The 72,089-nt window shown below is 36.3% G+C and overlaps 1 pseudogene; it reads right to left on the bottom strand.

The window, feature by feature from the left end:
- Positions 1 to 19,572: 19,572 nt before the first annotated feature.
- On the bottom strand, positions 19,573 to 19,978 carry LOC131748769 (large ribosomal subunit protein eL32-like; annotated as a pseudogene).
- Between the last annotated feature and the right edge of the window lie 52,111 nt (positions 19,979 to 72,089).

Raw genomic sequence — 72,089 nt, forward strand, 5'->3', positions numbered from 1 at the left:
GATTAAGAGGTACAAACAATTATTATATAAAATAAGCTACAAGGATGTATTTTACAACACAGAGAATATAGCCAATGTTTTATAATAACTCTAAGTGGAGTATAACCTTTAAAGACTGTGAATCACTATATTGTACACCTGTAACATATAATATTGTACATCAACTATACTTCAATTAAAAAAAAATTAAAAATAAAGAAACCAACAAGATACTTACTTCACTATTTTAAAATTCTATGTGTTAGTACATATTCTTTACTACTTTTCTTGTTTTTGTTTGTTGGTTTGTTGGTATGTATATTTGTCTATATTCTGTCTTCCTTCAACACTAGAATATACACTTTGAGAATACAAGAACATTATCTATCTTATTTAATGTTGAATTTCTAAGGACAAGAACATACTAGTTGTTCAATAGTTGTTCAATAAATATTTGTAGAAGGAATAGATGAATCAAGTGGACAATGGCCACATTGATTCCCCTGGAATGAAGACTAGACCTGTGTTTACTGAATATCAGGAAATAAGTGTTAAAATAATTCTTATAGGATTAATTCTTTATGCTTGATTTTTCTGCATATCGGTATAAAACTGTTGCTTACACAAAATTTGAACATCAAGGAATAATAATATTATTTTGTACCTTGTAATCCCTTAAAGGGATGGATCATTCAAAGCTTTTGCAAGTTGAGAGAAAATTACAACAGAAATCTGATAAGCTACTAACAATTTATGACAAAAATACAGTGAATATTGAAGATGTCAATGTACAATTTAATGAACGTTGATCAACACTTGCCAAAATTTACTAAATACACACATGCTATTACTTAAACAAATTTTATCACAAAAGTATATCCTCTAGGTTATTTTCTGGTAGATATCACTAAATGAGACTCTTTCTATAACTTTTGATTGCAAAATAAACCATTTTTTTTCAAGGGCCTCTATTGTTTCCTTGAGGTTTTATATTCACTTACACATGTTGTACAGATTAAATCTTGCATTTATTCAAAAAGTAATTATTGATCATTACAAACAAAAAAAACATTGACCAACAGGACCAAAAAGAACGTGTAGAAATAGATCTATACGTTTACTGAAATGTGACTTACGACAACCAAATAGAAACTTGGGAAGAACACGTGAACAGAAAATATTCACATAAAAGAGTATCAAAATGATTAAGAAACATATGAAAATGTGGTAAACCACATTAGATATCAAGAAAATGAAAACTAAAACCCTACAAACCCACAAGAGACTAAATGAAAAGATAGAAAATATATGTTGACAAGAATATAGAACAATTATATCTCTCATACATTGTTGATGGAAGTGTAAATTAGTGCAACAACTTTGGAAAACATTTTGGTAGTACCTATTAAAGCTGAACATATGCCTATTCCATGACTCAAAAATTCCACTTTGTTACTTTGGCATATAACCAACAGAAATTCCTACATTTTGTTCACCTAAGAACATGAATTGGAATTTTTATGGCAGCACTATTCGTAAAACCCCCAAAGTTGAAACTTTCCATAAATATGACAATGAGTAAATATTGGTATAGCCAGAGAATGAAATATTATATAACCGTCATAAAGAAAAACTGCAAGGACACTGAGTAATATGGGTAAGTATTACAAAAACAATGCTGAATGAAAGAATACAGACACAAAAGAGTACTTACTGCATTTTTCAATTATATAAAGTACAAAAACAGACAAAACTAATCTTTGTTGGTAGGTATCAGGATTTCAGTTACCCTGAGGACATGGGTAATGAGAGACAGGGAGGACAGGTGGGTTTCTAAAATGTTGGTACTGTAACATTTTAGGGTCTGGATACAGATTACATGAATATATTCAGTTAGTGGTCATTCATTAAGTTGTATACTTATAAGATGTTCACTTTTCTGTGTGTATATTTTAAATTTAAGTACAAGTTTGAAAACATTTTCCTGAGTGCATATTATATTTTAGAACTTTCTAAAGGGTGAAGGGGGCTTCCCTGGTGGTGCAGTGGTTGAGAATCTGCCTGCTGATGCAAGGGACACAGGTTCATGCCCCGGTCTGAGAGGATCCCACATGCTGTGGATCAGCTAGGCCCGTGAGCCACGGCCACTGAGCCTGCATGTCCAGAGCCTGTGCTCTGCAACAGGAGAGGCCACAACAGTGAGAGGCCCATGTACCACAAAAAAAAAAAAATGGTGAAGGGCCTATAGAGATGAACAAGCCGATATGCTCCCTGCCTTCAGAGAGCTTACCTTTTACTTAGGGAAAATAGAAAGGCAAGCAATAAATAAGTAACAATATAAATATGATAATAAAATATCAGTGTTATGATAACCACAACAAATATGCTGCCTAACTTCACTGAGCTTTCTGTCCAACAGAAAAGATATACAGTTAAATTGGTAATTTCAACAAAATGTCATAAAAGTTATAACCTCAAAAGTACAGTGCACTATGCCAATCTAAGGACTGCAGAAAAGAAGTCTCATTTGAGCTGAGATCTGAAGAATAATCTAATAGTTATATGGAGAATGGAAAAGAGTATGGATGACACTAAGACAATTTCATGCCCTGAAGCTCTGAGGCTAAGTTGGAAGAACAGAATTATTGAAGCTTAGAATCAAGAAAAATGCAACAGACTGGAGCTACAGTAGTAAGCAAGAATCACATCATGAAGCCCTGTAGAACTGGTTAAGAATGCTGTATTTTATCTAAGTGCAATTGGAAGTCAAATTTTAAGCAGGGGGTTCATATAATTTGATTTACAGTCTTAAAAGATCATTCTAGCTGTGAGGTTCAATGAATTTGTAGCTAGATATAAGTTAGACTTTTGTAGTACATCAGGATAGATAATAACTTCGAACACAGTGACAGTAATTGAACTGGAAAGAAGTAGACTAATATGGGATATATTTTGTTAAAGTCAATTCAATTATTTTCCATCTTAGAGAGTAGTGAGGAAATGAAAGGAATCAAAGATGATTCTTAAGTTTGGGACTCCAGCAGCTGGATGGTGCCTACTATGTGATTCTCACCTGTATACACATGGCTCACATCATTATTCATTTTGGCCTCTATTCAGATGTCATCTAGTCAGAGATGCTTTCCATGACCTCCCTATCTGAAATAGCAATTTCCATCACTCTTTATCCCCTTCCTACTTTATTTTTCTTCTCCACACTTATAATCTGACATTTTATTTTTATTAGTTGACCTCTCCACTAGAAAACATACTCCATAAAATCATGAATGCTGTTTGTTTTGTTCACTGTTGTATCCATTGTCTAAAATGCCATTTGGCATAATAGATGTTTAATAAATATTTGCTGAATGGATACATTTTCTGAATATGGAGGATATTCATGGAGGCATAGGTTGGGAAAATCAAAATTTTCATAATTTTAAGTTTGAAATATTTATTACACATCCAAGTAGACATGATGAGTAAGCAGCTGGACATACACATCTACAGATCAGGAAGAGGTAAAATGATAAGTATATAAATTCAACTGTGATCAGCATATTGATAGTATTTAAAGTGGTTCAGCTGCATGATATCACAGTGCTATATTGGGGTATTGCAATTTTACTCTTACCCTCTTGGAATGCTGTCTTGAGACTGCTATGTGAAGATACTGATCCAGCCTATTGGAATATGAGAGACCACATGGAAAATGACCAAGATGCCCTAACCAGTTGCTAGCCTCAGCCACAAAATTTGTGAGTGATACCATCTTGTACCTTACAATCATTAGAGTTGTCACCTAACTGTAACTATACAATTGAGACCAGACAGCAAAAGGACTGTCAAGTCAGATCACAGATTCATGAGTAATAATAATTCAGTGAGCTTTTAAGCCACTAAGATTTAGAGTAGTCTGCTACACAGCAATAGCTAATTGAAGCATTCACTGATGGTGAGACTGAAGAAAAATAAGGCAGTTAGATGAAGGAACTGAAGAAAAAATGGAGAGACATATTTTAACATATATATTTGGGTGGTAAAATGAATCAAATGGTGATGTAATGGGTTTAGGTGGTAAATGACAGGAAGCACACTACCCCTCCCCACCATTTCTTTTTTGGTAACCATAAGTGTGTTTTCTATGTCTGTGAGTCTGTTTCTGTTTTGTAAATAAGTTCATTTGTATCATCTTTTTAGATTCCACATATAAGTGATATCATATGATATATGTCTTTCTCTGTCTGACTTACTTCACTTAGTGTGATAATCTCAACGTATATCCATGTTGCTGCAAATGGCATTATTTCATTCTTTTTAATGGCTGAGTAATATTCCATTGTATGTACGTACCACAACTTCTTTATCCATTCCTCTGTCGAAGGACATTTAGGATGCTCACATGTCATGGCTATTGTAAATAGTGATAAAATGAACATTAGGGTGCATGTATATTTTCTAATTATGCCTTTCTCCAGGTATATGCCTAGGAGTGGAATTGCTGGATCATATGGTAGCTCTATTTTTAGTTATATAAGGAATCTTCATACTGTTCTCCATAGTGTTTGCACCAATTTACATTCCCAATATCAGTGTAGGAGGGTTCCTTTTTCTCCACACCCTCTCCAGCATTTATAATTTGTAGACTTTTGGATTATGGCCATTATGACTGGATCAGGTGACACCTCATTGTAGTTTTGATTTGCATTTCTCTGATAATTAACAATGTTGAGCAACTTCTCATGTGCCTGTTGGCCATCTCTGTGTCTTCTTTGGAGAAATATCTATTTAGATCTTCCACCCATTTTTTGATTGGTTTGTTTGTTTCTTTGTTTGTTTTGGTATTGTGTTGCATGAGCTGTTTGTATATTTTGGTGGTTAATTCCTTGTTGATTGCTTCATTTGCAAACATATTCTCCCATTCTGTGGGTTGTCATTTCATTTTATTTATGGTTACCTTTGGTGTGCCAGTGATTTTAAGTTTACTTAGGTCCCATTTTCTTATTTTTGTTTTTATTTTCATTACTCTAAGAAGTGGATAAAAAAAGATCTTGCTGCAGTGTATGTCAAAGAGTGTTCTGCCTATCTTTACCTCTAAGAGTTTTAGAGTAACTGGTCTTACATTTAGATCTTTAATCCATTTTGAGTTTACTGTTGTATATGGTGTTAGAGAATGTTCTAATTTCATTCTTTTATATGTATCTGTCCAATTTTCCCAGCACCACTTATTGAAGAGACTGTCATTGCTCCACTGCATATTCTTGCATCCTTTGTTGTAAATTAATTAACCATAGGTCCCTGGGTTTATTTCTGGGCTTCCTATCCTCTTCCATTTATCAATATTTCTGTATTTGTGGCAGTACTATACTGCTTTCATTACTCTAGCTTTTTATTGTATATAATAGTATAGCTAGAAGTCAGGGAGCCTGATTCTTCCAGCTTCGTTTTTCTTTCTCAGGATTGATTTGGCTATTCGGGATTTTTTATGTTTCCATACAAATTTAAATATTTTTTATTCTAGTTCTGAGAAAATGTAAGGCCTATGTTTCCTTACTGATCTTCTGTCTGGATTATCTGTCCATTGATGTAAGTGGTGTATTAATGTCCCCCACTATTAATGTGTTACTGTTGATTTCTCCTTTTGTGGCTCTTAGTATTTACCTTATATATTGAAGTTCTCCTATGTTGGGTGCACATATATATTTATGATTGTCATATCTTCTTGGTTTGATTCGTTGATCATTATGTAGTGTCCTTCTTTGTCTCTTGTAACAGTCTTTGTTTTGAAGTTTACTTTGTCTGATATAAGTATTGCTCGTCCACCTTGCTTTTGATTTCCATTTGCATGGAATAACTTTTTCCATCTGCTCACTTTCAGTCTGTGTGTGTCCCTAGATCTGAAGTGGTCTCTTGAAGACAGTATATATACCGGTCTTTTTTTGTATCCATTCAGCCAGTCTATGTCTTTTGGTTAGAGCATTTAGTCTATTTACATTTCAGGCAATCATCAATATGCATGTTCTTATTGCCATTTTGTTAAGTGTTTAAGATTTGATTTTGTAGGGCTTTTTTCCTCCTTTCCTCTTTTGTTCTCTTCTCTTGTGATTTGAAGACTAGCTTTAGAACTGTGTTTGGATTGCTTTTTCTTTTTTTTTTTGTATATGTATCTATTGTAGATTTTTGGTTTGTGGTTACCATGAGGTTTTTATATAGCAGTCTGTATATATACAAGATTGTTTTAAGTTGATTGTCTCTTAATTTCAAATGCATTTCCAATATCCTTCATTTGTACTCTCCTCTTTTTATGATTGCTGATTTTGATATGATATTTCTGTGTGGATAATGAAGGCTATACAGCCCTCTGAACCAACCTTACCCACTGGGGGCAGATATCAAAAACAATGGGAACTACTAACCTGCAGCTTGTGAAAGAGACCACAAACACAGTAAGTTAAGTGAGAAGACAGATAAATATGCAGCACATGAAGGAGCAAAGTAAAAACACACCAGACCAAATGAAAAGGAAATAGCCAGTGTACCTGAAAAAAAAATTCAGAGTAATGATTGTGAATATGATCAAAACTCTTGGAAATAAAATGGAGGAAATACAAGAAATGTTTAAAAAGGACCTAGAAGAACTAAAGAGCAAGCAAACAATGATGAACAACATAATAAACAAAATTAAAAATTCTCTAGAAAGAATCAATAGCAGAATAACTGAGGCAGAAGGACGGATAAGTAACATGGAAGATGAAATAGAAGAAATAACTACTGCAGAGCAGAATAAAGAAAAAAAATGAAACGAACTGATGACAATCTCAGAGACATCAGGGGAAATATTAAATGCACCAACTTTCTACTTACAGGGGTCCAAGAAGAAGAAGAGACAAAGAAAGGGACTGAGAAAACATTTGAAAAAAATTATGGTTGAAAAATTCCCCAAAGTGGGAAAGAAAATAGTCAGTAAAGTCCAGGAAGCACAGAGTCCCATACAGGAAAAATCCAAGGAGAAACATGCCAATACACATATGAATCAAACTATCAAATATTAAATACAAAGAAAAAATATTAAAAGCAGCAAGGGAAAAACAACAAATAATATAAAAGGGAATTCCCATAAAGTTAACAGCTGATATTTCAGCAGAAACATTGCAAGCCAGAAGGATGTGGCAACACGTATTTAAAATGATGAAATGGAAAAAGCTACAACCAAAATTACTCTACCCAGCAAAGATCTCCTTCACATTTGATGGAGAAATTAAAATATTTACAGACAAGCAATAGCTAAGAGAATTCAGCACCACAAAACCAGCTTTACAACAAATGCTAAAGGAACTTCTCTAGGCAGGAAACACAAGAGAAGGAAAAGACCTAAAATAACAAATGCAAAATAATTAAGAAAATAGTAATAGGAACAAACATATCGATAATTAACTTAAATGAAAATGGATGAAATGCTCCAATTAAAAGATATAGACTTGCTGAATTGATATTAAAAAATGACCTGTATATACGCTGTCTATAAAAGACCCACTTCAGACCTAGGGACACATACAGACTGAAGCTGAGGAGATGAAAAAAGATATTCCATGAAACTGGAAATCAAAAGAAAGCTGAAGTAGCAATTCACATATCAGATAAAATAGACTTTAAAATAAAGACTATAACAAGAGACAAAGAAGGACACTACATAATGTTCAAGGGATCAATCAAAGAAGAAGATATAGCAATTGTAAATATTTCTGCATCCAAAATAGGAACACTTCAATACCTAAAGCAAATGGTAGCAGCCAAAAAAGGGGAAACTAACAGTAACACAATCATAGTAGGGAACTTTAACACACCACTTTCACCAATAGACAGATCATCCAAAATGAAAATAAATAAGGAAACACAAGCTTTAAATGACACATTGAACAAGATGGAGGTAATTGATATTTACAAGTTATTCCATCCAAAATCAGCAGAATACACTTTCTTTTCAAGTGCTCATGAACATTCTTTAGGATATATCACATCTTGGGACACAAATCAAGCCTTGGTAAGTTTAAGAAAATTGAAATCATATCATGTACCTTTTCCGACCAAAACGCTAGGAGAGTAGATATCAATTATGGGAAATATAACTGTAAAAAATACAAACACATGGATGCTAAACAATACACTACTAAATAAGAAAGAGATTACTGAAGAGATCAAAGAGGAAATAAAAAATTACCTGGAAACAAATGACAATGTAAACAAGATAATCAAAAACCTATGGGGGGGAGGTAGGAGAAGATGGCAGAAGAGTAAGACTCGGAGATCACCTTCCTCCCCACAACTACATCAGAAATACATCTACACATGGAACTGCTCCTATAGAACACCCACTGAATGCTGGCAGAAGACCTCAGACCTCCCAAAAGGCAAGAAACACTCCACGTACCTGGGTAGGGCAAAAGAAAAAAGAATAAACAGAGACAAAAGAATAGGGATGGGACCTGCACCAGAGGGAGGGAGCTGTGAAGGAGGAAAGGTTTCCACACACTAGAAGCCCCTTCGTGGGAAGAGATTGCGGGTGCCTGATGGGGGGAGCTTCGAAAACACAAAGGAGAACGCAGTAACAGGGTGCGGAGGGCAAAGCAGAGAGATTCCCACAAAGGACTGGTTCTGACCAGCACTCACCAGCCCAAGAGGTTTGTCTACTCACCCACCGAGAAGGGTGGGGGCTGGGAGCTGAGGCTCAGGCTTCCATCAGAAGCTGGGAGAAGACTGAGTTTGGCGGCGAGAACACAGCCTGAAGGGGTTAGTGCACCACGGCTACCCGGGAGGGAGTCCGGGAGAAGTCTGGAGCTGCCAAAGAGGCAAGAGACGTTTTCTTCCCCCTTTGCTTCCTGGAGAGCGAGGAGAGGGGATTAAATGTGCTACTTAAAGGAGCTCCAGAGACAGGTGTGGAGCTGCCAAAGAGACAAGAGACTTTTTCTTGCCTCTTTGTTTCCTGGTGCGAGAGGAGAGGAGATTAAGCGTGCCACATAAAGGAGCTCCAGAGACAGGCGTGAGCCATGGCAGTCAGCGTGGAAAGCAGAGACGGGCATGGGACACTAGGGCTGATGCTGCCACCTCCAAGAAGCCTGTGTGCGAGCACAGGACACTCTCCACACCTCCCCTCCCAGGAGCCTGTGCAACCCACCACAGCTGGGGTCCCGGGATCCAGGGACAGCTTCCACAGGAGAATGCGCGGCATGCCTTGGGATGGTGCAGCATCACGCCAGCCTCTGTTGCCATGGGCTCACCCTGCATCCATGCCCCTCCCTCTCCCCTGCCTCAGTGAGCCAGAGCCCACAAATCAGCTGCTCATTTGACCCCGTCCTGTCTGAGTGAAGAGCAGACACCCTCGGATGACCTACACACAGAGGCAGGGCCAGGTCCAAAGCTGAACCCCAGGAGCTGTGTGAACAAAGAGGAGAGGGGGAGGTCTCTCCCAGCAGCCTCAGAAGCAGTGGATTAAAGCTCCACAATCAGCTTGAAGTGCCCTGGATCTGTGGAATACCTGAATAGACAGTGAATCATCCCAACTTGAGGAGGTGGATTTGGGAGCAAGATATATGATTAATTTCCTCTTTTTCTCTTTCTGTGAGTGTGTGCTGCTCTGTGAGATTTTGTCTGTATAGCTTTCTTTTCACCATTTGTCCTAGGGTTCTGACCAGTTTTTTTAAATAAAATTTCCCTTCTTAATAATTATTTTTTATTTTAATACTTTATTTTATCCTACTTTATTTTATCTCCTTTCTTTCTTTCTTTCTTCCTTTCTTCCTTTCTTCCCTCCTTTATTCCGGTCTTCTTTCCTTTCTTCTTCCTTTTCTTCCTCTCTTCCTTCCTTCCTCCCTTCCTTTGTTCCATTCTTCCTTCCTTTCTTACTTTCTTGCCTCTTCCTTCCTTCCTTCATTTCTTCCTTCCTTTATTCCTTCCTTCCTTTATTCCTTCCTTCCTTCCTTTCTTCTTTCCTTTCTTCAACCCTTCCTTCTTCCCCTCCTTCCTCCCTTCGCCCCTCCATTCCTTCCTCCCTTTCTTTCTTCCTTCTTTCCTTCCTTCATTTCTTCCTCCCTTTCTTCCTTTCTTCCTTCCTTCCTTTCTTTCTTTCCTTTCCATTTTCTCTCCCTTTTACTCTGAGCCGTGTGGATTAAAAGCTGTAGGTTCCCCAGTCAGGCATCATGTTGTGTCTCTAAGGTGGAAAAAACAACTTTAGGACACTGGTCCACAAGAGATCTCCCAGCTCCACATAATATCAAATGGCAAAAATCTCCCAGAGATCTCCATCTCAACACCAAGACCCAGCTTCACTCAACGACCAGAAACATACAGTGCTGGACACCCTATGCCCAAAAAATAGGAAGACAGGACTACAGCCCCATCCATTAGCAGAGATGCTACCTAAAATAACAATAAGGCTACTGACATCCCAAAACACACCTGCCCACCAAAAAAACAAGATCCTGCTTCATCCACCAGAACATAGGCACTAGTCCCCGCAACCAGGAAACCTACTCAACCCACTGAACCAACCTTAGCCACTGGGGACAGACACCAAAAACAATGGGAACAACGAAACGGCAGCCTGCAAAAAGGAGACCCCAAACACAGTAAGCAAAATGAAAAGACAGAAAAACACACAGCAGATTAAGGAGCAAGGTAAAAACCTACCAGTCCTAACAAATGAAGAGGAAATAGGCAGTCTACCTGAAAAACAATTCAGAATAATGATAGTAAAGATTATCCAAAATCTTGGAAATAGAATGGAGAAAATGCAATAAACATTTAACAAGATCCTGGACCTAGAAAAATAAAGAGGAAGCAAGCAAAGACAAGCAACACAATAAATGAAATTAAAAATATTCTATATGGGATCAATAGCAGAATAACTGAGACAGAAGAACACATGAGTGATCTGGAAGATAAAATAGTGGAAATAACTACAGCAGAGCAGAATAAAGAAAAAAGAATGAAAAGAACTGAGGACAGTCTCAGAGAACTCAGGGACAACATTAAATGCACCAACTTTCGAATTATAGGCGTCCCAGAAGAAGAAGAGAAAAAGAAAGGGACTGAGAAAATATTTGAAAAGATTATAGTGGAAAACTTCCCTAATATGGGAAAGGAAATAGTCAGTCAAGTCCAGGAAGCACAGAGAATCCCATGCAAGATAAATCCAAGGAGAAATATGCATAGACACACAACTGATCTTTCAACAAAAACTCTGAAAACTAGAAGGGAGTGGCAGGACATACTTAAAGTGATGAATGAGAAAAACCTACAACCAAGATTACCCAGCAAGGAGCTCATTCAGATTTGATGGAGGAATTAAAACCTTTACAGACAAGCAAAAGCTGAGAGAGTTCAGCACCACCAAACCAGCTTCACAACAAATGCCAAAGGAACTTATCTAGGAAAGAAACACAAGAGAAGGAAAAGACCTACAAGTACAAACCAGAAACAATTAAGTAAATGGGAATAGGAACATACATATCAATGATTACCTTAAATGTAAATGGATTAAATGCTCCAACCAAAAGACATAGACTGGCTGAATGGATACAAAAACAAGACCAATATATATGCTGTCTACAAGAGACCAACTTCAGACCTAGGGACACATACAGAATGAAAGTGAGGGGATGGGAAAAGATATCCCATGCAAATGGAAATCAGAAGAAAGCTGGAGTAGCAATTCTCATATCAGACAAAATAGACTTTAAAATAAACCCTATTACAAGAAACAAAGAAGGACACTACATAATGCTCAAGGGATTGATTCATGAAGAAGATAAAACAGTTGTAAATCTTTATGCAACCAACATAGGAGCACCTCTATTCATAAGACAAATTCTAACAACTATAAAAGGGGAAATCAACTGTAACACAGTCATAGTAGGGGACTTTAATACCCCACTTTCACCAATGGTCAGATCATCCAAAATGAAAATAAATAAGGAAGCACAAGCTTTAAATGATACATTACAGAAGATGGACTTCATTGATATTTATAGGACATTCCATCCAAAAACAACAGAATACACATTATTCTCAAGTGCTCATGGAACATTCTCCAGGATAGATCATATGTTGGGTCACAAATCTAGCCTTGGTAAATTTAAGAAAATTGAAATCGTGTCAAGTATCTTTTCCGACCACAACGCTATGAGACTAGATATCAATTACAGGAAAAGATCTGTAAAAAATACAAACACAGGGAGGCTAAACAATACACTACTTAATAATGAAGTGATCACTGAAGAAATCAAAGAGGAAATCAAAAAATACTTAGAAACAAATGACAATGGAGACACAATGACCCAAAATCTATGGGATGCAACACAAGCAGTTCTAAGAGGAAACTTTATGGCAATACAATCCTACCTTAAGAAACAGGAAACATCTCGAATAAACAACCTAAATTTGCACCTAAAGCAATTAGAGAAAGAAGAACAAAAAACCCCCAAAGTTAGGAGAAAGAAAGAAATCATAAATATCATATCAGAAATAAATGAAAAATAAATGAAGGTAATGATAGCAAAGATCAATAAAACTAAAAGCTGGTTCTTTGGGAAGATAAACAAAATTGATAAACCATTAGTCAGACTCATCAAGAAAAAAAGGGAGAAGTTTCAAATAAATAGAATTAGAAATGAAAAAGTAGACGTAGCAATGGACATTACAGAAATACAAAAGATTATTAGTGATTACTACAAGCAACTGTATGCCAATAAAATGGATAAACTGGAATAAATGGACAAATTCTTGGAAATGCACAACCTACCGAGACTAAACCAGGGAGAAATAGACAATATGAACAGACCAATCACAAGCACTGAAATTGAAACTGTGATTAAAAATCTTCCAACAAAAAAAAGCCCAGGACCAGATGGCTTCACGGGCGAATTCTATCAAACATTTAGAGAAGAGCTAACACCTATCCTTCTCAAACCCTTCCAAAAGATAGCAGAGGAAGGAACACTCCCAAACTCATTCTATGAGGCCACCATCACCCTGATACCAAAACCAGACAAAGACGTCACACAGGAAGAAAACTACAGGCCAATATCATTGATGAATATAGATGCAAAAATCCTCAACAAAATACTAGCAAACAGAATCCAACAGCACATTAAACGGATCATACAACATGATCAAAAAAGTTTCAAGTGGGGTTTATCCCAGGAATGATCAAGTGGGGTTTATCAAGTGGGGTTTATCGCAGGAATGCAAGGATTCTTCAATATACACAAATCAATCAACGTAATACACCATATCAATAAACTGAAGGAGAAAAACCATATGATCATCTCAATAGATGCAGAGAAAGCTTTTGACATAATTCAACACACATTTATGATGAAAACACTGCAGAAAGTAGGCATAGAGGGAAGTTTCCTCAACACAATAAAGTCCATATATGACAAACCCACAGCCAGCATTGTTCTCAATGGTAAAAAACTGAAAGCATTTCCACTAAGATCAGGAACAAGACAAGGTTGGCCACTCTCACCACTATTATTCAACATAGTTTTGGAAGTTTTAGCAATAGCAATCAGAGAAGAAAGAGAAATAAAAGGAATCCAAATCAGAAAAGAAGTAAGCTGTCACTGTTTACAGATGACAAGATACTAAACATACAGAATCCTAAGGATGCTACCAGAAAACTACTAGAGCTAATCAATGAATTTGGTAAAGTAGCAGGATAAAAAAATCAATGCACAGAAATCGCTGTCATTCTTATACACTAATGATGAAAAATCTTAGAGTGAAATTAAGAACACACTCCCATTTACCATTGCAACAAAAAGAATAAAATATCTAGGAATAAACCTACCTAAGGAGACAAAAGAACTGTATGCAGAAAATTATAAGATACTGATGAAAGAAATTAAAGATGATACAAATAGATGGAGAGATACACCATGTTCTTGAATTGGAAGAATCAACATTGTGAAAATGACTCTACTACCCAAAGCAATCTACATATTCAATGCAATCCCTATCAAACTACCACTGGCATTTTTTCACAGACGTAGAAAAAAAAAATCTCACAATTTGTATGGAAACACAAAAGACACCGAAAGGCCAAAGCAATTTTTTTTGAGAACGAAAAATGGAGCTGAAGGAATCAGGCTTCCTGACTTCAGACTATGCTACAAATCTACAGTAATCAAGACAGTATGATACTGGCACACACACACACAAAAAAAATAGATATCAAGGAATAGGATAGAAAGCCCAGGGATAAACTCACACACATATGGTCACCTTATCTTTGATAAAGGAGGCAAGAATATACAGTGGAGAAAAGACAGCCTCTTCAATAAGTGGTGCTGGGAAAACTGGACAGGTACATGTAAAAGTATGAAATTAGAACACTTCTCAACACCATACACAGAAATAAACTCAAAATGGATTAAAGACCTAAATGTAAACTCTTAGAGAAAACATAGGCAGAACACTCTATTACATAAATCACAGCAATATCCTTTTTGACCCACCTCCTATGGAAATGGAAATAAAAACAAAAATAAACAAATAGGACCTAATGAAACTTAAAAGCTTTTGCACAGCAAAGGATACTGCAAACAAGACCAAAAGACAGCCCTCAGAATGGGAGAAAATAGTTACAAATGAAATAACTGACAAAGCATTAATCTCCAAAATTTATAAGCAACACATGCAGCTCAATAACAAAAAAATAAACAACCCAATCCAAAAATGGGCAGACAACCTAAATAGACATATCTCCAAAGAAGATATACAAATTGCCAAGAAACACATGAAAGGATGCTCAACCTCATTAATCATAAGAGAAATGCAAATCAAAACTACAATTAGATATCATCTCACACCGGTCAGATTGGCCATCATCAAAAAATCTAGAAACAATAAATGCTGGAGAGGATGTGGAGAAAAGGGAACACTCTTGCACTGCTGGTGGGAATGTAAATTGATACAGCCACTATGGAGAACAGTATGGTGGTTCCTTAAAAAACTACAAATAGAACTACCATACAACCCAGCAATCCCACTACTGAGCATATACCCTGAGAAAACCATACTTCAAAAAGAGTCATGTTCCAAAATGTTCATTGCAGCTCTATTTACAATAGCCAGGACATGGAAGCAACCTAAGTGTCCATCAACAGATGAATGGATAAAGAAGATGTGGCACATATATACAATGAAATATTACTCAGCCATAAAATGAAATGAAACTGAGTTATTTGTAATGAGGTGGATAGACCTGGAGTCTGTCATACAGAGTGAAGTAAGTCAGAAGGAGGAAAACAAATACCGTATGTTAACACATATATATGGAATCTAAGAAAAAAAAAAGTCATGAAGAGCCTAGTGGTAGGATGGTAATAAAACACAGACCTAGTAGAGCATGGACTTGAGGATATGGGGAGGGTGAAGGGTAAACTCTGACAAAGTGAGAGAGTTGCATGGACATATATACACTACCAAACGTAGGTTTGATAGCAAGTTGGAAGCAGCCACATCACACAGGGAGATCTTCTCGGTGGTTTGTGACCACCTGGAGGTGTGGGATAGGGAGGGTGCGAGGGACGGAGATGCAAGAGGGAAGAGATTTGGGAACATATGTATATGTATAACTGATTCACTTTGTTGTAAAGCAGAAACTAACACACCATTGTAAAATAGTTATACTTCAACAAAGATGTTAAAAAAATCCTATGGGATTCAGCAAAAGCAGTTCTAAGAGGGAATTTTATAGCAATATAATCGTACCTCAAGAAACAGGAATAATCTCAAATAACCAGCCTTACCTTATACCTAAGCAATTAGAGAAAGAAGAGCAAACAAAATCCAAAGTTAGCAGATGGAAAGAAATCATAAAGATCAGATCAGAAAACAAATGAAAAAGAAATGAAGGAAATGATAGCAAAGATCAATAAAACTAAAATCTGGTTCTTTGAGAAGATAAACAAAATTGATAAACCATTAGCCAGACTCATCAAGAAAAAACTGAAGAAGACTCAGATCAACAGAATTAGAAATGAAAAAGGAGAAGTAAGAGCAGAACTGAGGAAATACCAAGGATCATGAGAGATTACTGCAAACAACCTGGAAGAAAAGGACAAATTCTTAGAAATGCACAACCTTCTGAGACTGAACCAGGAAGACATAGAAAATATAAACAGACCAATCACAAGCACTGAAATTGAAACTGTGATTAAAAATCCTCCAACAAACAAAAACCCAGAAGCAAATGTCTTCTCAGGCGAATTCTATCAAACATATAGAGAAGAGCTAACACCTTTCCTCTCAAACCCTTCTAAGATATAGCAGAGGGAGGAACACTCCCAAATTCATTCTACGAGGCCACCATCACCCTGATACCAAAACCAGACAAATAGGTCACATAAGAAGAAAGCTACAGGCCAATATCACTTATAAACATAGATGCCAAAATCCTCATCAAAATACTAGCAAACAAAATCCAACAGCACATTAAAAGGATCATACACCATTATCAATTGGGGTTTAACCCAGGATTGCAAGTATTCTTCAATGTATGCAAATCAATCAATGTGATACACCATATTAACAAACTGAATGATAAAAACCATATGTTAATCTCAATAGATGCAGAAAAAGCTTTTGACAATATTCAACACTCACTTATAATAAAAACCCTAATAAAGTAGGCATAGAGGGAACTTACATCAACATAATAATGGCCATATATGACAAAGCTACAGCCAACATTTTTCTCAATGGTGAAAAACTGAAACCATTTCCACTAAGATCAGGAACAAGACAAGGTTGCCCACTCTCACCACTATTACTCAACATAGTTTTGGAAGTTTGAGCCACAGCAAACACAGAAGAAAAAGAAATAAAAAGAATCCAATTTGGAAAAGAAGAAGTAAAACTGTCACTTTTTGCAGAGGACATGATACTATACATAGAGAAACCTAAAGATGCTACCAGAAAACTACTAGAGCTTCTCAATGAATTTGGTAAAGTAGCAGGATACAAAATAAATGCACAGAAATCTCTTACATTCCTACACAGTAATGATGAAAATTCTGAAAGAGATAAAGGAAACACTCCCATTTACCATTGCAAAACCTTCCTAAGGAGACAAAAGGCCTATATGCAGAAAACTATAAGATACTGAATAAAGAAATTAAATGTCATTCAAACAGATGCAGAGATATACTATGTTCTTGCATTGGAAGAATAAACATTGTGAAAATGACTATACTACCCAAAGCAATCTACAGGTATAATGCAATCCTTGTTAAATTACCAAGGGCATTTTTCACAGAACTAGAAAAAATAAATTTAAAATTTGTATGGAAACACAGTAGACCCCAAATAGTCAAAGCAATCTTGAGAAAGAAAAACGGAGTTGGAGGAATCAGGCTCCCTGACTTTAGATTTTACTATTAAGCTACAGTAATCAAGACAGTATGGTACAGGCACAAGAACAGAAATATAGATCAATGGAACAGGAGAGGAAGCCCAGAGATAAACCCATGCACATATGGTCACCTTATCATTGATAAAGGAGGCAAGAATATATAATGGAGTTAAGACAGCCTCTTCAATAACTGGTGCTTGGAAAACTAGACAGCTACGTGTAAAAGAATGAAATTAGAACACTCCTTAACACCATACACAGAAATAAACTCAAAATGGATTAAAGACCTAAATGTAAAGCCAGACACTATAAAAGTCTTAGAGGAAAACATAGGCAGAACACTCTATGACATAAATCACAGCAAGATCCTTTTTGATCCACCACCTAGAGAAAGGGAAATGAAAACAAAAATAAACCAATGGGACCTATTGAAACTTTTAAGCTTTTGCACACAAAGGAAACTATAAACAAGATGAAAAGACAACCATCAGAATGGGAGAACATATTCGCAAATGAAGAAACTGACAAAGGATTAATCTCCAAAGTATAGAAGCAGCTCATGCACCTCAATATCAAAAAAACCCAAACAACCCAATCCAAAAATGGGCCAAAGACCTAAATAGAAATTTCTTCAAACAAAATATACAGATTGCCAACAAACACATTAAAGGCTGGTTAGCATCACTAATCATTAGAGAAATGCAAATCAAAACTACAATGATGGGCTTCCCTGGTGGTGCAGTGCTTGAGAGCCCACCTGCCGTTTCAGGGGACACAGGTTTGTGCCCCAGGCCAGGAAGATCCCACATGCTGCAGAGCAGCTAGGCCCGTGACCCATGGCCTCTGAGCCTGCATGTCTGGAGCCTGTACTCCACAATGGGAGAGGCCACAACAGTGAGAGGCCCGTGTACCTCAAAGAAAAAACAAGAAAATGAAAACTACAATGAGTTATCACCTCACACTAGTAAGAATGGCCTTCATTAAAAAGTCTACAAACAATAAATGCTGGAGAGGTTGTGGAGAAAATTGTATCCTCTTGCACTGTTTGTTGGAATATATATTTATACAGCCACTATGGAGAACAGTCTGGAGTTTCCTTAAAAGTTAAAAATAGAACTGTCACATGACCAAGCAATCCCACTACTGGGCATATACCCTGAGAAAACCATAATTAAAAAAGAGTCATGTACCACAATGTTCATTGCAGCTCTATTTACAATAGCCAGGACATGGAAGCAATCTAAGTGTCCATCAACAGATGAATAGTTAAAAATATGTGGCACATATGTACAGTGTAATATTACTTAGCCATAAAAAGAAACAAAATTGAGTTATTTGTAGTGAGGTGTATGGACCTAGAGACTGTCATACAGGGTGAAGTAAGTCAGAAGGAAAAAATACAAATACTGTATGCTAACAGATATATATGGAATCTAAAAAAAAAAGTTTCTGAAGAACCTAGGGGCAGGACAGGAATAAAGACGTATAAGTAGAGAATGGACTTGAAGACACAGGGAAAAGGATGGGTAATTTGGGAGGAAGTGAGAGAGTGGCATTGACATATATACACAACCAAATGCAAAATAGATATCTAGTGGGAAGCAGCCGCATAGCACAGGGAGATCAGCTCCATCCTTTGTGACCACTCGTAGGGGTGGGATAGGGAGGTTGGGAGGGAGATGCAAGCGGGAGTGGATATGTGGATATATGTATACGTATAGCTGATTCCCTTTGTTATATTGTGGAAACTAACACAACATCTTAAGGCAATTATACTCCAATAAAGATGTTAAAAAAAGAATAAAAGGGGCTTCCCTGGTGGCGCAGTGGTTGAGAATCCGCCTGCCAATGCAGGGGACACAGGTTCGTGCCCCGGTCCGGGAAGATCCCACATGCCGCGGAGTGGCTGGGCCCGTGAGCCATGGCCACTGAGCCTGTGCTTCCGGAGCCTGCGCTCCGCAATGGGAGAGGCCACAGCAGTGAGAGGCCCGCGTACCGCAAAAAAAAAAAAAAAAAAAAAAAGAAGAATAAAAGAACACACTTAGGTGGCTTCCATATCTTAGCAACTGTGAATAATGCTATTGTGAACATTGGGATTCAGGTATCTTTTCAAATTAGTAGTTTTTTTCGAGTTTCATGGTTTTATTAACACAAACACAATGTATACCATGAGCTGTCTATTCATTTTCTTCACTGTTCAGCCTGGTATTGAGATTGGTACTCTGATGGACAGCTGGGGTTCTCTTTCCACAATGGTTTTGTGGTTCTTGGATAAGATATTGTGAATAATTTCAGCACAGTAAGATTTGTTGCACATCAGCAGCACTTCATTCTCCTTGATGCTGTGGACCAGGAACTTCCAGAAGCTACTGGGCAGCATGTGTTCGTTTTCTTGTTGCTCCCATAACTGATGTTGGGCATCAAGATCTGGTCCTTGAATCTCCTTCATACCCTGTTGTCAATGCCTCTGGGTTTCTGCCAGTTCCACTTAATTTTGATATATCAGTCTGACTGGTGCTGGATGAACTTCTTGGTCCTCTTTTTGATTATCTTGGGCTTCACGAGGGATCTGAGAGCAGCCATGATGCTGAGTAGAAGATGGCTTCCACCCACGTAAGGAGTGCCAAGGAAGAGAGGGGCTCAAATTAGTGTTTTTGTTTCTTTCAGATATAAACCCAGGAGTGTGATTGCTGGGTAATATGGCAGTTCTATTTATAATTTTTTGAGAAACCTCTGTACTGTTTTACACAGTGGTTACACCAATTTGCATTCGCAGCAACAGTGTACAAGTGTTCCCTTTACTCCACATACTCTCCAACATTTGTTATTTGTGTTATTTGTGTTATTTTTGATGATAGCCATTCTGTCAGGTGTGAGGTGATATCTCATTGTGTTTTTTTTTTTTTTTTTTCTGTACGCAGGCCTCTCACTGTTGTGGCCTCTCCCATTGTGGAGCACAGGATCCAGATGTGCAGGCTCAGCGGCCATGGCCCACTGGCCCAGCCACTCCGCAGCATGTGGGATCCTCCTGGACTGGGCACGAACCCATATCCCTTGCACCGGCAGGTGGACTCTCAACCACTGTGCCACCAGGGAAGCCCCTCATTGTGGTTTTGATTTGCATTTCCCTGATTATTAACAATGTTGAGCATATTTTCATGTGCCTGTTGACCATCTTCATGTTCTCTTTACAAAAATATTTATTCAGATCTTCTTCCTGTTATTAATCAGGTTTTTGTTCTTTTGATGTTGAGTTATATGTACTGTTTAAATATTTTTGTTATTAACCCCTTATTAGGCATATTACTTGCTTATATTTTCTCCCATTTGACAGGTTATCTTTTTATTTTGTCAATGTATTCCTTTGCTGTGCAAAAGATTTTATGATTAATTAGCTTCCATTTGTTTATTTTTGCTTTTATTTCTTTTTTTAGGAGATAAATTCAAAAATATTGCTATAATTTATGTCAAAGACTGTCAGCAAATGATCATACACCATGATCAAGTAGGATTTATCCCAGGGATGCAAGGCTTTTTCAATATCTACAAATCAATTAATGTGATATATCACATTAACAAATTGAAGAATAAAAACCATATGATCATTTCAATAGATGCAGGAAAAGCTTTTGACAAAATTAAACATCTATTTATAATTCAAATCTCTCCAGAAAGTGGGCATAGAGTGAACATATTTCAACACAATAAAGGCAAAATATGATAAACTCACAGCTAACATTATACTCAACAGGGAAAAGCTGAAAGCATTTTCTCTAAGATCAGGAACAAGAAAATTATCTTGAGAAATAAGAACAGAATTGGAAGAATCATGCTCCATGACTTCAGACTATACTACAAAGCTACAGTAATCAAAACAGTGTGGTACTGGCACAGAAACAGACACGTAGATCAGTGGAACAGAATAGACAGCCCAGAAATAAACCCATGCACCCATGGTCAATTAACCTATGACAAAAGAGGCAAGAATATACCATGGAGAAAATACAGTCTTTTTAGTAAGTGGTGCTGGGAAAACTGGATAGCTACATGTAAAATAATGAAATTAGAACAATCTCTAATGCCATATACAACAATAAACTCAAAATTGATTAAAATTCTAAACCTAAGACTGGAAACCATAAAACTCCTAGAGGAAAACATAGGCAGAACATTCTTTGATTTCTTTAGATTTAGTGGCTAGGAAAGGTCTCTTTGAGGTGATATCTAAGCTGAGATATGAAGAAAAAATATCTAGCTGTAGTAACATTGGAGATAGAGAATGGAAGGGTGTTGGTACATTCGAGGCAGAAGTAAACAACTAACGCCAAGTCCTTCATTTATTCAAATAATAAAACAAGGCCAGAGTGGCTGGACCATGGTGATTGAAGGTAAGAATGATATGATATCCGTTCATGGGCTTGGGAAGAGAAAAGATCATAGAGGACATTGTAAACCAAAAGAAAGTCTTTGAATTCTATTTTGTTTCACAGCAAGTCCTTAGAAACAATTGAACTAGAGAGTGACTTGGTTACAGGACAGACATGGGCATTCCTGTTGTACTGACAGACAGTTTTTGGGAGACGCGGTAAAATGCTGTATCCCACTTTCATGGGGGAAAGAAGTTTAAAACTCAATAGAAACAAACAAACAAACAAACAAAAAACACTTGGGCTTCCCTGGTGGCACAGTGTTTGAGAGTCTGCCTGCTGATGCAGGGGACACGGGATCGTGCCCTGGTCCGGGATGACCCCACATGCCGCGGAGCGGCTGGGCCCGTGAGCCATGGCCACTGAACCTGCACGTCCAGAGCCTGTGCTCTGCAACAGGGAGAGGCCACAGTAGTGAGATGCCTGTGTACTGCAAAAAACAAACAAACAAAAACTCAATACTGTTCACAGAATAGAACCTGAGATAGACAAATATGACAGTCAGAAAAGAGTTCCCACACACAAGTAACCCTACCTACAACCTAACCTCTTAAATCTATTCCCCACACTGCTGACAGAGTAAAATTTCTAAAATACTAATCTGAACATGTCATTTCTCTACTTTAGTTTCTTCTTTGCTTTAATGATTTTCAAGGTCCATAATGATCTTTCTGGAGCATGCCTTTCTAGCATCTGTTCTCAATCTCCTACTCCCTTTTCACTCCAGGTGTCCCGGCCTACTTTCAATTTCCTATGTTTTCTTAGACCCTGGTGACCCGTAGCATATCACTTCCTTTGCTTGAAATGTTTTTCAGTACTCCCTCCCTTAATTCAGCACAGATAAATATTTTATTTGACCACTCCTGTTACCAAGGATGATAGTCACTATATTTAACAAGTAGTGTGGCACAAGCACCAACCAATCAGAGTACATGCTGGTTACAGATGCTGGTTATACAGATCATATTTTTAAAGCTATGAGAATATGGCTGACACATGATAAATACTATACCATTATTTGCTGTTATTATTATGTGTAGAAAAGACAAGTGAACATATCTGATTGCTATGAGCTTGTGGGCAGTTTTGTATTGAAATTTTTGTTTATTAATATTCATTTTACAATATAAATGAATAGCTGAATCATATAAATGTGTCATGACTTTTGTGAGGAGTGTGAATGGGTTGACAAGAGATGTGACCTAACCAGAACTGAAGGTCAGTATCACTGGTTAGAGAGAGTCAGTGTTGTATTAGATTATGGGGTTTGAAATGTCAAATTATGAGTTTGGATTTGATCCAGTAAACAACAGGATACCTTTGTAGGAACGTGAACATAAAGGATTACAAATTGTAAGTGGTGCTTGAAAGAGATAAATTTGGCAGGGGTATAAAGAGCGGATTAGAGGACAAAAATACTTGAGACAAGGAATTTAGTTTGGAGATTGTTGTGGTCTTGCAAATAATCCAGAGTAGTGGAAGCCAGAATAGAAATAAATGTCTAAATTTGATTGCTATTACAAACCACACTTCCTTACTAGAGAATGAGAACTGAAAAAAGTTAAAAGGTAAGTAAGGATGCAGTTAACCAAATAGGATGTGCAATTTTTACATGCCCATCTCTACTAAATTTTTAAACACTCAGAAGCTTCATTTTCCTTGCCCAGAGCCAAATAATTGTATAGAGAATGAGGTAAAAATTAAGAGGAAAGAGCTAACATAACCATCTAAACAAAGCTACAAGGATCATCACTGAGGAAAGAAGTATAGTTTTCCATATGCATATCTATAGGATAGAGTGCAATAACCTTTGATCACTCATACACAAAGCAGTAATATCTACAAGATACATGCTGTGCTTTATGATGAGTTCTGTAGGTGAGAAAGTGAACCTGAGGGTTTCATAAGAACTAGAAATATATCATTTTTTATAAGTACTGTAGACTCCTGAATATTGTTAAAACTAATCTTTAAAAATGTTATGTGTTAGTTGTAAAACCCTAAGTGTTATGGGTTAATAACTCCAACCAGGTTTCCAGTTTTATAAGTTGATAGTTTCTCTGGGAAGACAAGTGCTGGAATTTCTCACTGCCACATGAAATTGTCTAAGCCAGTGTATATACATTATCTAAACCATATGCCATTAGGCATATCCCTAAATATATCTGGATGTTCTAAATGAAGTTTAATCAGCCATCAGGAAGCAGAAGTCTCTTTTAAAATGTTGGGATGTTCAGATAATGTCACCAAATGAATACATAAAATAGTTTATTTGGACAAGGTTCATAAAGGAGTGAACAAACTTAGTGAACTGATCCTTCAAAATTTGTCAAGGCTAAAAGATAGATTGACACATGGTGGACTTGTTTACAAAGTTACCAGAATCTCATCTGACAGCATTCCTTAGATTTGCGGTGGTTGAAATTTAATCTCAGTTGCAAATAAATAAATAAATAAATAAAAGGCAACTTGAGGAATATTTGGCTTCTCCATGAGTTTATCAAATACTGGATGTTTATTGTCTATTCCTTTTTGGATTCCTTTTAAAAGCTGATTTTCTTCCTAGTAAGCACTTTCGGCCAGTTGGTGGTGATATGATGCCAACATGTAAGTGTTGTTTTACATTTTCTTTGGGGAACAACTTGGGAATCAAGCAATATAATTATCAACCATTATATCTTGATGAATATTCTATTTCTAAACAGTCTGTGTTTCCTTTGAGGCCCCCTGCGTTTAACAGTGAACATTGGCAGTAACCAGGAAACAGTGCTCTTTGATATACTTAAACATTCTGAATGAAGCGTTTTTCTTTATTTTTAAGACCTGGAAAGATATTTGCATATGGTGGAATTAAAAGTCTGGATTTAGCATTGGCAGTTCAGTTTTACCCCCATTGTAGGCACTTCTATGCTTCTGGGAAGGATTCCAGAATGACCAATTATGTTAAAATATGTTTTACTAAGATATAGTGAGGCATATAGTACAGAATCCCATGATGTGTATTAAATCCTTGCCCTCTTTCCTTCCAAGTGCTTCCTCAAATAAATCAACTTTAATGTCTAAAAGCTGAAAAGTAAGAAAACATATTTTCCAGGTTTGGGGTGGTGACATGGCCTCCTTGCTTGTGATGGCAAGGCATCAGGACAGTGAAGTATTGTCTTGCTGAGGTTTGATTACTGGTCAGACTAGAAAGCTCAACAGATTCTTCTTCCACAGGAATAAAAAAAAAACCCAAAAACTAAAATTCAACACATAAACTCATTATATTAGAAATGTTTGACATGAAGCAACAAATGATTGTCACCTACATGCTGAAGTAGACCTTTGGAAAGGAAATGAGAGGAGATATGGGTAGTGAATATTAATATGAAAAAGAAAAGCATCTGAAATTTTAAATGAAAAGTCAAATGCCATTTTGAGTATAATTTTTAAAGTCTGTTAATATTCTGAAGATATTTCTAGAGATCATGGTAAAACCTATATAAAGTAGGATGAGAAGTCATTTATAATAAGTGGGTGTCTAAGGACTGTGTTTTTATGCAGCTGAATTTGTTCCAAGGCAGATGAAACAGACAGAGAAGTTCAAGCTAGAATCAAATAATAAAAAGAACAATGGCCATTGATCTATCCTTCCAAATAGACAAAGGCAATACAAAGAATCACATCCCAGTGCCAAGAATTCCAGGGCAATAATATCCTATAAAAGCTGAAAACTTATATTCTACTGTGGGAGGAATAGGTTTTTACCTTGGAATTTGCATTCTATTTTTAAATGATGTAAAAGAATCTGTATAGAAATAAATAGGAACCAATTGTCTTGGTTTCAGTTTTTGATTTAGAAAATAATTTTCCTATCATGGGAAGAAAGCATAGTGCATAATGAAATATAAAATTAAGGTTTGCTTTTAATCGGAAGCTCACCTTTTCCTTTTGTTTTTATTTGCCTTAAAATATTCAAAAGTGCTAGTAAACTGTAATTCAGTGTTGTTGCAGTACCACATTTATTATTCTAAAATTCTTGTATTATTTTATTAAGCTACCATGTTTGTTGAATTTAGGTGGGAATGTGTAAAACAAATATTGAGGGAGAAAAAAGAAGATTTATGTTCATTAGTGATGTTTGAAATTTAAATTAGACTCGATCTGAAAGCACTGGTAACTTTAGCCATTGTTGCCTACACTTAGAATTTTACTTACACTACTGAGATAAAGCTGCATTTATTAATTTGCACACAGTGTATTCAAAAGGAACCGTAAAAATGTGATATTCCTTTCCTCTCCATAGTGTTCCATTTGTGAACATTGGTGTGCACAGTACGTGGGATATGCCACAAGAGAAATATACAACTTTGGTCAAGTGTTTCTGTGATGCTGACTCTGAGGCATCTAACTATAGGAGCACTACTTGATAATCCATCTTTACAAAAATTTTATTAGGGGAGAACAGGAGCAAACTCCATATCCAGGTTCCCTGTAATTGGACTTTCATTAGGTATGGAACATAAAAAGTGCTAGCTGAGAGACTTCACTTTCTACTGGTAAGGTAACCAACTGTACCAGTTTTCCTGTGCCCAAACATTTTCCCTGGGGATGTGGGACTTTCAGTGCTACAACCAGGACAGATCTTGGAAAAAAAAGAGATGGTTGGTGTGGCAGGCTGAATTCTAAGATGATCCTTAAGACTTCGATCTACACACCCTATATGATTCCCACTCTGTGAGTATGGGCAGGAACTGTGAATGGGATATCACTCTCATGATTAGATTACTAACTAGTTGATTTTTAATACTTAATCACAAGGGAGATCATCATGGGTGGATGTGGCCTGATCAGGTTGACCATTTAAAAAGGGACTGAACCATTCTTGTAAAGAGGGTCCTCCTGCTGACCTTGAAGAAGCCAACCACCATGAGTTCTACAGCCATAGCCCCAAATAACTGAACTCTTCCAAAAACCAGTGAGATTGGAGGAAGAACTTGAGCCCCAGATGAGATCACAGCTGCAGCTAACACCTTGATTTCATCCTAGTGAGACCTTGAGCAGATGATCTAACTAACCTGCTCCTCCATAGCTGACCTGTGGAACCTGTTGTTTCAAGCCACTAAATTTGTGGTAATTTGTTACACAACAATAGAAAACTAATTGTATTGGGATTTTTTCAGATCCAGAATGAAATAAATTTTATGAACTTGTTGCCAGTTCTTGGACCTAAAAGTGTCATTTTTCTTGAGTCATAACCTTATTGGCTGTAAGAATCATATGCTTGAAGAAAATATGACAGAGTCAATTGCCATGTGTAGGCAACCAGCTGTAAGAGGAGGATGTAGAATGAGCGGAGGATGCCGGGATGGAAGTAGATGGGAATGGTCTCTCAGCACTCAAGGAATGAGTGGCCTTCCATGTGGAGAGTGAGGCTCAACTAGAATATACAGCAGGGAGAGGTAGCAAAATTAAGCACATTTTTATTAAGCGTGTAAAGAACAGTGATTTTCAAACCCCGATTGGCAACCAGTCAATGGGTTGTAAAATCAATTCAGTAGGTTGCAACCAGCAATGCAAAATGTTACAGACTAGAATAGAATAGAAAATAAGCAAATACTTGCAGGAAGTAAGCATAAATATTGTTTTGTGAATTTTTGTTTCAGTTTTATATCTATCTACTGAGTTATAATGTAAAATAAGTCTCTTACTGGAGAGTTAAAACAATTTTGGAAAACACTGATATAGTGTAATGGCTTAGAACAGGGTTTCTCAACTCTGGCTGCACATTAGAATAATTTGGGGAAGTTAGTTTTGTTTTTTGTTTTATGATTGATATCTCGGCCCAACCACAAATTTAATTGAAATCTCTGTGAATTTGACCAGTTATTTATATTTTTCTTAAAAAAAAAGTGATTTTGATTGCAGTGGAATTTGAGAACTACTGGATTAAAGCATGGGATTTTGTATACTTGGGTAAAGTGCATACTCTTTAAAAAGCCACAGTTTCCATATTTGTAAAATCGGGTAAATATAGTACCTACCTCATAGAGGTGTTATAGAGTGAAATGGAGAACATAGCCCAATTTGTAGCACAGAGTAACAGTGCAGTAAACAAGTACTTGTGTTTAATCTATACAGTGATTTTAGAACCATTACAGATTGGTTGGGAAGACACCATAAGACAACACATACATAGTTTCAGATTCAAGTTCTCCGTACTCCAGGACTTAAGACAATGGGGCTCAGGACCTGTATGGCTGAATCCAGGACTATGCCCTCTGTGGAAGTAACAGTGTTTCCAACACAGAGGTTCTGCTCAATATGGAAAACCAAAGATGAGGTCAAGAACTGATTGCCATCCAACAGGTCTGTGACCTACCTCCACCTCACCACCTCCCCAACCAGGGTTGGGAGCTCCTCATCCTCCCTTTTCTCCATCCAAGACTTCCTCAGTGAAATACCAAGGTCCCCAAAGCCAATGCACATTGTGTCCCTGTCCTCACTTTGGCAGCCATCTCTGCTGGTGACCCAACATTCCACGCTGAGGTTCGATCAAGGTGAAAGTGCAGCCTGTGCTGACCACCCACCATTAATGCAGGGAAACATCAGCATTGTCTCTTTGTCTCCCTGTGTGTTAGAGTCTGGATATTTTTGCCATTCTGTGAAGGTCTTGGCTCACTGGAGAAATAATATATGATTTTTAAAAAATTTCCACAATATCAAAACAAGTATTGTCAAAGCAGGAAACCTCATGTTCTGTTCTGTTCTGTTTTATATGCTCTTCTACAAAATAAATGGAGCAGGTGTCTTGGGGACATTTTCATGGGGGAAAAAGAACCCCATGAATGCCATCTCAGAAAACAATGATACACAAAATTAAGATACAGAAACTTGTCAGAAGCATGGCTCAAGTTCCCTAAGGTAATATTGTTCACTAAAATTGCATAGTCCTCACATGATGGAGCTCTGCTAGATCTGGAAAAATAGTGAACATTTTCCCATACTCCAAAGTTTTTATCTTTGGGACCTGCCTTAACTTTCTGAAATAATTTATACTGACAATCAATGCATTTTGCCCTTTTAATTCTTGAACAAAATAAAGAATTGAAAACATCCATATTCTCATCTGGGGAAAAAGTGACTCCTGTTTTCAGGTACTCCATAAAGCTCATATCCTGAGTGCTTCCTAGTTCCCAAATCATCTACTAGGCACTGTATAGACTTTAACTCACTTGATTCTTACAACAAGCAAGTGAGGAAGACATTGTTATTTCCACTTTGGAGATGAAAAAATGAGGCTCAGAGTGATGCAACAATTTGTATAAGATCACAGAGGCAGTGAGTTGCAGAGCTGAGACATTGTATTAGTGAGGGTACTCTAGAGAAACAGAACCAATAATATGTGCTTATCAATAGAAAGAGATTAATTATAAGGAATTGGCTCAGACAATTACGATGGTTGGCTAGTCCAAGTCTGCATAGTGGGTCAGCAGGCTTGAGACTCAGGAGAGCCAATGGTGCAGATGAAGTCCAAAGACAGGCTGCTGGATAATTCTCTCTTGCTCTGGGAGGGTTTGTTTTTGTTTGTTCTATTCAGGCATTTAACTGATTAAATGAGGCCCATCCACATTATGAAGGATGATGTGCTTACTCAAAGCCCACTGATTTAAATGTTACTCTCATCCAGAAACACCCTCCAGGTTCACACATAAAAATAACCAGCACAGATATGAACCCAGGAATTCTGATTAGAGAGCTCTTCATATTTTTGAGCATTTAACACACAAATGTCTATTATTAAGTATTTCCTATGTGTTATTTAAGCCTCATAACAATCTTATGAGGTCAGTACTAATATTATCCTTATTTTACAAATAAAGAGAGTGAGGCTTAGAGAGACTAAGAAACTTGCATGTAGTTACATAGCAAGTAAATGTTAAAACTGAGATTTGAATGCAGGTTTTCTAAATAAAAATGGTTTTCTTCCTCTTTTACCATACTGTCCCCAAAGTAGTTTGAAGTGATTGGGATATTTTTTAATAAGAAGTAGTTGAGTAAATACCAGTTATATAAATAATCTATAGGTAGTTTTATTAAAATTCAATTTTATATATATATATATATATATATATATATATATATATAACTGTTTTCCTTTGAGAAACCCCATGTTCTTTGTTGCACTGTGGAGATACCAATAAAAAGTTAATATATAGTGACCATGTATGTGTTAAGTCCTCTTCTAAAGGTTTTACAGATAAGAGAATTGAGACATAGAGATGTGAATGGCAGAGCCAGAACTTAAACCCAGGCAGTCTGATTCTGGAGGCTGGTCTTTTCACCTCTACAATATACTCCCTCTGTTAGTGGCACACAATTTTGCAGAATTACTACTAATAGTAAGCATGAAAAATCAGGACACAGTATTTCTAGTACATCTGTGAAAGTTATAGAGCCCTAAAGAAAAGAAAAATAAAAACAGGGAGGCTTCAAAAATATAACTAAGTAGGTAAAAGAAAAAGTAGGGAAAGGAGAAAGCCAATAAGGAGTGTTATTGCAAATGAGGTGAAGAGAGCTTAGTAGTTTTCTTTATTTTTGTAAATTGAAGGGTTTTTTGTTTGTTTTGTTGTTTTTTCTTTTTTCTCTTTCTTTTTTCTTTTTTTTTTTTTTTTTTACAAAGGTATGTTACCCATAAGCTGTTGCATATTTGGAGAACTATTATTAATGAGACTCTAAAAGTATTCCTTCCATAGGAAAAAGCATTAAGTTTTACAAGGGAGTACATTTCTTCTTTTGTCCCTTTCCTCACCCAAGAAAGCAGCAACAATAAGGGGCATTTCTTTTTCATTATTTTATCTCTAATTACACAGGTAATTGCTAAAACTTAATATTTTGCATTGGCTCTAGGTGTATTTTATCCTAGGTATCCTGCAAAGGATATCTCTGCAAGGTGTCCTTTAGTTAGGACACATATGAGGGAGAAAGATGCTGTGGTTTAAGTTATGAACTGTTCCATAAATTCTAATGCAAACTACAGCAATAACAGACAATTTACTATAGAAGTAACTAACTCTAGTGGAGATCTAAGCTAAAGAAGAACCCCTGTTTCTTTTCTGATGTATTGAGCAGTTAGCTCTCTTCATGGGATATTGGTACCTGTCCTTTTTCTTTGGCAAAACAGAGAGTATCTGGTAATAAACAGGCTCCCACAGTCTGGATTCATGGCTTCACCCTTGTTTCCAACTCCCTCTATGGGCTTCTCAGCAAGGGGTTTCTCACATCTGGCACTATTGCCTCAAGCATTTTACCACACTACTGGAGGTTACTAATTATTCTTAAGATTTGACCCTTGAAGGCTGAGGGAAAAGGGACAGGTAATTGAATTCCTCCCATGCTCCCAAATCTAGTGCAAAGTTCTCATATATTATTTTTAAAAAGCATGTCTAGTTGGTCAACCAACACAATCTCAACTACTACTCTTATCTTCAACACCTTTTTAAGAAATATATAAATATATTATTAACTATACAAAATAACAGTGGTTGCAAGCCCAGGGTCATAATGAAATTTATTGAAGTCTAAATAATAGACAAGCCTAATACAAAGGAAAATTGTAGTTCATATTCTCATTCTCTTTGTCTATATACTGTGGACTCTCTTATAAAATCTGTGTAACATTTGAAAATATTTGAACAGTTACAGAAGATTTGGCCAGCCACTAGAGAGGTGTGTATATTAAAGGGAAATCATCTGTGAGAGAAAGAGACACACTGATAGAAGCAGAACTCCAGTGTCATTAATTGAAATATAAGATGAAAAAAAGTTAAAAATTAATTCCAAAGAGACCAAAGACCATAGCTCACTCCTTCCTATCATCCTCCACCATTCCTAAATGTATTGTCTGGGAAATCACACTATGTTTGATTTTGAAAAAAATAGAAAGTGAAAGTGAGAACAATCGAGAACCTTCTAAGAGCTCCCAACACTCTTTTAAAAGTAAAGTTTATATTTCTGATACAATCAGAGTCAAAAACACTGCAGTATTCTATATAGCTGGATGAAGGAGAAACATGGCGGTTTCATTACACACATCCTGTGTGAAAAATAAACCCATTAGGGCTTCCCTGGTGGCGCAGTGGTTGGGAGTCCGCCTGCCGATGCAGGGGACACGGGTTCGTGCCCTGGTCCGGGAGGATCCCACATGCCGCGGAGCGACTAAGCCCGTGAGCCATGGCCGCTGGGCCTGCGCGTCCGGAGCCTGTGCTCCACAACGGGAGAGGCCACAGCAGTGAGAGGCCCGCATACCGAAAAAAAAAAAAAAAAAAAAAAAAAAAAAAAAAACATTAATTAAGACATTAGAGAAATTATTTCACAGCCTGTGTGGAGGTCACATACTGTAGTGTTGTCAAAAATGATAATTTTTATTCTTTTACCAAAAGGGAGATAGGTTAAATTTAACATAAAATTGGAAGTTTATGCTTGGTTGAAAACACATCTATTTGTGAGAATGCCACTGAGCTCTGATGAACACAAAAAACAATTTTTTTTTTTTTTCTGTAGAGTATTTCCTGGGCTGGGGAATGAAAGGCTGGAATCTGGGCTAGGTCACAAAAATGAACACCTGAGACTCCACTTCAGGAAAACTTTAATCTTCTTGAGATTTCAGGGAGATAAAGATACTAGTAAGTGGCCAGATGCTGGTATTGAAAGCCAGATTGCCTTTGCTATCCAAGTAATCTGTCTTTATTTGAATAGCTGGCAAATACTTTCCTGACAACTATCAGGGCACTTCTGGAAGTGTTTATGAGTGACACATTTTATTCATCAAGAACTTAATGGCTGTTTCTGCGATTGCCAAACTAAGATTATACACAGAAAACCACAATGAAGGGGAGGGATTTTTTTTTTCCTCTGTAAACATTTTCTTTTCTCTTTTTCCCTTTTTTTTTTTCCTCACACGGTTTTCTTTTGTTGTGGTAATGCAAAACTCAACATGCCTTGTAAAAAGAGCTGTGAAGGGGATTCGGGATTAGTTCTCTTAAAGAAAAAAATAATGTAGAGAATCCTGCAGGTGACAAAATAAGTAATGAGACGCGTTAGGCTGCATTATTACTCCTTCAAAATCCTTCAACTGTATATTGTACACACAATTGTAAATCTAGTTTAGAGGAAACAGACAATCCCCTTTGTGGGAAAAAAGAACTCTTGAATGGTACATGTATTCTTTGCTGATTAGAGACTCACATGTTTCTGGAGTTTTGGAAGAAGAAAAAATATGATTGACCAAATTAGTCCAAAATAATTGGATCCTAGAATATTGTTTAAAATTCTGTTCTAATATAAAGGAAATATTTGAGAAATATTGAGAATAGTACTATGAATTGTTAAATAATTGGTCATTTGGCCAAAGTCCTTTATATACCAGTTGCTACAGGGATGTGTGGGCTTTTCTGATAGTAGTAATAGATATCTTAGATTTTAAATACAATTCTTCACTGCAGGGAAACAGGGCTCCTTAGAGAAATGACTGATTCCAGGATTGGGTCACTGAAAGTACTAATGAGCCTAGAACATTTAGCTATATAAGAAAGTATGAAAATGCTCAAAAATTAATGGGAACTTGTCTAAAGGACACAGGAGCCAAGTTGAAGGATCTTCTAATGCCCAATGTTTAAACCATTAAAGCAATAAAATGAATAATTAGAACAATGGAATATAACTTGTGAATAAAGGAAATATCCTGGAGTCCACATTGATAAATGTGAATAATTTAATAAAAATAAATGGGAAAAAAAAGAAAACTTTTTCTTAATATAGTATTCTAATTGTTAAATGAAAAATAAATGATGGAACTGGAAAATTGTCATTTGGTATGCAATAATTGCCATAGACAAGGATCATCAGTGGTTGCTGAAATTAGTAGACAAAAATATGCATACTATAGGGATGTTTATATGAGATAGTTACTTATTAATGGAAAATGGAGTAATTTTACAGTGAATAAATATGAAAGACACCACCTTAACTAAGTAATCAAAGTTAAAAGTACTATAATATGACATATCAATATCATATACCTTCTGATATGATGCACTGAAAAGGGCACAGTTTTCACTTCTGGGGTGTTATTGTCAAAACCATGTAACCTGGCTATAAACATAAGGAGACATTAGACAAGCTGAATTAATATTTTATAAAATAACTAGTCAGTATTCTTCAAAAATGTCAAAGTCATTCTTATAGGCTGAATTGTGACCACCCCCCACAAAGTTCATTGTTGAAGTTCTAACCCCTAGTACCTTAGAATTTGACTATGTTTGGAGATAGGACCTGTACAGAGGTAATTAAGGGAAAATTAAATCTTATGAGTGGGCTTTAATTTAAATGACTGGTGTCTTTAAAAGAAAAGATTATGACACAGAGAGGGCACAGAGGGAAGACTATGTGATGACACTGGAGGAGGATGGTAATCTACAAGCCTAGGAGAGATATCTCAGAAGAAAGCAACACTGATAACACCTTGATCTCAGACTTCTAGGCTCCAGAACTGTGAGAAAATACTTCTCTTATATAAACCACCAACTCTGTTGTATTTTTTTTTTATGGCAGCCCTAGCAAATTAATACAGCCATGAAACACAAAATGAGATTGAGAAATTGTCCTATATTGGAGAATACTCAAAAGACGTGAACTAAATGCAATGTGAAATACTGGATTGGATCCTGGAAAATTAAAAGGATATTAGTGGCCTAATTGGTGATATTTAAATGAGGTCTGTAGATTAATGAAAGGTATTGTATCAGCATTAATGTCTTGATTTGGATAAGTGTATTATGGTTATGTAAGATGGTAAAGTTTGGGGAAGATGGGTGGAAAGTATACAAGGATCATTGCACCATTTTGCAAATTTTGAAAATCTGAAAATGTTATAAAATTAAAAGTTAAAAAATGTTTAATAAGAAGAATATTCTAAAAGCAGGATATTACTTTCACATATTGCTTGAAAGATGTTTGTTGGAAGAATTTATTTTTGTGATTTTGGACACTTGATTTTTGTCATGATTCTGAGAAGGAAATAATTACCTCTTTTCCTTGTTCACTTCCTCCTTGAAGTGTCTTTATTTTCCAGAACTGAATGAGTATTTTGTAATACCTCTACAGAAGAAGATTTTCCATGTCTCACATTTCATTAAATTCATTTAAGCTGCTCTAGTTGATGTCCAGGGAGTACAGTCACATGAGTACAAGTTTATTATAAAATAATTTATAATTCATTAGTATTAAGTATGCTTTTGCACCATTTAATTCAGTAAATATTTATTGAGCATTTAATATGTGCAAGACCTTGTGGACAGAAAGACAAACAAAAGATAATTCTTACCCTACAGGAATTTACACTCTAGCAGGAGAGAGAGAGAAGAGAATGGAGGGAAGATAAATTAACTTCCATTGCATATCTACTAAGGGCATCTATATTGGATAGACACTATTAACTTAAATTTTACAAGTATGGAAACTAAAACTCAGGGAAATATTTCTGGTGGTAATAAAATATTAGTTGACACCTAAAGGAAGAGATAGAATTGGAGACACGGTTAAGGGAGAAATTGTGTTCCAGGAAAAGCATTTACAATGACTTGGGAGCACTGAGATCATGCTGTATTTAAATAACTTAAGAATTTCAGCATGGCTTTAAGTATAGAATGTTTGTAGGTTAGTGGCAGGATATGAACCGTCTTCAGTAGGCAGCATCTTGTAGCAGGGCATTGCATACTATTCTAAGAATTAAACTTTGTCCTAATATAACAGAAAGAGGAATCCATGAGTTCATGCTGATCATAAAGAGGTGGATGATTAATAAATTCATATTAAGAAAGGTGGGGAAGTACTTTCTTAGAGGAGAATGCTTACTAATAAATATGAAGGACATGGTAGTGTTGGGAGGGGAGCAGAAATCTTCATTGTACAACCACCATCATAAATATTGTTTCAGGCAAAAATCATCAGTGGTTGTGAAATCTGGGGAGGAGAGGTGAGAGATTGATGAGGAGCAGGGTAATGGCATGACGTCAACATGTCTTTGCAAAGAGATATTATTAGTTACAATGGAAAAGCTAGTAACTATATAATGGAGAAACCTGACAATGCCTTGACCAGGTGACCAAAATTAACATCATCAATAAATCACAGATTGTCATTGTACACCTCCAATTGTGACACACTGAGAAGATGAGGACAGAGCATTATGTACTATTCTGGCTGTGGATACAGAAGATAGATGATAGATAGATAGATGGATAGATAGATAGGTAGATAGATAGATGATAGATAGAAAGATAGATATAGATAAATAGATAGATAAGTAATGGAAGGAAGGAGAAAGGGTACACATGAAGCAAAAATTTTAATTTGGAAAAGCCAGGTAAAATCTATGTGGGAGTTCTCTGTACTATACCTGATACATTTTTGGTAATTTTGGAATTATTTCAAAATAAAACAAATGTGTATAAGGGAGCAGATATTAAATGTTCTCACCACAAAAATAGAAATGGTAATTATGTGCTATGATGGAAGTGTTGGCTGATGTTGTGGTGGTAATCATTTTGCAATATATAACTGTATCAAATCAACAAGTTGTGCACCTTAAACTTACACAATGTTATATGTCAATTATATCTCAATAAAACTAAAACAAAATTTGCACATGGGAAACACAACTAACCCTGAACTATAGCTCCCTCAATGAAGAACTGTTTATTTTAGAATAAATTATTAAGAAAGGGAAAGTTTATAGAGCATAGAAACAACTCTTCTTTCCCTTCTCTCTCTAATTATATTTGTTGAAAGCAATCCGTAGTATAAGTAACTTATTAATAGTATTGATTAACCTTCATTATGCTTAGGTTTTTATATAAATTTTGCATGATCTTTTTTGTTTTTCCTTATAACACTCCTGTGATTGAGATGTATACTTTTCTTCACCTTGCTGTTGATACAAATCCAGGTGCAAAAAAAGGCTTTCTTGGATATTCTAATGTAAAATTAATGTTCTTATTAATTTCACATTTTGTCATAACTAATTATGTTTCTGACTCCCTGATTTTATAGGAGTGAACTGAATGCAGTTTTTTATTTTAATATTTTTTCATGTATTTAGGTTTGGAGTCATTTGTGATAACATCCTATAAGTAAACTGTCACATTTCATTTCAAACATGGATTGTGGTCTAGAATCCAGCAGGCATACTTGATTTCATTCTCACTATAGTTTATATATGAAATTCTAAACCTGCTTTTTCATTATGTATCTTTGGCTCTTCTCCAAATAGTTCATTGAACCATTCATCTATCTCTGTTGTTAGAGTATCAATTTAATATGAGATAGTGATTAATATTGTACATTGGGGAACAAGACTCAGAATTAAGAAGGGAAAAGTGTAAGCTGAAGAGAATGTTACAAACAAATGGCTACATAGGAAGGCATATGAACTTGAACCTTAGATACACTCATTTGTTTTGTGGTCCTGGCACTTGCAACATTCCAATATAATCTGCCAATGAGAGTTGTATGTTAACATTACATTTGTTTCTCCTTCATATTTTACCTGAGACAACCAGCTGCTACTCAACACATTTCTCTGGATCAGAATAAAACTCATAAAATAAAAAGATTCCAGTCTTTTTATTCACTCTCTATACTCACAGTCCTCTCTAGCCAATTTTTTCTCTCAAATAACTCATTCTGCGTGGAATTTTGGGAAATATATGATCCTTTTTTGCATATCTAGAGAGTTGGTTTCAACTCTGCCTGCTTCATCCTAAAATGTCTTTGCTTCCAGCCTGAATTTAAAAAAAAATTCTACATGAATGAGTGGCCTTTCTGAATATTCATTGGCTACTTTGACAAGTTCCTAGTTTCCTGAAACTTCTGTGATTTTATTCCTTATTAATATTTCTGGGATTTTTTTCTACCACACAGAGGGGGAAATGGTGCATAATTTTAGATTCCTGAGTTTTTCTTTTCATCTTCCCTTTTAGTTCAAATTTGTCTGGTGTGGTAGTAAACACTTCCCCTTTCTCCAAGGAGTCATTAAGAAACTCCAAGTTTCCATGATTAAAGCAGTAATCTTCCCTACCATCTCTTTTAAGATGGTAGGTTGTTATAACGCATTCAGTCAGAGGAAATTATCTACTGTATTTTTTACTGATTCTAGCTACCTGCATTACCCTCCTGCTTCCTTTTGTTTTCTCATGCCATTCATTGCTCTAATCACCTCCTTTTTTTCCTCTTTGCACACTTTGTCTTAAATACCACAGGTAGGAGATTGTATCAAGATTGTAAAGTTCTTTCCTTACCCCCAAAAGATTTGGAGACTTTCTATTTTTCCCCTTGAGAATCTTTTTCGTTCTACTTGGGAAGTGGATTAATCCAACTGTAAATTCACCTAATTGCTATGAAAACCCGATGGACTCTTACGTGCCAATCCATTTAGGTCAGTGACTTTAAGTCTCAGGAAATTTTTTTTCTTTTTCTTTTTCTTTTTTTACTTTTAAAAATAATTTAAGGGCTTCCCTGGTGGCGCAGTAGTTGAGAATCCGCCTGCCGATGCAGGGGACACGGGTTCGTGCCCCAGTCCGGGAAGATCCCACATGCCGCGGAGCGGCTGGGCCCGTGAGCCATGGCCGCTGAGCCTGCGCGTCCGGAGCCTGTGCTCCGCAACGGGAGAGGCCACAACAGTGAGAGGCCCGCGTACCACAAAATAATAATAATAATAATAATAATTTAATATTCTGAGCATATTTTTCTGATAGATCTTTATTGGAGTATAATTGCTTCACAGTACTCTCTTAGTTTCTGTTACAAGACAAAGTGAATCAGCCATATGCATACACATGTCGCCATAGCCCCTCCCTCTTGAGCATCCCTCCCATCCTCCCTATCCCACCCCTCTAGGTCATTGCAAAGCACCAAGCCACCCTCCCTGTGCTATGCCGCTGCTTCCCACCAGCCAACTATTTTACATACACATACATACAGAACATATATGTATGTGTATGTATATGTACTCTCACTTCACCCCAGCTTTGCCCTCCAACCCCATGTCCTCAGGTCCATTCTTCATGTCTACCTCTTTATTCCTGCCCAGCAACTAGGTTCAGCAGTACCATTTTTTTTTTTTTTTTGGATTCCATGTATATGTGTTAGCATATAGTATTTGTTTTTCTCTTCCTGACTTACCTCACTCTGTATGACACACTCTAGGTCCATCCACCTCACTACAAATAACTCAATTTCTTTTTATGGCTGAGTAATGTTCCATTGTATATATGTGCCACATCTTCTTTATCCATTCATCTGTCGATGGATTTTTAGGTTGGTTCCATGTCCTGGCTATTGTAAATAGTGCTGCAATGAACATTGTGATACATGACTCTTTTTGAATTCTGATTTTCTCAGGGTATATGCCCAGTAGTGGAATTGCTGGGTCTCATGGTAGTTCTATTTTTAGTTTGTTAACGAACCTCCATACTGGCTGTATCAATTTATAGTCCTACCAACAGTGCAGGAAGATTCCCTTTCTACTATAGCTTTTACATCATTTACTGTTTCTAGATTTTTTGATAATGACCATTCTAATCAGTGTTACTTGATACCTCATTTTGACTTGCCTTTCTGTAATAATTGTAGTTTTGACTTGCCTTTCTCTAATAATTAGTGATGTTGAGCATCTTTTCATGTGCCTCTTGGCCATCTCTGTGTCTTCCTTGGTGAAATGTCTATTTAGGACTTCCACCCATTTTTTAAACTAGATTGTTTTTTTGATAATGAGCTCCATGAGACTTTTGTATATTTTGGAGATTAATCCTTTGTTGTTTCATTTGCAAATATTTTCTCCCATTCTGAGGATTGTCTTTTTGTCTTGTTTTTGGTTTCCTTTGCTGTGCAAAACCTTTTAAGTTTAATTAAGTCCCATTTGTTTATAAAGGCCATGTATTACAAGCTCACAGCAAGCATCATACTGGATGGTGAAAAACTGAAAGCATTTCCACTAAGATCAGGAGCAAAGCAAGGATTTCCACTCTGGCCACTCTTATTCAACATAGTTTTGGAAGTCCTAGTCACAGCAATCAGAGAAGCAAAATAAATAAATGAATACAAACTGGAAAAGAAGTAAATCTGTCACTGTTTGCTGATGAAATGATAGTATACATAGAAAAGCCTAAAGATGCCACAAGCAAACTACTAGAACTACTTAATGAATTTGATAAGGTTCCAGGATACAAAATTAATGCACAGAAATCTCTGGCATTCTTAAACACCAACAATGAAAAATCAGGAAGAGAAATTAAGGAAACACTCCCATTTACCATTGCAATGAAAATAATAAAATAACAAGGAATAAAACTGCCTAAGTAAGCAAAAGCCTTGTACTCAGAAAACTATAAAACAGTGATTAAAGAAATAAAAAATGACATAAACAGATGGAGATATATACCATGCTCTTGGATTGAGAATCAATATTGTGAAAATGAATCTACTACCCAAGACAACAGTTTCAATGCAATCCCTATCAAATTACCAATGGCATTCTTCACAGAATTAGAACAAAACATTTTACAATTTGTATGGAAACAAAAAAGACCCCAAATAGCTAAAGCAATCTTGAGAAAGAAAAATGGAGTTGGAGGAATCAGCCTCCCAGACTTCAAACTATAATATAAAGCTATAGTAATCAAGACAGTAAGGTACTGGCACAAAAACAGAGATACGGATCAATCGTACAGGTTAAAATGCCCAGAGATAAACCCATGTGCATATGGGCACCTGATATATGACAAAGGAGGCAAGAACATACAATGGAGAAAAGACAGCCTCTTCAATAAGTGGTGCTGGGAAAACTGGACAGCTACATGTGAAAGAATGAAATTAGAACACTCCCTAACACCATACACAATACTAAACTCCAAATGGAGTATAGACTTAAATGTAAGATCAGACACTATAAAACTCTTAGCAGAAAACATAGGAAAAACACTCTTTGACATAACTCACAGCAAGATCTTTTGACCCACCTCCTACAGTAATGGAAATAAAACAAAAGTCTCAGGTATTTTCATCATGGGATACAGCTTTATTTTGTATAGTACTTGTCATACAAGGCAAATCAGGAGGAACTGTGAAGAACAACATAATCCAAAGCAGAACATCATCTCAGACTAGTTCTTCTGAAACTGTAGACTTGTCACCTCATAATCTAGAGGGATTAGGGACATGAATGAAAGACATTAAATGAAAGCAGCATGATTTTAGCTCATCTGAAAAAAGTTTACTCTGGTAGGAAGCAAAGAAGCCTGTTCTTTGGCATCCTTACTGTGCAACTAGACCATCATGCTCTTTGCTGCCCTAAGTTAAATTACAGACTTGCAGATGAAATGTGAAATTATTGAATGTGGCCATCCACCCTAGCACTTTAGATAAACGCAGTGAAATTCTTGCCAGTGGCTTGACAATTGGAATATTCAACTCTCAGATAAGCCTCCCGCAGTTTCACTTGCATACATTTTTGTTACCTCATCTGAATATCCAAATTTCCAGTTGTTTCACAAAGCAGTATGGGATTTTTCAGCCTGAAGTATCTGTGACTCAGCAACTTGGAGTTAACTTGCAGATCAACAGACCATTCTGTGACAGGAGCAGCTGAGAGCCCTGGTGGCCTGCCAATTCTGCCACTGTGTATACATGCTGCAGCTGATTGGATTGACCCAAATTTCTGTGAATGCAATATTGACGTAGAGTGTGTAGGCACAAGTCAAATGTCCATGGTAGATACTGATATCTAAAATCCAGAGAAGTCCTATTCCTTCAGCATTAAAAAGGCAACAGCCAATGAATGTAAATCAGGAAGAAAATTTAAAAAAAAACATAGTAGTATCATAATGACTCCAATGTTTTTGTGCCTAGGTTGAAGCCTCCAGTAATTTGTGACTTTGCCATGCTGTTATCTTAATATCCTGGGATAAATTACCATAAGGAAATTCCAAAAATTTGCCTGGTTATGCTGAATACCAACAAAGAAATGTATATTATTACATTAGAAAAAAAAAAAAAAAGCTTATTTTTTCCTCACATTTTTACTGTGGGGTGAGATTTTGATGGCATTACAGTAACTAATGTGTTATCTCTACTGTACAAGAGGTGAACAGATTAAACAAGGTAGCTTGCTATCTACCAGATAAGAGAGAAATGTATTTTCATTTTTCCTGATTATTATCTGTGCAGGTAATTATACTTCTTCTTTACACATAATTGAAGTGAAGTTTGATTTCAGTTCACTCTTCTCAGTGGTAAAATTATCAATTTAGTTCTCAACTAATTGTTTTCTGTCGTATAGCACTGTTTCAGATCCCTGTCACAGTCCATTTAGCAAACACAAAATAGCTCTGAATTAGAGTTATCACAGCCTGGGACTTTTATACTATTAATATGTAGGGGAAAAATCTTTAGATGGATGTTATCCAAGCTGAAAATGAATTCTTTTCTAAGAATCCAATTGGTTTTTGTTTTTTCTTCATCTAGCTCTAAAATCGCTTGCCCGTTTACAATCTCTGTTATCAGTAGTTTTTCTTCTATTTAATTTAAGGTTGTTTAATTCATTCAAGTCCAACACAGCCTTTTCTTACCAAACAGTGAAGTTGAACAATTTATCATTTCTTTGGGTGTGTGCTGCATAGTTTTTCAAGTTTATAGGTGTTAAATGGTTATTTTTGGAAACAGGAAAATCTTCTGCTGATACCGCACTGTAGAAATATGCACATAGTTTGAAAAAAGTTTTAATCATGGAGAATTAGTGAACTCTCTTTGAAGAGAAACTCTACAATCCATTCTAATTATGTCCATGAGGCAGGGTACCCATTATAAAAGAATCTTTGCTTTACAAAAGGAATCCATCCCACTGAAGTTCCCTTAAGAGATACATTTCGATGGTGTACTGTGAATACTATTTTGATGGCAAATTTTAGCATACATATTCTTTTTAGCACCAGATCACCTTGCAATACTAGATACCACTGCACTCCTGTGAAACTACAAAATTAGACAATAAGATGAATTTAAAGAGAGTTGACTTTGGAAATACAACTGCTGTATCCTGATTTTAGTGGACACCCCTGATATGAATTATTACTTCATCATGATACTGCTGATTATTTTATTTAATGGTCCATATTGCATTGTTTCTAGTAGTTTCTCCAAAATTTAGCTAAAATTAATGTTTTATACTCTGTTTGCTCTGTGAGTGATATACTGTTGTTTTTGTTTGTTTTGTTTTGCATAATTGGGCCATGGCCCTATTTAGCTGCAATGAAAGATGGAAGGTGAAGTGATCTTTTTATTTTCTGTTTCCTTTTAAAGTTTTTTTTTTATTTTTTATTTTTATTGGGATATAGTTGTTTTACAATGTTGTGTTAGTTTCTACTCTATAGCGAAGTGATTCAGCCCTACGTATACACATATCTCTTCTTTTTTGGATTTCCTTCCCATTTAGGTCACAACAGAGTACTGAGTATGGTTCCCTGTGTTATACAGTAGGTTCTCATTAGTTATCTATTTTATACATAGTCGTGTATATATATCAATCCCAATCTCCCAATTCATCCCATCCCCCCTTACCCCCATGTCCTCAAGTCCATTCTCTATGTCTGCGTCTCTATTCCTTCCCTGCAAATAGATTCATCTGTATCATTTTTCTAGATTCCATGTGTATGCATTAATATACGATATTTGTTTTTCTCTTTCTGACTTACTTCACTCTGTATGACAGTCTCTAGGTCCATCCACATCTCTGCAAATGACCCAATTTCGTTCCTTTTTATGGCTGAGCAATATTCCATTGTATATATGTATCACATCTGATCTTAACTTTCTTTAGATTTCTACCATTCATGGTAGCCAATCTACATGTTTCCATTCCATTCTCATTCTCTAAACTTCTTTTAAAGTCTGTTTCACCATACCCTCTCCCCCACCATCTTATTACTTCTAGAAATAGTCGTTTGCTTTCTCTACCTCTCCTTCCCTTTATCCAAAGGCTAAGTTTATCAGCAAAGGCTGATACTATGACTTTTAAAGTACTTTAACATTTACTTATTTAAAAAAACCTTTAATGTTTTTATTATAAAGATAAGTAAAGAATTAAAGCACTACAAAAGACAAAAACAGTATCCATATATCTCCCTTCCTCCTCTGACTCACAGTCATTTGATCCTGATGCCAGTCCTTTATATATTATCTCAGAGATGCTCCATACTAAATGACTATATATGGATAACTGTATCTCATATATTTTTATTGAGGCAAAATCCATATAACATAAAATTAACCATTTAAAAGTGAGCAATCCAGTGGCATTTAGTATACTCACAATGTTACACAAGCATCTTATCTAATTCAATATCACTTTCATCGTCCCAAAAGAAAACCCCATACCCATTAAACAGTTACTGTGCATTCTCATCTCTTCCTCATCTCAGGCAACTACCTATCTGTTTTGTCTCTATAAATTTATCTCTTCTGTATATTTCTATATAAATGGAATCACACAATTTGTATTCTTTCATGTATGGCTTCTTTCAATTGGCACAATGTTTACAAAGTTCATCCACATTGTAGCATGTCAGTAATTCATTGCTCTTTATGACTAAATATTATTCTGTTGCTTGTATATACTACAATTTGCTTATCCATTCATCCATTGATGGATAGGTTGTCTTCACTATTTTGCTCTTGTTCATAGTGCTCCTATGAATATTTGTGTACAAGTATTTGTTTGAGTATGTGTTTTCAATTCTTTTGGGTACATAGTTGTTCATAAAATATTTGGGTTATATGGTAATGCCATGTTTATCTTTTTGTGGAACTGCAAAAATGTTTTCCACAACAGCTGAACAATTTTACATTCCCACCAGCAGTATATAAGGGTTCCAATTTCTGACCAGTATTTGTGATTTTTCTTTTTTAAATTAAAAAAAAATGTTTAACCATCCTTGTAGATGTGAAGTAGTATCTCATTTTGTTTTATATTTATATTTCCTAATGATTAATGATGCATATTTTTTCATGTGCTTATTGCCCATTTGTATATATTTTTTGAAGAAAAGTCTATTTATATACTTTTCCTATTTTTAAACTGAGTTATTTGCCTTTTTGTTGTTGAGTTTTAATTGTCTTTTATGTATTTTTTGGATACTAGAACCTTATCAGATATGTGATTTAGAAATATTTTCTTCTATTCTGTGGACTGTCTTTTCACTTTCTTGATAGTATACTTTGATGTACTAATGTGTTTACTTTTGATGAAACCAAATTTTCTACCTTTTCTTTGTTTCTCATAATTCTAGTGTTATATCTAAGAAGCCAGTAACAAATCCAAGATCATAAAAATTTACTCCTAAATTATCTTCTAAGAGTATTATAGTTTTAGCTCTGATATTTAAGTCATTGATCTAGAGTTATTTTTTGTATATGGTATGAGATATGTGTCCAAATTCATTCTTTTATATATGGGTATTCAGTTGTCTTAACACTATTTGTTGAAAAGACCATTCTTTGCTCATTGAATAGTCTTAGCACCCTTGCTGAGAATCAATTGACAAGAGATGTATGGTTTTATTTCTGGACTTTCAATTCTGTTCCAGTGATCTATACATCTATCCTTACACATGCACCACACTCTTGATTATTGTGTTTGTATAGTTAAGTTTTGAAATCATAAAGCATAAGTCCTCCAAATTTGTTTTTCTTTTGCAGTATTATTTTGGCTATTTGGGGACCTTGCAATTCCATATGAGTTCGGGGATAGGTTTTTCCATTTCTGCTAAAATAGACAATGAAATTTTGATAGAGGTTGCACTGAATCTGAAGATTGTATTGGGTAGTATTGACATCTTAACAATATCAAGTTTTTTATTATATGATATGGGATACTTCCCTCCCCCCATTTATTTAGTTCTTCTTTCATTTATTTCAGCAATTTTTTGTAATTTTCAATGAATATGGCTTCCGCCTCCTTGGTTAAATTTATTTATAGTTGTTTAATTCTTTTGGATACTATTGTAAGGAAAATTGTTTTCTTAATTTCTTTTTTGGAAAGTTCACTGCTGGTTATAGAAATAGAATGGATTTTTATGTGTTGATCTTGTAACTTTGCATAATTTGTTATTATGTCTAGTAATTTGTGTGTGTGTGTGTGTGTGTGTGTGTATGTGTATGTGTATGTGTTCTTTTAGATTTTCTATATATAGGAGTATGCTTTCTGTGAATAAAGATAGTTTTACTTTATCCTTTCCAGTTTGGATGCCTTTTATTTTCTTTTCTTGCCTAGTTGCTCTTGCTAGAATTTCCAGTACCATGTTGAATAGAAGTGCTGAAAGTGGACATTCTTGTTTTGCTCTTAGTCTTACTGAAAAAGCTTTTAGTCTTTAACCATTGAGCACAATATTACCTGTTAGTTTTAATAAATGTCATTCATTATGTTCAGGAAGTTCCATTCTCTTCCTAGTTTAATGATTGTTTTTATCATGAAAAGGTGTTGCATTTAAACTATTCTTTGGGTGTAAATTGAAATGTCATTTTTTTCTTGATTTTATTAATGTTGCATATAATGTTGATTGGTTTTCTTAAGTTGAACCACTCATGTATTTGTAGGATAAATCCCAATTGATCATCGTGTATAATCCTTTTAATATGTTAATGAATTTGGTTTGCTAGTATTTTGCTGAGGACTTTTACATATATGTTCTTAAGGGAAATTGGTGTGCATATTTCTTTCCTTTCGTTATCTTTGATAGTAGGGTAATACTGGTCTCATAGAATGAGTTAAAAAGTGTCCTCTCCTCTCCTATTATTTGGAAGTCTTTGAGAAAGGTGGGGTGTTAATTTCCTTTCTAAGTGTTTGGTAGAATTCACCAGTGAAGACATGTGATCCTGGATTTTTTTCCATACTATGATTTTGAAAACATTACTAAATCAATATATTTACTTAATATAGGTTGGATCAGATATTTTATCTTCTTGAGTTAATTTTAATAATTTTTCTGTTTCTAGGAGTTTATTCATTTGATCTAGGTTGTCTAATTTGTTGGCACACAATTATTCATAGTACTCTCTTAAATCCTTATTATTTCTGTAATGTTAGTAATAACCTTATTTTTTATTTTAGTTATTTGCATCTTGTCTCTGTTTTTCTTAGTCAATTTGGGCAAGGGTTTGCCAATTATGTTGATATTTTATAAGAATCAACTTTTTTTCATTGATTTCTCTATATTGTTTTTCCATTCTCTATTGTATTTATTTCCACTCTAATCTTTGCTGCTTCTTTCCTGCTTCTAGTAGTTTACTTTTCTTTTTCTAATTCTTTAAATTGTAAAATGAGGCTGTTAATTTGATACTTTACTTCTTTTTTTAACCATAAGCACTATGGCTAAAAATTTCCCTCTGATCACTGCTTTCATTTCACTCCATAAGTTTTGTTATATTTTCATTTTAATTTATCTCTAATTTCTTATTTTCATTGTGATTTTTTCTTTAATCTATTATTGATTGTTAAAGAATGTGTTGCTTAATTTTCACATACTTTTGAATTTTCTGGGTTTTGATCTGCTATCAATTTCTAGCTTTATTCAATTGTGGTTGGAGAACTTATTCTGTATGATTTCAATCTTTTAAAATGTATTGAGACTTTATCAGTATCTTAATATGTGGTTTATTCTGGAGAATATTTCATATGCACTTGAGAAGAGTATGTATTCTAATGTTGTTTGAGTGCTTATATATGTCTGTTAGTTTCCATTTGTTTATATGTTGTTCACTTCCTCTACCCTAAGTCCCCTACATATGAATGAGTTTTGTTCCAAGAGCACATTCGTAAATCCAATTTGTTCCTAAGTCCAAGAAAGTCAGCCTAGATACCCAACTAACACAATTGGCTATATAGTACTGCACTGTAATAGATTTGTAATACTTTTCACACAAATAATACATAAAAAACAAGCAAACATAAAAAATAAAGAAAACATTTTCAATCTTACAGTTCAGTACCTTGAAAAGTACAGTAGTACAGTACAACAGCTGGCAATTCTTAGCAGTACCAGCTACATCATCACTGTTTTTTTGCTTGCTTCTGGACATCCTGAGCTTGAAATCAAGATACTGTACTCTGTACAGTACTGTACAGCAAAGTACACAAAATCACAACCACTTGTAGAGGATGTACCCATGTGACAATGTACGCCAAACACGTGAGCTAACTTACATGACTGAACATGCAAACGCACAGTCGCATCTTTGAAAGCTTGCAACTTGAAGGTTCATGTGTAGGGGACTTACTGCATTTCTTTATTGATACCTTGCATATATGTTCTATCCATTATTGAAAATGGGGTATTAAAATGTCAAACTATTATTATAGGACTGTTCATTACACCCTTTAATTTTGTCAATGTTTGTTTCATATATTTGGAGGCTTGTATTATCTGGGGGTTTTGGATAGATTTATCTTGTATCAGTATATAATATCCTTCACTGATTTTTAAACACTTTTTTTTTTTTTACTTAAAGTCTATTTGTCTGCTATTTGTATGGATACTTCAGCTCTCTTTTGGTTTCTATTTACATGAGATATCTTTCCTTTCCCTCTCAACCTATTTGTGGTTTTGGATCTAATGTGAATCCCCTGCAGAAAGCATATAGTTAAATCATGCTTTTAAAAATTCCACTTTTCTTGTCTTGGTATTACAACTGGGAAATTTAATCCATGTACACATAAAGTGATTTATGAAATAAAAGAACTTCTGCCACTTTAATATTCATTTTCTATATGCCTTATATCATTTGTGTTCTTTAATTCTTCCTTTCTACCTGTTTAGCTGATTTTTTTTCTAGTGTACTGTTTTGATTTCCTTCTCATTTCATTTATGTGTATGTTTTAATTATTTTTTTGCTGTTACCATGGACATCACAATTAACATGCTAAATTTATAACAATCTAGTTTGAATTGTTACCGACTTAGCTTTCATAGCATGTACAAATTCTCCTCCTATGTAGTTCTGATCTCTCTTTTGTTGTTATTTCCTCAAATTACATCTTTATACATTGTTTACACTTTAACATAGATTTATATTTATTTTTACACATTTGTTGTGGGATCATATAGGAGATGAAAAACAATTTTAACACCAAACTTACAATAATACTGACTTTTATATTTACCTATGTAGTTACCTTTACCAGAGTTCTTTATTTCTTCATATGTCTTCAAGTTACTGTCCAGTATCATTTCATTTCAGCCTTAAGTACAGTACTCCTTTTACCACTTCACATAGGAGAGGCTTACCTCTGACAGATTCCCTCAGCTTTTATTTATCTGGGAATTTTCTTAATTGTTCTTTCATTATTAAAAGACAGTTTGGCCGAATATAGAATTCTTAGTTGATAGGCTTTTTTTTTTTTCTTTTAGCCTTTTGAATATGTCATCCCACTGCCTTCTGGTCTCCATGGTTTCTGATGAGAAATAAGCTGTGAAACTTATTGAGGATCTCTTGTATGTGAAGAGTTGTTTCTCTCTTGTTGCTTTCAGATTTTCTTTGTTGTGGGCTTTCATCAGTTTGATTATAAAGTGTCTCAGCTCGGTCTCTGAATTTATCTTACTTGAAATTTGTTGAGCTTTGGTGTGTAGATTTATGTTATTCATCAAATTTGCAAAGATTTTTGGACATTATTTCTTCAAATATTCTTTCTCTCCCTCCCAACTTTCTTTTTCCATGACTCCCATAATGTGCATGTTGATATTCTTGGTGCTATCCCACAGGCCTCTTAGGCTCTGTTCACTTTTCATCATTCTTTTTCCTTTCTAATCCTCAGATAGTATAACTGTCAGCTCAATTATAATGTGTCTCAGTGCAGATCTTTTAAAATTTATCCTACTTGGAGTTTTTTGAGCTTCTTGGACATGTAATTTATTTTCTTTGATAATATTTTGAATGTTTTTGCCCATCTTTTCTTTAAACATTCTTTCTGCTCCTTTCTCTTTCTCTCTTGACCTTTTGGGATTCCCATAATGTGTATGTTGGTATAGTTTTGGGTATCCCAGATGTCTCTTAGGTTCTGGTCACTTTTCTTCATTTTTTTAAATCTCTCACTCCTTAGACAAGATAATATCAACTGTTCTCTGTTCATTCTTCTGCCTGATAAATCTGCTGTTGAATCCCTCTATTTATTTTACTTGAGCTATTGTATTTTTCTGTTCCAGAATTTCTATTTTATTCCTTCTTATAATTTCTATTTCTATATTGAGATTTTCTATTTTTTCATAAAACAATCTCCTTGTTTATTTTAGTATTTTTGTCCATAGTTTCCTTTAACTATTTTAGCATATTTAAGACAGTTTATTTAGAGTCTTTATTTAGTAAATCCAACCTCTGGGACTCCTCATTGATGGTTTATGTCATTTTAAAACTTTCCTGTAAATGAGTCAAATTTCTTTCTATGCCTTATAATTTTGTGTCGAGCCACATACAACTTTGCCTTAACCTTCACCTCTTGATAGTATGGGTCCCAAAGATCAGCCCGTTGTGCAAGTTTAAAGTCCTCTCATAGACATAAGCTTTGCACACCAGATTTCTTAGGATATGCGGTGGCCTTCAAAGCCTTATTACTCCAAGAATCTTCTTTGTCAGCCTCCAACTTTTCAGACTTTTCAGTCTGACTGATACTTATCTTTGCTTAGGTCTTTTGCCCCAGGCATCTAGGGGCAGTGTATGTCTTTAAAAGTTTTCATAAGACACTGACCAGAAGGCACTCCAGTCTGAAAGGGATGAAACAAAAATCAGCTTCTGCACCCATCCTTGAGAGAATTACCAGACAGGTCAAAATGCACAACCACAATATTTTGAGAAAAAAATTTCCATATTACCTCACTGGAACCAGAAAATCATACCAGGAATGTGGTCTGCTGTCCACACAGCCACTGCTGAGCTGGGGAATGAGGATTGGTAGGTGGATAGACAAAAATACTACAAAAATATTGTATTGAAATATAGCTGTATCTTTCTTCCTTAAGCAAAACCCTGGTTAATTCAAATATTTGTTTAGATTGGACAATTCTGATAAAGGTGCTTCTGTGTTTTGTGAGGTTAATGGTTTTTTCTGTGGAATGACCAATTCTTGGTATTTCCTACTCTGCCATTTCCATGATGACACTTTTCTGTATCTTTTAAAAATGTACATTAATTATTAATAACAAGTTGTTTTGAATCAATTCTCATTAGTAAATATTAGAGGATTACAAATAAAACTAAAATACCTTGTCTGCCAACACTAATCTTTGTCTCTTTCACTACCATATTACCCTGTCCTCAAAGAAAGCCATCTTTCTTATTTTGAGTTATAAGACCTTTAAAAACTATATAAATATGTGTGTTTATGTTTGTGTGTTTGTATGTATTTTACATAACTTGTATCACATTATGTGTAATATTCTTCATGTTGTTTTCTTTATTCAATTTTATGATTTGGAAAGTTACCTACAGTGTTTCATATAGATTATGCCTATCTTTAATTTTAATTACTCATTGTTAAACAACTTCACTCTCATACTCTGCACTATAAGTTTTTGAAATCCTAAAAGGAGGAAAGATCATGAGAGCTGGGAATAGCAACTAGTATTCAAGAAACTGACTCTAGTGAGAGAAAGCTGAAAAGATTCAGCATGACATGTTCTCAAGGTGATCCACTTTCCCATTTGGAAAAGGAGTTGCACCCACTAATCCTCTTTATCAACTCTTCTTTGGTTCTAATTTATTGTTCTAAATGCTCTCTTAGCTTGAAGTAATCTCTTTCTTTTACTGAATCATTAGAACACTATGTTCCTTCCTCACTTATAATAATGCATATACCTGATGGAATGTATAGAAGAACATATACAGAATATATAAAAAATTTCTACACATAAAAATTCAAAAAGACGAATCACAAACATAAAAAAATGACACGAGATTAACAGTCATTTAAAAAACAAAATATCCAAATTGCCAATGAGCACAGGAAAAGATGAACCACATCACTAGTTGTCAGGTAAAAAACAATTAAAATTAGTACAATGTGAAAGTATAACCCACTGAATAAAATAAGAATTCAAGGCTCTATAGTGACAATAAATAGATAAATAGAAAAATAAGGAAATAAATCCTAAATAAAGGTATAGGTAGACTTATTCTTTATAGTAAAATACTAAGCAAAAAATATATATTTAGTTTTACTGCAGTCATTTTATATAGGTATACCATCTCTACTTAAAACTATAAGCTTTGAATTGAAGCTTATAAAGATGATTTTCTCACACAGTATTTTGAATTCTCTATTTAAAGTAGTGTTTGGCAGATGTTTCAACTTGTTGAGGGGAAGCCTTTCACAAAATATTTGTATATCAAATAATTGTGTTGTACATTTTAAGTATCTTATAATTTTGTCAATTATACCTCAATAAAGCTGAAAACATAAAGCAGTGGTCAGATACTCTGTTCTGAATATATAAAGGAGATCAACAGACAATGTTAGTAAGAATGAATGAAAACAAAAAATATGTACATTTTTTATGCTGCTTCCTTAGATGTAATGATTTATCATCATTTTCAGGATCCAATTAGGCTTGACCATTCTTTCTGTTAAAGATGTTTTTGTTTATAGGAAAATAATTACTATTCTCTTGATTGTAAATATAATAATATGAGAATCACTACTTAGCTAAAATATTTTTAATTGCACATTTATATTTATGCATCCCATTCCTATATAACTATGACCTTGTTGATACTTTCTTTCTTACTATCTTTGCTACTGGATTTTGATTTTTTTTTGCCTCACTTGTCTATCTTATTCCTATTCCTCACTAAATAGACTTTTCAAAGTCTACTTTTCCCCCTAAATCTTAATAATTGGACTAACATATTTATAAATTACAATTATTGCCTACCTTTCTTTTAAAATTTCTAAAAGCTTTATTGAGGTATAATTGATGTACAATAAAAAACACATATTTAAAGTATACACTTATATAAGTTTTGACACGTGTGAAAAAACAACCAGAGTCAAAATAATGAACATATGCATCATCCCCCAAATTTTTCTTATGTCATTTTCAGGTCCCTTCTCCAACACCTACCCTTCCCACCACCTCTGTCCCCAAGCACTCATTGGTCTGCTTTTTGTCACTATTAATTAGCTTTGATTTTCTAGAATTTTACATAAGTGGAATCATGTAGTATGTGCTATATTTTGTCTGGCTTCTTTTACTCAGCATAAATATTTTGAGATTCATTCATGTTGTGGTAAGTGGTATTCATTATTTTTCATTGCTGGTTCATGTTCCATTGTACAAAAATTTGTTTAACCATTCACTTGTTGATGGACATTTGAGTTGGTTACACAGTTTTGGACTATTATCAATAAAGCTGCTAAAACATTTGTGTCCAAGTCTTTGTATAAACATATGATTTCATATTGCTTGGCTAAATACCTGGGTGTGTAATGGATGGATCATATGGTAGGTTCATGTTTATCATTTTAAGAAATAGCTGAAATATTTTCCAAAATTTCTGCGCCATTTTAATTCCTGCAAACAATGAATAAGATTTACAGATTTTTTACATCATCACTAATACTTGGTATGGTCAAGCTTTTTTATTTTAGCCATTCTGATATATGAAAAGTAGTCTCTCATTGTGATTTTGATTGTGTTTCTCTAATGGCAGAAAATGTTGAGTATCTTTTCATGTATTTATAGGATATTTGTCTAACATCTTTTTTTTAAATTTTAAACATCTTTATTGGAGTATAATTGCTTTACAATAGTGTGTTAGTTTCTGCTTTATAACAAAATGAATCAGCTATGTCTACCTTCTTTGTCCTGGAAGCCTGGTAATTTTTATTGGATTCCAGATCTTGTGAGTTTTTACTTTGTTGGATGCTGACTATGTTTATATGTCTATAAATATCTTTCAGAATAGTTCTAAGATGCAGTTAAGTTACTTGGAAATAGATTTTTTTCTGTTCCTCCTTTTTAAAGTTGGGAAGCTAGATTGGAGCAGTACAATGTCTAAGCTATTCTCTACATCTGATGCAAGATGCTTCTTATACTCTATCCGATGTTATATGAGTAATGCGATTTTCCAGACAATGATGGGAGTAGGCACTATTCCTGTCCCTGTGTGAGCACCAGACACTATAACTTCTCATTTCCCAACCTCAGCCTTGAATTATTTCCATACATGCATGTCCTGGTGAATATTCAAATGAAGGTTTGAGGGGGAAATTTCTGCAATTCTTTGGGGTTCTTTCTCTTTACCTATCTCTTCTCTGGTACTCTGCCTCGAGAACTCATAGATGCCTTGGTCTCTCTAGAACACAAGTTCTGTCTTTTAACTTAAGGAGTCCATTGGGCTCTGCCTGGATTTCCCCTTCTTGAGACAAGGCCTACAATCTAGCTTTAAGCAAGAGAGATTATAGGGCTCATTTCATTTCTCATTTCTCAGAGATCACTGTCTTTTCATGCCTGATATCCAGTATCTTGAAAAACATTGTTTTATATATTTTGTCCATTTTATAGTGGTTTCATGCTGGTAGGCAAATCTAGTCCCTGTTGCTTCATCTTGGTACAAAGTGAAGTTACTCTTATCTTCTTCTGTATGTTGTTTATCAAACAACTTTTGTTTTGTCTGTGTCATACAGTCTAGTATTTACCCTATTTAATCTCTCACATCTCATCTCACAAAATGCAGCTGGTTTATCAAATTTACATTACTATCTAGATGTTTTATTTGCATATTTGGAGAACAAAGAAAAATAGCAATAATTAGTATCTAGTCTTGCTTAAAATATTCATTCTCTCAATAATATTTATTTCAAGTTAATATCACTGCTCATTCTAAGGATTGCCACCATAACTGATAATTTTGAATGTTTGGCTAGTAGCTGAAATTTCCTAAGGTACCACTCACTACCCAACGTGGTAACCAGTTACTTTTGAGAAGGAATTTGTTACTTGGGAACTCTCTGGAGAGAAATCTATTGGATCTGGAGAATTCTGTGATTAGATTTTATTTTGGGCTTAGACATAAATGCAGCCTACTAGATCATTACATTTTTCTTACATATTTTCTTTAAGAAATATTATTGTGGCTCTGGTCCTTAATTATTATGTTTTTTTTTAAAATTAGACTGGCATCTATTCTATTGGTAGACCTGTTCCTGGCTTCCTAAGCCTCCTTTCTTTTCACCACTCTTTACTCTTTTTGTTTTTGCATCCTCAATCTTGGTTTTTATAAGAAACTGTTAATAAATTGTTTGAATCTATTTTAAAATTGCCAAATAGAAATTGAATTTGACAGGTTTTCTTTATGTGGCATTTCAGATATGTTATTAATACCTTTAATAAGTCTTTCTTTTATGTTTCCTGACAGCAATTTTACAACTAATTATTGTGGACTCATGAAATTATAAGGAAGGCATAATCTTCTCCTGTCAGACCTTGCCAATCTGTTTCATTTGAGCCACTATTAAAGACTGTAGGCTGCTGTACCAGAATATTTGTGTTACTTGCTAAGTATGCATATTTTATGACATCCAACCAGAAATAATGATCAGAATCTCTGAGATTAAGGCCCTATGACCTCAGGTGATTCTCATAGACACTAATATTTGAAACATTAATATTTGAAACATTACTATAAATTGCTATAAGTAATTATCTTTATAAAACAATAGCAATAGTCATCTTGAATGTCAAAAAGAAATAATTTGGGAGGAGCTTCAAGATGGCGGAAGAGTAAGACGTGGACATCACCTTCCTCCTCACAAATACATCAGAAATACATCTACATGTAGAACAACTCCTACAAAACACCTACTGAACGCTGGCAGAAGACCTCAGACCTCTCAAAAGGAAAGAAACTCCCCACGTACCTAGATAGTGCAAAAGAAAAAAGAAAAAAAAAAAAAAACAGAGACAAAAGAATAAGGATGAGACCTGCACCAGTGAGATGGAGCTGTGAAGAAGGAAAGGTTTCCACACACTAGGAAACCCCTTCATAGGTGGAGATTGTGGGTGGCAGATGGGGGAAGCTTCAGAGCCATGGAGGACAGTGCAGCAACAGGGGTGCAGAGGGCAAAGTGGAGAGATTACCTCACAGAGGACCAGTGCCGACCAGCTCTCACCAGCAGAAGAGACTTGTCTGCTCACTCTCCAGGAAGGGTGGGAGCTTCGGTCACATCCCAGGGAGAGAACTGGGGTTGGCTGTATGAACACAGCCTGAGTGGGGCTAAGCACCACGGATATCTGGGAGGGAGTCCAGGAAAAGGTCTGGAACTGCTGAAGGGGCAGGAGACATTTTCTTGCCTCTTTGTTTCCTGGTGCACAAGGAGAGAGGATTAAGATTGTTGCTTAACGTAGCTGCAGAGACGGGCATGAGCCATGGCTATCAGTGTGGACCCCAGGGACGGGCATGGGATGCTAAGGCTTCTGCTGCAGGCACCAAGAAGTGTGTGTGCCAGCACATGTCACTATCCACACCTGCCCTCTGGGAGCCTGTGAAGCCCGCCACTGCCAGGGTCTCATGATGCAGGGACAGCTTCCCCAGGAGAACACACAGCGTGCCTCAGCTTGGTGCTATGTCACACCTGCCTCTGCTGCTGGAGACTCTCCCCGCACTCCATACCCCTACCTCTCCCTGGCCTGAGTGAGCAATAGCCCCCTAATCAGCTGCTCCTTTAACCTCATCATATCTGAGTGAAGAACAGATGCCCTCATGTGACCTATACACAGTGGCAGGGTCAAATCCAAAGCTGAATCCCAGGAGATGTCTGAACAAAGAAGAAAAAGGGAGAACTCTCTCAGCAGCCTCAGGAGCAGTGGATTAAATCTTCATAGACAACTTGATGTACCCTGCATCTATGGAATACCTGAATAGACAAAAAACCATCCCAAATTGAGGAGGTGGATTTGGGGAGAAATTACACATATATATTTTTTTCCCCCTTTTCTCTTTTTGTGAGTGTGTATGTATATGCTTCTGTGTGTGACTTTGTCTGTATAACTTTGCTTTTACCTTTTGTCAAGGGTTCTGTCTGTGTGTTTTTTTTTTTCCTTTAGCTATAGCTTTCTGAGCTTGTTATCATTGGTGGATTGGTTTTTTGGTTTGGTTGTTCTTTCATTCTTTTTAATTACTTTAAAATTTTTTTAATAATTATTTTTTTGCTTTTTATTTTAAAAACTTTATTTTATTTTACCCTTTTCTTTACTTCTTCCTTTTTTTTCTCCCTTTAATTGTGAGCCATTTGGATGAAAGACTCTTGGTACTCCAGCCAGACGTCAGGGCTGTGCCACTGAGGTGGGAGAGCCAAGTTCAGGATATTGGTCCACCAGAGATCTCCCAGCTTGATGTAATATTAAATGGTGAAAATCTCCTAGATATCTCCATCTCAATGATAATACCCAGCTCCACTCAATAACCAGAAAGCTACAGTGCTGACACCCTATGCAAAACAACAAGCAAGACAGTAAAACAAAGCCACACACTAGCAGAGAGGCTGCCTAATAATAATAAGGTCACAGACACCCCAAAATACACCACCAGACGTGGATCTGCCCACCGGAAAGACAAGATCCAGCCTCATCCACCAGAGAACAGTAACTAGTCCCCTCCACCAGGAAGCCTACACACCCACTAAACCAAACTTAGCCACTTGGGACAGGCACAAAAACAATGGGAAATATGAACCTGCAACCTTTGGAAAGGAGACCCCAAACACAATTAGTTAAGCAAAATGAGAAGACAAAGGAACACACGGCAGATGAAGGAGCAAAGTAAAAACCCACTAGAGCTAACAAATGAAGAGGAAATAGGCAGTCTACCTGAAAAAGAATTCAGAGTAATGACAGGAAAGATGATGCAAAATCTTGGAAATAAAATGGAGAAAATAAAAGAAATGTTTAACCAGGACCTAGAAGAACTAAAGAGCAAACAAACAATCATGAAAAACACACAAAAAAATGAAATTAAAAATACTCTAGAAGGGATCAATAGAAGAATAACTGAGGCAGAAGAACTGATAAGTGACCTGGATGATAAAATCGTAGAAATAATTATTGCAGAGCAGAATAAAGGAAAAAGAATGAATGCAATTGAGGACAGTCTCAGAGACCTCTGGGTCAAAATTAAATGCACCAACATTCGAATTATAGGGGTCCCAGGAGAAGAAGAGAAAAAGAAAGGGACTGAGAAAATATTTGAAGAGATTATACATGTAAACTTCCCTAATATGGGAAAGGAAATAGTTAATCAACTCCAGGAAGCATAGAGAGTCCCATACAGGATAAATCCAAGGAGAAACACACCAAGACACATATTAATCAGACTATCAAAAATTAAATACAAAGAAAAAATAGTAAAATCAGGAAGGGAAAAACAACAAATAACAAACAAGGGAATCCCCATAAGGTTAACAGCTAAATTTCATCAGAAACTCTGCAAGCCAGAAGGGAGTGGCAGGACATATTTAAAGTGAAGAAGGAGAAAAACCTACAACCAAGATTACTCTACCCAGCAAGGATCTCATTCAGATTTGACAGAGAAAATAAACCTTTACAGACAAGCAAATGTTAAGAGAAGTCAGCACCACCAAACTAGCTTTACAACAAATGCTAAAGGAACTTGTCTAGGCAGGAAACACAAGAGACAAAAAGACCTACAATGACAAACCCAAAACAATTAAGTAAATGGAAATAGAAGCATACATATTGATAATTACCTTAAATGTATATGGATTAAGTGCTCCAACCAAAAGGCATAGACTCGCTGAATGAATACAAAAACAACACCCGTAGATATCTTGTCTACAAGAGACCCATAAGGAAACATACAGACTTATAGTGAGGGGATGGAAAATGATATTCCATAAAAAACGGAAATCAACAGAAAGCTAGAATAGCAATTCTCATATCAGACAAAATAGACTGTAAAACAAAGACTATTACAAGATACAAAGAAGGACACTACAAAATTATCAAGGGATCAATTCAAGAAGAAGATGTAACACTTGTAAATATTTATGCACCCAACATAGGAGCTCCTCAATATATAAGGTAAATACTAACAGCTATAAATGTGGAAATCAACAGTAAAACAAACATAGTAGGGGACTTTATCATCAAACTTTCACCAATGGACAGATCACCCAAAATTAAAATAAGTAAGGAAACACAGGCTTTAAATGATGCATTAAAAAAGATGGAATTGATTGATTTGTATAGGACTTTTCACCCCAAAACAACAGAATACACTTTCTTCTCAAGTGCTCATGGAACATTCTCCATGATAGGTCATATCTTGGGTCACAAATCAAGCCTTTGTAAATTTAAGAAAATTAAAATCATATCAAGTTTCTTTTCTGACCACAGCAGTATGAGAGTAGATACCAATTACAGGAAAAAAATCTGTAAAAAATACAAACACATGGAGGCTAAACAATACATCACTTAATAACCAAGAGATCACTGAAGAATTCAAGGAGGAAATCAAAACATACGTAGAAACAAATGACAATGAAAACACGATGACCAAAAGCCTATGCGATGTAGTAAAAGCAGTTCTAAGAGGGAAGTTTATAGCAATACAATCCTACCTTAAGGAACAAGAAACATCTCAAATAAAAAACTTAACTTTCCACCTAAAGCAATTAGAGAAAGAAGAAGAAAAAACCCACAAAGTTAGAAGAAGGAAAAAAATCATAAAGATCCTATCAGAAATAAATTAAAGAGAAATGAAACCAAAGATCAATAAAACTAAAAGCTGGTTTTTCGAGACAATAAAGAAAATTGATAAACCATTATGCAGACTCATCAATAAAAAAAGGGAGAAGACTCAAATGAATAGAATTAGAAATGAAAAAGGAGAAGTAGCAACAGGCACTGCATAAATACAAAGGATCACGAGAGATTACTACAAGCAACTATATGTCAATAAGATGGACAACATGGAAGAAATGAATAAATTCTTAGAAATGCACAACCTTCAAAGACTAAACCAGGAAAAAATAGAAAATAAGAACAGAACAATCATAAGCACTGAAATTGAAACTGTGATTAAAAATCTTCAAACAAACAGAAGCCCAGGGCCAGGTGGCTTCACAGGCGAATTCTATCAAATATTTAGAGAAGAGCTAACACCTATCCTTCTCAAACTCTTCCAAAATATAGCAGAAGGAGGAACATTCTGAATCTCATTCTACAAGGCCACCATCACCTTGATACCAAACCAGAAAAAGATGCCACAATAAAGAAAAACCACAGACCAATATCACTTGTGAACATAAATGTGAAAATCCTCAACAAAAAGCTAGCAAACAGAATCCAACAACACATTAAAAGGATCATACACCATGCTCCAGTGGGGTTTATCCCAGGAATGCAAGCGTTCTTCAATATATGCAAATCGATCAATGTGATACACCATATTAAAAATTGAAGGAGAAAAAGCCTATGTTCATCTCAATAGATGCAGAGAAATCTTTCAAAAAAATTCAACACTGATTTATGATAAAATCCCTCCAGAAAGTAGGCATAGAGGGAGCTTATGTCAACATAATAAAGGCCATATATGACAAACCCACAGTCAACATCATCCTGAATGGTGAAAATATGAAACAATTTCCACTAAGATCAGGAACAAGACAAGGTTGCCCACACTCACCACTAATATTCAACAAAGTTTTGGCAGTTGTAACCACAGCAATCAGAGAAGAAATAGAAATAAAAGAATTCCAAATTGGAAAAGAAGAAGTAAAACTCTGACTTTTGCAGATGACATGATACTATACATAGAGAATCCTAAAAATGCTACCAAAAAACTACTAGAGTTAATCAAAGAACTTGGTAAAGTAGGAGGATACAAAATTAAAGCACCAAAATCTCTTGCATTCGTAGACAATAAAGATGAAAAACCGGAACATGAAATTAAGAAAACACTCCCATTTACCATTGTAACAAAAAGAATAAAATACCTAGGAATAAACCTACATAAGGAGATAAAACACCTGTATGCAGAAAATTATAAGACACTGGTGAAAGAAATTAAAGATGATACAAATAGATGGGGAGATATACCATGTTCTTGGATTGGAAGAATAAACATTGTGAAAATGACTCTACTACACAAAGCAATCTACGGATTCAATGCAATCCCTATCAAACTACCACTGGCATTTTTCACAGAACTAGAACAAAAAATTTCACAACTTGTATGGAAGCACAAAAGACCCCGAATAGCCAACATAATATTGAGAAAGAAAAACAGAGCTGGAATAATCAAGCTCCCAGACTTCAGACTATACTACAAAGTTACAGTGATCAAGACCATGTGGTACTGGCACAAAAACAGAAATATTGATCAATGGAACAGGATAGAAAACCCAGAGATAAACCCACACACATATGGTCACCTTATCTTTGATAAAGGAGACCCAAATATACAATGGAGAAAAGAGAGCCTCTTCAATAAGTGGTGTTGGGAAAACTCGACAGCTACATGTAAAAGTATGAAATTAGAACACTTCTCAACACCATACACAAAAATAAACTCAACATGGATTAAAGACCTAAATGTAAGGCCAGAAACTATCAAACTCTTAGAGGAAAATATAGGCAGAACTCTCTATGACATGAATCAGAGCAAGATATGTTTTGGTCCACCTCCTAGAGAAATGGAAATAAAAACAAAAATAAACAAATGAGACCTAAAGCAACTTAAAAACTTTTGCACAGCAAATAAACCAAAAACAAGAGGAAAAGACAACCCTCAGAATGGGGTAAAATATTTGCAAATGAAGCAACTGACAAAGGATTAATCTCTGAAATTTACAAGCAGCTCATGCAGCTCAATATCAAAAAAAACCCAAACAACCCAATCCAAAAATGGGCAGAAGAGCTAAATAGCCATTTCTCCAAAGAAGATATAGAGATTCCTAACAAACACATTAAAGAATGCTCAACATCTTTAATCATTACAGAAATGCAAATCAACACTACAGTTTGATATCGTCTCACACCAGTCAGAATGGCCATAATCAAAAATTCTAGGAACAGTAAATGTTGGTGTGTGGAGAAAAGGGATCCCTCATACACTGTTAGTGGGAATATAAATTGATGCAGCCAGTGTAGAGAACAATATGGAGGTTCCTTAATAAACTAAAACTAGAACTTCCATATTACTCAGCAATCCCACTACTGGGCATATACCCTGAGAAATTCATAATTCAGAAAGAGTCATGTACCACAATGTTCATTGCAGCTCTATTTACAATTACCTGTTCATGGAAGCAACCTACACGTCCATTGACAGATTTATGGATAAAGAAGATGTGGCACATATATACAATGGAACACTACTCAGCCATAAAGAGAAATGAAATTGAGTTATTTGTCGTTAGGTGCACGGACCTAGAGTCTGTCATAAAGAGTGAAGTAAGTCTTCACTTACTTACTTGAAGAAAGAGAAAAACAAATACTGTATGCTAACACATATATATGGAATCTAAAAGAAGAAAAAAAAATAAATTGGTAATGAAGAACCTTGGGGCAAGTCGGGAATAAAGATGCAGAGCTAGTAGAGAATGGACTTGAGGTCATGGGGAGTGGGAAGGGTAAACTGGGACAAAATGAGAGAGTGTTAGTGTATATATGGACATATATAGACTGCTAAATAGTCAGTGAGAAGCAGTCATATAGCACAGGGAGATTAGCTTGGTGTTTTTTGATGAGCTAGAATGGTGGGAGGGAGGGAGACACAAGAGAGAAGAGGTATGGGGTTATATGTATTTGTATAACTGATTCACTTTGTTATAAAGTATAAACTAACACACCATTGTAAAGCAATTATACTCCAATAAAATGTTAAAACAATTAAAATAAAATGGAATGCCACATTAAAAATAAATAAATAAAAACCAAGACAATCTGATTGCAGAATCTGCGCTCTTAATCAAGGGGACTCAATAAGAGTTAGCTACAGTTAGTCCTCAAAGATACACTACACAGAAACTAGACATTGTCTAACCAGATGATCTAGAATTCATGCTCCTTTGTATTTATCCAAAGGAGTCGAAAACTTATGCCCACACAGAAATCTACACACAGCTGTTTATAACAGCTTTACTCATAATTGACAAAACCTGCAAGCAACCAAGATGTCCTTCAGTAGGTGAATGGATAAACAAGCTGTGGTATATCCAGACAATAGAGTATTATTCAGTTTTAGAAGGAAATGAGCTATCAAGCCATGAAAATACATGAAGGAGACTTCAATGCATATTCCTAAGTAAAAGAAGCCAATCTGAAGAAGCTACATGCTGTGTGATTCCAAATATATGAGATTCTGGAAAAGGCACAACTATGGAGACAGCAAAAAGATTAGTGGTTGCCAGGAGTTAGGAAGGGAGGTATGAATAGGTGTAGCACATATGATTTTTAGGGTCGTAAGACTGTTCTATATGATACTACAATGGTAGATACACATTATATATTTGTCAAAATCTATAGAATGTACAACCCCAAGAATGAACCCTAATGTAAACTATCAACTTTGTGTGATAATGATGTGTCAAAGTAGGTTCATCAATTGTAACAAATGTCCCTCTCTGCTGGGGGATGTTGATAGTGGGGGAGGCTGTCTGTGGTGGGGGGCAGCAGGATGTATGGGAAATTTCTGTACTTTCTCATCAATTTTGCTGTGAATGTAAAACTGCTCTAAAAAGTAAAGTCAGTTTTTAAAAAGAAAATAAAAAAAGAAAGAAAGAATTTGAACAGTGCCCCAACTTCAATGCTTCTCTTAACTATTTTGGCTAACTCACTTTTAGTGACACCAAAAAGATAGTAATGTTTTACTCTTTACTTATACATACAATTTATAAATTCCCTATATATTCTCTAGTGTATAAATTCAATGATTTGTATTATTTTCTCACTGTTTTTCAAATGTTACAAGAAGTATCAAGGAAAGAGCACTGGATTAAGAGTCAGAAGGCTTGGGATAAGAAGGTAGTCAAATTTGGAATTGTGCATAAGTTTCTGACTTGAGGTCCAGGACATTCACCACTATTGTAATTCTATATATTCATATATTCTTTATCTTATTCATACCCTTGGTAATAACTCCAAATATTAGAGACTTTGTGATGTAAATATATATACATACTTATAAATCCTAAAATTTAAGTAAAACTTGATGTAGCTTTTATGTCTTTCATAGCACTTATAATCTTATGTCCCAAGATCTTACCTTTGATTTTTTTTGTTTTTAATTTCAAAGCTTTCTAAAGTTAGGATCCTACCTCGTACTAAACAAACGCTATATTTATAAACTTTAAACTTTTTTATGTGTGCCCATTGGGATAGAATCAGACATTCTGAAAATCAAGAAACACAACATATATGGCTTCCTTCCATTAAGTCATCATTCTTTGCCTAACTGCTTGCATAAGAATTGTGTGAGAGAGGGGAGCGAGAAGATGGCGGAAGAGTAAGACGCGGGGATCACTCTTCCTCCTCACCGATACATCAGAAATACATCTACACGTGGAACTTCTCCTATAGAACATCCACCGAACGCTGGCAGAAGACCTCAGACCTCAAACCTCAGGCAAGAAACCCCCCCCACGTACCTTGTTAGGGCAAAAGAAAAAAGAATAAACAGAGACAAAAGAATAGGGACGGGACCTGCACCAGTGGGAGGGAGCCGAGAGGGAGGAAAGGTTCCCGCACACTAGAAGCCCCTTCGCGGGCAGAGACTGCGGGTGGTGGAGTGGGAAGCTTCAGAGCCGCGGAGGAGACCACAGCCAACAGGGTGCGGAGGGCAAAGCGGAGAGATTCCCGCACGGAGGATCGGTGCCGATCAGCACTCACCAGCCCGAGAGGCTTGTCTGCTCATCCGCCGTGGCGGGCGGGGCTGGGAACTGAGCCTCGGGCGGATCCCAGGGAAAGGTCTGGAGTTGGCAGAGCGAAAACAGCCTGAAGGGGTTAGCGCACCACAGCGGGCCGGGAGGGAGTTCGGGAGAAGTCTGGAGCTGCCGAAGAGGCAAGAGACCTTTTCTTCCCTCTTTACCTCCTGCTGCGCGAGGAGAGGGGTTTAAGCGCGCCGCTTAAAGGAGCTTCAGAAATGGGCGCGGAGCTGCCGAAGAGACAAGAGACTTTTTCTTGCCTCTTCGCTTCCTGGGGCGCGAGGAAAGGGAATTAAGGGCACCACATAAAGGAGCCCCAGAAACGGGCGCGAGCTGCGGCTGTCGGCGCGGACAACAGAGACGGGTGTGGGGCGCTACGGTTGCTGCTGCCGCCACCAAGAGGCCTGTGTGCGAGCGCAGGTCACTCTCCACACCGCCCCTCCCGGGAGCCTGTGCAGCCCGCCAGCGCCGGGGTCCCAGGATCCTGGGACAGCTTCCCCGGGAAAACGCGCGGCGTGCCTCGGGCCGGTGCAGCGTCACGCCGGCCTCTGCCGCCGCGGACTCGCCCCACATCCGTGCCCCCCCACCCACCGCCTGAGTGAGCCAGAGCCCCTGAATCAACTGCTCCGTTAACGCTGCTCCTTTGACCCCGCCCTCTCTGAGCGAAGGGCAGACGCCCTCGGACGACCTGCGCACAGAGGCGGGGCCAGGTCCAGGGCTGAGCCCCAGGAGCTGTGCGAACAAAGAGAGGGGGTGGTCCCTCCCAGCAGCCTCAGAAACAGCAGGTTAAAGCTCCACAGTCAGCTTGAAGTGCCCTGCATCTGTGGAAAACCTGAATAGACAGCGAAATATCCCAGGTTGAGGAAGTGGACTTTGGGAGCAAGATATACTATTATTTTCCCCCTTTTTTTTTTGTGAGTGTGTATGTGGGTGCTGCTGTGTGAGATTTTGTCTGTATAGCTTTGTTTACACCATTTGTCCTGGGGTTAGACCGACCATTTTTTTTTTTTTCTTTAATAGAAATTTTTCTTCTTAATAATTATTTTGTTATTTTAATAACTGTATTTTACCCTAATTTATTTTGTCTTCTCCCCTTTCTTTCTTCCTTTCTTCCCTCCTTTTCCTATTTCCCTCCTTCCTTCCTTCCTCCCTTCCTTCCTTCCTCCCTTCCTTCCTTCCTCCCTTCCTTCCTTCCTCCCTTCCTTCCTTTATTCCCTCCTTCCTTCCTCCCTTCCTTTCTTCCTCCCTCCCTTCCTTCCTTTATTCCCTCCTTCCTTCCTCCCTTCCTTTCTTCCTCCCTCCCTTCCTTCCTTTATTCCCTCCTTCCTTCCTCCCTTCCTTTCTTCCTCCCTCCCTTCCTTTCTTCCTCCCTCTCTTCCTTTCTTCCTCCCTCCCTTCTTTATTCCCTCCTTCCTTCTTCCCTTCCTTTCTTCCTCCCTCCCTTCCTTTCTTTATTCCCTCCTTCCTTCCTCCCTCCCTTCCTTTCTTTATTCCCTCCTTCCTTCCTCCCTTCCTTTCTTCCTCCCTCCCTTCCTTTCTTCCTCCCTCTCTTCCTTTATTCCTCCCTCCCTTCTTTATTCCCTCCTTCCTTCTTCCCTTCCTTTCTTCCTCCCTCCCTTCCTTTCTTTATTCCCTCCTTCCTTCCTCCCTTCCTTTCTTCCTCCCTCCCTTCCTTTCTTCCTCCCTCTCTTCCTTTATTCCTCCCTCCCTTCTTTATTCCCTCCTTCCTTCTTCCCTTCCTTTCTTCCTCCCTCCCTTCCTTCCTTTATTCCCTCCTTCCTTCCTCCCTCCCTTCCTTTCTTCCTCCCTCCCTTCCTTTCTTTATTCCCTCCTTCCTTCCTCCCTCCCTTACTTTCTTTATTCCCTCCTTCCTTCCTCCCTTCCTTTCTTCCTCCCTCCCTTCCTTTCTTCCTCCCTCTCTTCCTTCCTTCCTCCCTCCCTTCCTTTCTTTATTCCCTCCTTCCTTCCTCCCTTCCTTTCTTCCTCCCTCCCTTCCTTTCCTTATTCCCTCCTTCCTTCCTCCCTTCCTTTCCTCCTCCCTCCCTTCCTTTCTTCCTTCCTTCCCTCCCTTTCTTCCTTCCTTCCCTCCCTTCCTCCTTTCTTCCTTCCTTTCTTGACTTTCTACTTTTTTCTCCCTTTTGTTTTGAGCCGTGTGGATTAAAGGCTCTTGGCACTCCAGCCAGGTGTCAAGGCTGTGTCTCTGAGGTGGGAGAACTAACCTCAGGACACTGGTCCACAAGAGACCTCTCAGCTCCACGTAATATCAAATGGCGAAAATCTCCCAGAGATCTCCATCTCAACACCAAGACCCAGATTCACTCAAGGACCAGCAACAAATAGTGCTGGACACCCTATCCCCAACAAAGAGCGAGACAGGTCTACAGCCCCATCCATTAGCAGAGAGGCGGCCTAGAATCACAGTAAGGCTACTGACATCCCCATACACGCCCCCAGACGTGGACCTACCCACCAGGGAGACGGGATCCAGCCTCATCCACCAGAACAGGGGAACTGGTCCCCCCAACCAGGAAACCTACTCAACCCAATGAACCAACCTCAGCCACTGGGGACAGCCACCAAAAATAGATAGAAATTCGAACCTGCAGCCTGCAAAAGGGAGACCCCAAACATAGTAAGATAAGCAAAATGAGAAGACAGAAAAACACACAGCAGATGAAGGAACAAGATAAAAACACACCAGACCTAACAGATGAAGAGGTAATAGCCAATCTACCTGAAAGAGAATTTAGAATAATGATGGTGAAGATGATGCAAAATCTTGGAAATAGAATAGACAAATTGCAAGAATCAGTTAACAAGGACCTAGAAGAAATAAAGAGGAAGCAAGAAACGATGAGCAACACAATAAATGAAATGAAAAATACTCTAGACGGGATCAGTAGCAGAATAACTGAGGCAGAAGGACGGATAAGTGACCTGGAAGATAAAATAGTGGAAATAACTACTGCAGAGCAGAAGAAAGAAAAAAGAATGAAAAGAACTGAGGACAGTCTCAGAGATCTCTGGGACAACATTAAACGCACCAACATTCGGATCATAGGGGTCCCAGAAGAAGAAGAGAAAAAGAAAGGGACTGAGAAAATATTTGAAGAGATTATAGTTGAAAACTTCCCAAATATAGGAAAGGAAATAGTTAATCAAGTCCAGGAAGCACAGAGAGTCCGATACAGGATAAACCCAAGGATAAACACGCCGAGACACATAATAATCAAACTGTCAAAAATTAAATACAAAGAAAACATATTAAAAGCAGCAAGGGAAAAACAACAAATAACACACAAGGGAATCCCCATAAGGCTAACATCTGATCTTTCAGCAGAAACTCTACAAGCCAGAAGGGAGTGGCAGGACATATTTAAAGTGATGAAGGAAAAAAACCTACAACCAAGACTACTCTACCCAGCAAGGATCTCATTCAGATTTGATGGAGAAATTAAAACCTTTACAGACAAGCAAAAGCTGAGAGAGTACAGCACCACCAAACCAGCTTTACAACAAATGCTAAAGGAACTTCTCTAAGCAAGAAACATAAGAGAAGGAAAAGACCTACAAGAACAACCTGAAACAATTAAGTAAATGGTAATAGGAACGCACATATCAATAATTACCTTAAATGTAAATGGATTAAATGCTCCCACCAAAAGACACAGACTGGCTGAATGGATACAAAAACAGGACCCATATATATGCTGTCTACAAGAGACCCACTTCAGACCTAGGGACACTTACAGGCTGAAAGTGAGGGGATGGAAAAAGATATTCCATGCAAATGGAAATCAGAAGAAAGCTGGAGTAGCAATTCTCATATCAGACAAAATAGACTTTAAAATAAAAACTATTACAAGAGACAAAGAAGGACACTACATAATGATCAAGGGATCGATCCATGAAGAAGATATAACAATTGTAAATATTTATGCACCCAACATAGGCGCACCTCAATACATAAGGCAAATACTAACAGCCATAAAAGGGGAAATCGACAGTAAAACAATCATAGTAGGGGACTTTAACACCCCACTTTCACCAATGGACAGATCATCCAAAATGAAAATAAATAAAGAAACACAAGCTTTAAATGATAAATTATACAAGATGGATTTACTTGATCTTTATAGGACATTCCATCCAAAAACAACAGAATACACATTTTTCTCAAGTGCCCATGGAACATTCTCCAGGATAGATCATATCTTGGGTCACAAATCTAGCCTTGCCAAATTTAAGAAAATTGAAATCGTATCAAGTATCTTTTCTGACCACAACGCTATGAGACTAGATATCAATTACAGGAAAAGATCTATAAAAAATACAAGAAAATGGAGGCTAAACAATACATTACTTAATAACGAAGTGATCACTGAAGAAATCAAAGAGGAAATCAAAAAGTACTTAGAAACAAATGACAATGGAGACACGATGACCCAAAACCTATGGGATACAGCAAAAGCAGTTCTAAGAGGGAAGTTTATAGCAATACAATCATACCTTAAGAAACAGGAAGCAACTCGAATAAACAACTTAACTTTGCACCTAAAGCAATTAGAGAAGGAAGAACAAAAAAACCCCAAATTTAGCAGAAGGAAAGAAATCATAAAGATCAGATCAGAAATTAATGAAAAAGAAATGAAGGAAACAATAGCAAAGATCAATAAAAGTAAAAGCTGGTTCTTTGAGAAGATAAATAAAATTGATAAACCATTAGCCAGACTCATCAAGAAAAAAAGGGAGAAGACTCAAATCAATAGAATTAGAAATGAAAAAGGAGATGTAACAACTGACTCTGCAGAAATACAAAAGATTATTAGAGATTACTACAAGCAACTCTATGGCAATAAAATGGACAACCTGGAAGAAATGGACAAATTCTTAGAAATGCACAACCTGCCAAGACTGAACCAGGAAGAAATAGAAAACATGAACAGACCAATCACAAGCACTGAAATTGAAACTGTGATTAAAAATCTTCCAACAAACAAAAGCCCAGGACCAGATGGCTTCACAGGCGAATTCTATCAAACATTTAGAGAAGAGCTAACACCTATCCTTCTGAAACTCTTCCAAAAGATAGCAGAGGTAGGAACACTCCCAAACTCATTCTACGAGGCCACCATCACCCTGATACCAAAACCAGACAAAGACGTCACAAAGAAAGAAAACTATAGGCCAATATCACTGATGAACATAGATGCAAAAATCCTCAACAAAATACTAGCAAACAGAATCCAACAGCACATTAAAAGGATCATACACCATGATCAAGTGGGGTTTATTCCAGGAATGCAAGGATTCTTCAATATACGCAAATCAATCAACGTGATACACCATATCAACAAACTGAAGGAGAAAAACCATATGATCATCTCAATAGATGCAGAGAAAGCTTTTGACAAAATTCAACACCCATTTATGATAAAAACCCTGCAGAAAGTAGGCATAGAGGGAACTTTCCTCAATATAATAAAGGCAATATATGACAAACCCACAGCCAGCATTGTTCTCAATTGTGAAAAACTGAAACCATTTCCACTAAGATCAGGAACAAGACAAGGTTGCCCACTCTCACCACTCTTATTCAACATAGTTTTGGAAGTTCTAGCCACAGCAATTAGAGAAAATAAAGAAATAAAAGGAATCCAAATAGGAAAAGAAGAAGTAAAGCTGTCACTGTTTGCAGATGACATGATACTATATATAGAGAATACTAAGGATGCTACCAGAAAACTACTAGAACTAATCAATGAATTTGGTAAAGTAGCAGGATACAAAGTTAATGCACAGAAATCTCTGGCATTCTTATACACTAATGATGAAAAATCTGAGAATGAAATTAAGAAAACACTCCCATTTACCATTGCAACAAAAAGAATAAAATATCTAGGAATAAACCTACCTAAGGAGACAAAAGACTTGTATGCAGAAAACTATAAGACACTTATGAAAGAAATTAAAGATGATACAAATAGGTGGAGAAATATACCATGTTCTTGGATTGGAAGAATCAACATAGTGAAAATGACTGTATTACCCAAAGCAATATACAGATTCAATGCAATCCCTATCAAATTGCCACTGGCATTTTTTACAGAACTAGAAAAAAGAATTTCACAATTTGTATGGAAACACAAAAGACCCCAAATAGCCAAAGCAATCTTGAGAACGAAAAATGGAGCTGGAGGAATCAGGCTCCCTGACTTCAGACTATACTACAAGGCCACAGTAATCAAGACAGTATGGTACTGGCACAAAAACAGAAATATAGATCAATGGAACAGGATAGAAAGCCCAGAGTTAAACCCACACACATATGGTCACCTTATCTTTGATAAAGGAGGCAAGAATATACATTGGAGAAAAGACAGCCTCTTCAATAATTGGTGTTGGGAAAACTGGACAGCTACCTGTAGAAGTATGAAATTAGAACACTCCCTAACACCATACACAAAAATAAACTCAAAATGGGTTAAAGACCTAAATGTAAGGCCAGACACTATCAAACTCTTAGAGGAAAACATAGGCAGAACACTCTATGATATCAATCACAGCAAGATCCTTTTTGACCCATCTCCTAGAGAAATGGAATTAAAAACAAAAATAAACAAATGGGATCTAATGAAACTTAAAAGCTTTTGCACAGCAAAGGATACCATAAACAAGACCAAAAGACAACCCTCAGAATGGGAGAAAATATTTGCAAATGAAGCAACTGACAAAGGATTAATATCCAAAATTTATAAGCAACTCATGCAGCTCAATAACAAAAAAACAAACAGCCCAATCCAAAAATGGGCAGAAGAACTAAATAGACATTTCTCCAAAGAAGATATACAGATAGCCAACAAACACATGAAAGAATGCTCAACATCATTAATCATTAGAGAAATGCAAATCAAAACTACAATGAGATATCATCTCACACCGGCCAGATTGGCCATCATCAAAAACTCTAGAAACAATAAATGCTGGAGAGGGTGTGGAGAAAAGGGAACACTCTTGCACTGCTGGTGGGAATGTAAAATGATACAGCCACTATGGAGAACAGTATGGAGGTTCCTTAAAAAACTACAAATAGAACTACCATATGACACAGCAATCCCACTACTGGGCATATACCCTGAGAAAACCATAATTCAAAAAGAGTCATGTACCAAAATGTTTATTGCAGCTCTATTTACGATAGCCAGGACATGGAAGCAACCTAAGTGTCCATCAACAGATGAATGGATAA

Source organism: Kogia breviceps, chromosome X, assembly GCF_026419965.1.
Source record: "Kogia breviceps isolate mKogBre1 chromosome X, mKogBre1 haplotype 1, whole genome shotgun sequence".
Classification (NCBI taxonomy): Eukaryota; Metazoa; Chordata; class Mammalia; order Artiodactyla; family Physeteridae; genus Kogia; species Kogia breviceps.